Consider the following 72,089-nt stretch of genomic DNA (forward strand, 5'->3'; position numbering starts at 1 on the left):
CCTACGTCACCAACTGTCTCCAGATTTTACCTATCTATGGGTGGGATTTGCAATAAGGCCACAATGTAGCATTGCTTTGCTGCTACGTGGGGAGGGTGGCACTATTCTCTGTAATCCCTGTGAGGTTTACCACAAACCAGGATGGTTCAGGCATGGTTTACATTAAGGCTGATCCAGGGAGAGAATGATAGAGGAATATCGTATCCCTTTGCTCATAGGCTACTCTTTGCAGGAGAGCTGTTGTGCTCCTTGCTATTTCTTTCTTAAATCTCAGTTCTTATTTAACATTCTCTTTCTACTTACCCACAAAATTTGGGGAAAACAGCCTCAATTTTTAATGCCCTCTTCACATGTACACATTGGAGAATTCTAGAAGTTATTGCAGCAGTTACTTTTGTATTGCTGTGACCAAATATCCTACAGAATGATGTATAAAGGTGGGAGGAATTATTTTTAGGTCCCTTGTGTCAGGGCAGGAGTGGTGGAGGAGGGCTTCACATCCTGGAGCTAGGAATCGGAGAGTGAACAGGAACCAACAATGAACACAAACTTCAAAGTGCATCTCCAGTGACCCATGCCCTCAAGCTGTGTCCTGCTTCCCCACCTTTATCTCCCCAGCCATGCCATCATGTGGCCATATCAAGGGATCAACCCATTGGTAGGGTTTGACCCTCATCATCTAATTACTCTTGGAGATGCTCCCCCCCACCTCCAGGTGTGTACTTCATTAGTGTTCCAGACATCTCTCTATCCCCTCAAGTCGACAGTCAAAATTAACCATCACAAGTATAGAAAAATACCTAAAGATTTTTCTAGATCCCAGTGCTTAGAAGTGAACACCATGAATGATACTCGATGTCCTCAACAGTTCCAAACACGGACTCAATAGTACAGTCAGACAACAGAAATGCAATTCTACAATATTTCGGGAAAACATTTTTTTGCTTTGTGGTATGTAAGATGTGTTTTCCATGCTTAGAAATAAGTTAGGTGACTCAGCAACATGTAGCAGGATCACACGTGTATATAGCTGATTGGATTCCAGAATATCTCGAGAAGAGTTTGATAATCATACTACTTTGATACTACCTATGTGTATAAATACAGCAGAAAAATAGTATTTACTCTGAGTAAAAATTTCTATTTCATAATCCATTTTAAACCCTGAGTAAGCTTTTAAAGAAATTGGAGTTAATATTTTTTAAATTAAATTAGAAATCATGGCCATTACAGATCTACACATTGTGTTTCTACTTTGGGGGTTATTGTGTCTCTTTGTAGCCCAGGCTGGACTCAAAAGCCGTAGTAACCCTTCCCTGCTCAGCTTCCTGTTTGTGAATGTGAACTCCCATGCTCATCTGTCTCTGTGATTCAGCTATTTTTTTAAAGATTTTCGCACACGCATATATCTGTGTCTGTGGCCCTGGATTAAGGTGCCTGTGAAGGCCAAGGAAACACCGGATGGTGCTTGAGCTGAAGTTACAGGTGTCTGTGAGCTGCCTGACTTGGGTGCTGGATCTGAGCTGTGGTCTTTCGCAAGAGCACTGTGTGTGGTTTAAACACCAAGAGCACTTTTAAAGTAGAGCCATCTCTCCTGCTCAGTTGTGTCTTGAGACTGCTGATCCAGTCCCCACCACAGAAGGGGAGCGGGGAGAATGTTTGCTCACTTAAATGTCCTATTTCTTTCCAGTATTTAGTAAGACTTCTTTGGACCAGCAGGTAGATGGACCATTTGTCTGCACCCTCCTCATCCACTTTCTCCTGATGTTCTGAAGGGGTAGGCAGTGGTCTGAGAAATCTCTCTCTCTCTCTCTCTCTCTCTCTCTCTCTCTCTCTCTCTCTCTCTCTCTCTCTCTCTCTCTCTCTCTCTCTCTCTCTCTCTCTGGGTCACAAGAAAGGGGTTTTAAGCTATGATGGAGCCATACCAAGTTCTTAATTTCATTTTCTTTGATGGTAAGTGATTTAGGGAGAGGGACTGTTGTTTCATTCTCTTAGGTAATAGAATAAAAGGAAACCTATGCCAAGAGGAATATTTCTGGGAAATAGTTTCCTTTCTGAAAGAGGAGAAAATCAAGGAGGGAGAAAGAACATGATTTTGGCTCTTTGTCATTTTTAACATAATATATATATATGTGTGTATATATATGAAAAATTATTTCACTGCAAGAGTCTTATTAGTTTTTTGAGAATTTCTTACAATGCATTTTGATCATGTTTTCCACATTCTCTACTCCTCCCAGATCCATTCCCTCTTCCCTACCCACCCAAATTTATGTACTATTTTCTTTTTTGACCCACCAAGTACAGTTTGTACTGTTCATATATGCTTGGATGTGTGTTCTTGACTGTTGGGTGGTCAACCCACCATGGACTGCATTCTTTTTTGTTGTTGTTTTTAAACATTTTTTATATATTTAAATTAGAAACAAGCTTGCTTCACATGTCAGTCCCAGCTCCCTCTCCTCCCTTCCACACCCGATCCCCCTACAAGACCCCCCAGTCCCCCACCCAATCTCCACTCTATTCCCCAGGGAGCATAAAGCCCTTCATCAGGAATCTCTAGAGTCTGTCTTTTCATTCTGGGGAGAGCCCAGGCCCTCCCCCAAGTGTCCAGATTGCGAGAGCATCCCTCATTGTGGGATGGGCACCCAAAGTCCATTTGTGTGCCAGGGATAAATACTGATCTATTACCCAAGATCCCATACATTGCTGAGGTTTCCTCATTGACACCCATGCTCAAGGGGTCTGGGTCAGTCCCATGCTTGTCTCTCAGCCATCATTCTGGGGTCCAAGAGCTCCTGCTAGTCAGGTCAGCTATCTCTGTAGGTTTCACCAGCCCAGTCTTAACTACTTTGCTCATCACTCCTCCCTCTCTGTCACTGGGTTCCAGGAGTTCAGTTCAGTGTTTAGCTGTGGGTATCTGCCTCTGCTTCTATCTGTCACTGGCTGGAGGTTCTAGGATGGTATATAGGATAGTCTTCAAACTCATTATCAGGGAGGGATATTCACTATTGCTTAGTTTGCCAGTTGGTGTCATTCTTGTATACCTCTGGAAATCTCACTAGTGCCAGATCTCCCCTCAAACCTAGAATGACTCCCTCTATTATGGTATCTCTTTTCCTGGTCTCCTCTGTTCTTCCCCTAGCTCAACCTTCCTGCTCCCCCATGTCCTCCTCTCCCCTCCTCTTCTCCCCCTCTCTTTTTTCCTGGCTCCCTCTCCCCCTCACATGCTCCCAATCTTCTCAGGAGATCTTGCTTGATTCCACCTTCTCTGTGGTACCATGCATATATATCTTAGGGTTCTCTCTGCTTCCCAGACTCTCTGGCGATGGGATTGTAAGCTGGCACTCCCCTGTTTCATGCCTAAAATCCATATGTGAGTGAGTACATACCATGTTTCTCCTTTTGTGACTGGGTTATCTCAGGATGGTTTCTTCTAGTGCTTTCCATTTGCCTGCAAATTTCAAGATTCCATTGTTTTTTCTTTTTTCTGATGAGTAGTACTCCATTGTCTAAATGTACCATATTTTCTCTATCCACTCTTCAGTTGTGGGGCATCTAGGTTGCTTCCAGGTTCTGGCTGTTGCAAATAGTGCTGCTATAAACATAGTGGAACAGACGTCCTTGCTTTACGAATGTGCATCTTTTGGTTATATGCCTAAGAGTGGAATTGCTGGGTCTTGTGGTAGACTGATTCCCATTTTCCTGAGGAATCTCCATACTGATCTCCATAGTGGCTGTAGGAGTTGGCACTCCCACCAGCAGTGAAAGAGTGTTCCCCTCTCTCCACATCCTCTCCAGCATAAACTGTCATTGGTGTTTTTGATTTTAGCCATTCTGACTGGAGTGAGATGGAATCTCAGAGTTGTTTTGATTTGCATTTCCCTGATTGCTAGGGATGTTGAGCACTTTCTCAAGTGTTTCTCAGCCATTTTAGTCTCTTCTACTGAGAATTCTCTATTTAGTTCTGTAGACCACTTTTTAATTGGATCCTTTGGTGCTTTGGAGCCTTGCTTCTTGAGTTCTTTGAGATTTTTGAGATCAGCCCTCTGTTAGACGTGGGGTTAGTGAATATCTTTTCCCATTCTGTGGGCTGCCTTTTTGTCTTGTCGACTGTGTCCTTTGCCTTGCAGAAATTTCTCAGTTTCAGGAGGTCCCATTTATTAATTGTCGATCTCAGTGTCTGTGCTACTGATGATACGTTCAGGAAGAGGTCTCCTGTACCGATTTGTTCAAGGGTGCCCCCCAGTTTCTTTTCTAAGAGGTTCAGTTTATGGCTTTATGTTGAGGTCTTTAATCCATTTGGACTTATGTTTTGTGCATGATGATAGACATGGATCTATCTGCAGTTTTCTACATACCAGCATCCAGTTATGACAGCACCATATGTTGAAGATGACTTCTTTTTTCCATTGTATGATTTTAGCTTCTTTGTCAAACACCAAGTGTTTATACGTGTGTGGGTTAATATCGGGATTTTCAATTTGATTCCATTGGTCTACGTGTCTATTTTTGTGAAAATGCCAAGCTGTTTCCAGGACTATAGCTCTATAATAGAGCTTGAAGTCAGGGGTGGCAATGCCTCCGGACGTTGCTTTGTTGAACAAGGTTGTTTTGGCTATCCTGGGTCTGTTGTTTTCCATATAAATTTGAGAATGGTTCTTTGAAGGTCTGAATTCTTAAAGAGACTCTGCCTCTTCCAGCAGCTAGACAATGACTTACACAAAAGAAGACAATATACTGGGTATTTTCTTTATAGTGGGCTTGAACATCAGAAAACTCACAGAGACAGGAGGTTAGGGCCAGAGTGCACATTCTGACACAGGCTGGAGGAAAAGGAAGACCCAGGTGTTCTTCCCGTTTCTAGATTGTGGTGGGATGCAGATACACTGGCAAGTTCTTCACCCCAGGGCTTTACACTGAGCTCTCTAAACTAGGCCCTTCCCCAGAGGTATACCTGTGCAGGTCCAGGCAGCAAAGCACAATGCATTTTCCTGCCACTCTATGCATTCCTTAACACTGGTATAACATTGTCCCCTTTCCTGTTGGGGTAGCCTCTTCCTTCCATCCCTGTCAAGGTTGAGCTTTCATGGGTGACAAATATGCCCCCATGGAGCTTGTTATGGCATCAATCACAGGGCTGTGTCTCCCTTGGGATGCTGCGAACTTGGCTTGATGAAAAGTCTAATTAAGACATCAATTATCAAAAGTTTCCATTTCACATATATCCATTCTTATTCAAAGATCAGGAAGATTGAATCTTATTTCTTCCTTTGTGGCTTTCTCTTCTGGTCTGAGAACATTCCCAACTTGTTCTATTTTAAAGACATCTTTTCTGCCTTCTTCCCCAGATTTATATATATGCAGCTTTATGGTACATGGTTGAATTTGTCTGTTCTAAGCATTTCAATGTTAGATCACAATTACATGCAAAAAAACCAGCAACAACGTCTGAGACCATTTTTGATTCACGGTTGTTCACATCAGTTGAATTCCTTATTAATTGAAGATTGGGGCCAAGGTGGTGGCTCAGCAGGCAAAGGAACTTTGTGCCAGACCTCATGATTTACATTCAGTGCTTAGACTCAAATTGCAGAAAAGAGATTACCAAAGTTGTCCTCTAACTTCATGAGTATGCAATAGCATGCACGTGCGTGCGCGTACACACACACACACAAATATATGTAATAAAAATTTTAAAAAGAAAATTATGCTACAACAAGCTCTATACACACATATTTGAAGTTCAGGATCTGTCTATTATCTGTCTAGTTATCTATCTGTCTAACATCTGTCAGCTACCGATCTATAAATCCATCTATAGTCTCTCATCTGTCTGTCTGTCTGTCTATCTATCTATCTATCCATCTATATATATCTAATTCTTCTTCTTCTCCTTCTTCTTTATCATCATCTATTGACCTACCTATCTGTTCACCTATCTTGGAGACAGAGGTTATGACAAACAGATATGATTTTCAAGACTGAGACACTGGGGACATGGAGAACTAATTCTGTATTTCTTGTCTTCAGAGTCAGCCCAAAAGCTGAAGAAGACCCATGTCTTAACTCCAAGTACATCAGGCAAAATAATTGCAACCTCTTCTGCCATAGTCTCGCCAGGGTAGGACTGGGAGAAGCTCACTCATATTGTAGTCTGGTTTATTCAGTCTACTAATTCAATTAGGAATCTCATAGGGACACATCTTCACCAGTACCCTCTGAATAGCTAGTTCTCTAGCACAATTTAGCCAAGTCAAATTGATGCATAAAATTACTCTTTACATCTGAAAATCCACTGGCTGTAAACACACACGTTTACTTTTAGTGTTTCATTTCCTTACCATTGAAATTTACACCTGGTCTGTGACAGTATCATAGAGTCTAGATTACTGTGTTTTTGTGCTAAGGTTTTTAAATTTTTTTTATTTATTTAATTTTAGAAACACTCTTATTTATATATTCATCCTCCCATTCCCTCGCCCTCCCATCCTCCCATGCTTCCCTGAGACCTCCCAACCCACCCCCCACCCACTCCCCAGGGACAGTGAGACTCTCCAGGGGGATCATCAAAGTCCATCACATCATTTGGGGGAGGGCCCAGACCCTGCTTTCTGTATCTGGGCTGCAATAGCATCCCTCTATAGGGAATGGGCTCCCAAAATCCATGTGTGACCTAGGAATAAACACTGGCTCCACTGTTAGAGGTCACATAGACTGCCTTGACCTCCTAGCTGGCACCCACATTCAGAGGGCCTGGTTTGGTACGATGCTGGTTCCCCTACTTTACAACTAGGGTCTCCATGCTCTCATTAGGTCAGGTCAACTGTTTCTGTGGGTATCTCCAATTCTGTATTGGTTCATTTGCTCATCTGTACTAAGTTTTAAAAACAGAAAATGGAACTCTTTAAAACTGTTTATTTTTCAAGGTATTTTAGCTCTTCTTGGTTGGTTGCATGTCCATATTAATTTAAATAGCATGTAAATACAAAGCTGCTCAGTCTGGTTTGTGTGTGTGTGTGTGTGTGTGTGTGTGTGTGTGTGTGTGTGTGTGTGTAAAGGTATAATTAAAGAAAAAGAAGCCAAAGGTTATGAGTTAGAGAGAAAGAAAACAAGTGGGCTTACATAGGAGGGGATGGAAGGAGGAAAGGTGAAGGAGGATATTATGTGATTACATTTTAATAAAAAAAAAACCTCATTGCGACTGGAGAGATGCTCGGTTGTTAAGAACAGTGACTGGTTTTCCAGTGGTCCTGAATCCAGTTTACAGCAACCACATGTTGGCTCACAACTCTGTGCTGGCATGCAGAGTATGCATACATAAGCTGTAAGAAAATAAAAATTTAAAAAACCCACATTGTGCCAGATTCTGTGAAAACAAAAAAGAGAAACTTGGAGGGGAACTATGCTCAGTCTTTCAATAAAATCTCACAGTATTAAGTTTTCAATAATGACAAGCCTTCCAGCTGGTCAGTATGGGCTGTCCTCTCATCCATTCATTTAGACCATCTTTTATTTCCTTTAGTGATGTTTCATTGTTCACGGTTTGTGTCTTGAACTTTATCCTTTTTCATGATGTTATAAAAACAATTACTTTGCGTCTGCACATTCTTCATTGCTAATTGTGAGACATATAGTTAATTTTATGTTTTGTTAGTTTATCTCATACTCATAGCTGTGATTGTGTCTGTATTTGCTAAGATATTCCCCTAGAAAGATTACATCAGTTATCCACTTTCCAACTTCAATGTCTTTTACTTCTTGTTCTTGCCCAGTTACTTTAGCTATGCACTTATCATACAACAGTGGATCAAGGTAGTGGGGATAGGCATATGCATATATTCCTATTTTTAAAATGTATTCATTTATTTTTGTAAAATGTATTTATTTTACTATTTTAAATTAAAATTGAATTGCATCACTTTCCCTCCTCTCCCCTTTTGCCTCCCAGCTACCCTCCTATGAGGCTTCCCATGTCCTCCCCCTCTCATAAGTTGCTTCCTTCCTTTCTTCCTTTCCTTCTTCCTTCTTTCCTTCCTTCCTTTCTTTCTTTCCTTCTTCCTTCCTTCCTTCCTTCCTTCCTTTCTTTCCTTCTTCCTTCCTTTCTTCCTTTCCTTCTTCCTTCCTTCCTTCCTTCCTTTCTTTCTTTTTTTGAGACAGGATTTCTCTTTAGGTTTGGAGCCTGTCCAGGAGCTCACTATTTAGACCTGCCTCAAACTCATAGATATTACCTGTCTTTGCTTCCTGAGTCCTGGAATTAAAGGTCTGTGCCATCAAGACCCAGCCATCCCCACTCTCAAGTTGAATGCTTCTTTTTCTTTGATTGTTATTGTTACATGGGGAGACAGAGAATTAGCCTCTCCCAGGGCTGAACCCCTTATGGTTGTCCAATGCAGAGCAGTCATCCCTGAATCCTCATTCCTTTCTGTATTGGAAACCATTTTGTTTATTAATGATGATGCTAACCATGGGCTATTCCCCACTGACCCTTGAAAGATATCTGGTTACCTTCTGCTTTACTTAAAAGTCTTTATTTTATCAAGTGGTTTTATTTGATACATTGAAATGATTGCACAGATTTTGTTCTTTGTATTTTAATATAGACTATTATGTACATTGACATTTGGATCTTAAACCACTATCAGATTCTTGGGATACTTACCATTTAGTTATAATGTAAAAACCTTCAGTTATCTTTTCTTGTGGTATCTTCTCACTTTCGTTTTGAAATGGCTGTAATACTGACCTCATAAAATAAGCTGGGAAATGTTTTGGCCTTTTTAAAAACATATTTTGGAAATTTATAAAGAATTTTGTGTTTTCTCTTTTAAGTAACTGAGTCTTCTCATCAGTGAAGCCATAAAGCTCTCGAGTTTTCTTTCTTGAAAGACTGAACATTGCAATTCAATTCTTTTGCTTGTTGCGGACTGTCAAAATCTGCCTGGCTAGCTTTCATACTTTATATATTTATAAGAATTTGTGAATTTCCCTCAAGCCATCTATTGGTCATCATTGCTGGTGGCCATTCATTTCTATTATGGATGTATGTGCTGCCTCTTTATTTCCTTCTGTTAGCAGACTGAGTCTTTTCTTGATTTTTATTATATCTCAATCTTGCCTATCTACAAATAGATGTCTCTTTCTAAAGATCAAACAATTTTACTGTTCTTATTGATTTATTTTATGAATTATGTGTACTTGTCCTAACATCATCAAATCTGTACACTGTTATCACTTTCCCTGTTTCATTCATTAGCTTAACAAACTGTATGTATGTTAATTTATTAGAATTATTTTTACATTTGCAAGATTTAACAGTTTGTTAAGCAAGAAGATGATGTCAGTTATGTGTGTGTGTATACCTAAGCTCATAATGGATGTGCCTTAATTGTGTCAACTTATAAATTCTAATTCAGCCATGAATCTTCATATAATAACTACAGTGAATAAAGATGAATGACAACCAGATTAGCACCATTAATGGCGTGAAGAAACTAAGAGAAAAGACTCAAGAGAATACCTACAAAGAACTCAACGTGAATTTTCAGCAAGCATTATACCACAATGGAGGAAACTTCACAAACTTCCCAGTAAAATCAGGAACAAGACAAATAATCCATTTTTCTCAGTTATTTTTCAGTATAATTCTTGAAGTCTTAGATACAGAAATAAGACAAATGCAGGGACAAAGTGACACAAATATGAAAGACAGAAGTAGAGGTATCCATATTTGTAGATGCTTTGGTTCTATATCCGAGATTCTAACGACTTCACAAAAATACTCTTAGAACTGATAAAAATCTTTCAACAAAGAAGCAAGATACAAAATCAGCATACAAAATGAATAGCCTTTCTATAAACTAACAACAAAGATTCTGAGAAGGAAATGAAGAAAATCTTTCCGTTTTTAACAGTGACCTAAGAATTTAATGCAGTCCATATCAACGTTCTGATAACGATTCCACAAAAATGCAAAAAGTCCAATATTTTATAGAAGCATCAAAAATCCATGAACAGCCAAAGAAATCTTAACAACAACAGCAACAACAACAGCAAAACAATGCATGGAAAATCAGCGTGCTTGATTTCATTATCCTACAAAGCCATGGTAAGAAAATCAGCGTGCTACTAATAAAATAAGGGCAGGGCATGTAGAGCAATGAAGTAGGAGGGGCGTGGCTCTATGTTGTTGCTATGGTTTTGGGGAGGTGTTTGTTGCCGTATTGGGTTTTTGTTTGTTGAGAAATAGCTTAAAGTTGGGTGGGCAGGGAGAGGGAGAGGATCTGGAAGGATTTGGGTGAGGGGAAGAATATGATACAAATATGTTTAAATTTAAAGATTACTTTAAGTAATAAAGATACAATAATGAAGACTAAAAATCAATCTGTCATATGACCCAGTTATACACTTGTGGGTATTTACTTGAAAGGCTCTAAGTCAGAATATCATAAAGATCCTTGCACATCAGTACTTATTACAGAGCTATTCAAGACAGTAATGTTATTGAAGTATGAAAGACGTAGAGTATATGAACAATGAAATTTATTTTAGTCATAAAGAAGAATGTAATTATGTCATTTGTAGCAAACTAGCTGGAACTGGAATCAGATTAAATAAAATAAGTCAGACTTGGAAAGACAAATATTATATATTGTGGCTAGGGATTATCTATCTATATATATACAAAATAATGTACTTAATATGATATTATGGTAGAGAAAATGAAATTAATGGGATGGTGCAGAGAAATGAAAGGAGATACTAGAAGACTATGGGAAGAACACAGACATAGTTCGTTATATGCTTGTGTGAAAATGTCCTTTTGAAACCCAGTCATGTGTACGGCATGTCTATGTCAATTTCAGAACAAGGACCCAAAATATTTGGGATCATTCTTTTCTACACACTGTAAGAAATTATAAAACTGAAGCATATGCACAAGTCAATGTTCAGTTATGAGAAAATGGATGGCCCAGTGTTATGGCCTTGTGAAAAAGAACATATAAGATGGGCCTCACATTGGAGCAGGCTTTATCCTGGGATATATTTTATTCAGACAACAGTCAGAAAGAGACATCAAGGGGAGAGCAGTAATCTTTCTGAGCATGATAAAAAACAGATGTGCTTTAGGACCAGGGAGGAAGCTGGGGCTTTGGAACAGGGCGATGAAGATGATTACACAGCACAAGAGGAGCCTCTAATGCTTTCTCTAGTCTTTCCCTTTTGTCTGTACCTATTTTGGGGTTGCCAAGACTCCTGAAGAGACAGACAACAACAGTGTTTATGGTGCTGGAATCTGAGCGGTTTCTCAGTAAGGCTGAGATGTGATGGTATTACTTCTTCGGTGTGCTGGGAGAATTGGAAATGCAATTATGTTGCGTGCTGGGAGGGGAAATTTAGTATGAACACACTCCACAAATAAAATCCACATGCTACATAAATGAACAATCTGCTTCATCTATAATTGTATGCAATTATGAAAATAAAACTTCATCTATCTGAACCACTAAAATAGAAAACCTCTATATTTTAACATTAAAAAGTGTGAAATTGTGAAAGATCTGACCCATAGTCAAGAATGAAAAGAATCAGCATAAGCTAAATGCACTAGTATGGTTAAGACTCCAAACAAAAACTTCAACCTAGGCATGACTGATATGGTAGGTAAAATGGATGGATGTAGCATTTTGATAAAGCCCTAAAGTCTATAAAATAATTAAATGGTTCTGTAAGGCAGCAACACATGAAATTTGAATTTAATAAACATTGGTTTATTTAAAGGCAGAACACAGTCTCCAGAAAATAAGATCATTAACTCAAAAACTAACAATAGAAATGTTTCAAATAAAAGAGTAAGACCAAAACAATGTTGGGTGATTATGAAACATAGATGGTTCAGGTAAAAAAGTCTAGCAAATGTCTAAGTGGAAGAGAAAATATCAAAACAAGTGGAGTAGGGCTTTGTCTGTGGATCTAAAAAGATGCTACAGTAACTCTGTGTTCCCAAGGTTTCCACAAATCAGAAGCAAGACAAACAGAAAAGAAAACGAGCACGGTTCTATCATGAGGGCATCACAACTACACACGCCCATCAGGAATACATCCTTTAGCCAGATGAAATCTGCTTTAGTGTGTGTTTGCATTACAAATTATAATGTTGCGTTCAGCTCAGTACTGAGCTGAACTCAAGAAAACCAGTAACAGAGAGGGAGAACTGATGACCAAAGGGATTAAGACTGGGCTGGTTTAACCCCCCAGAAACAGCTGACTAGACAAAGGTTAACTCTTGAATCCCAGGCATCAGCCTGGGAATCCAGCATGGGACTGATCAAGACCCCCTGAATGTGGGTGTCAGTGAGGAGGCCTAGGTAATCTATTGAGCCTTGGGCAGCAGATCAGTACCCATCCCAAGTATGCACACGGACTTTGGACTCCCATCCAACAATGTGAGGTGCACTCTCACCCTGAACTCTTGGGGAAGGGTCTAGGCCCTGCCCTATATGAAATGACAGACTATGGACACCCCCATGGAGGGCCTCACCCTCCCTGGGGAAATGAGGGGATAATGGGGGGATTGGGGGGAGGGCACGGGAGGAGGGGAGGAAAAGGGAGAGGTACCTGGAACTGACTTGTGAAGCAACCTTGTCTTATCTAAATTTAAACTGAAAAATAAATAAAAAAATAAAACCACTTACTTAGCAAAAAAAAACCCAAATTATAATGTTGCAGTTGTTTTAATTTTGTGTTTTCTTGTCTCCTACTCCTCTTCCCTACCCCTCCTTCTTCCATCCCTTCTCTCTTTTTTTTAATGTCTTAACACTTCTTTGTTTTTCTGGGCGGTGGTAGCATATGCCTTGCCTTTAATCCCAGCATTCAGGACGTGGAGGCAGGTGGATCTCTGAGAGTTCTAGGCCAGCCCATAGAGCGAGTTACGTCACAGTCAGGGCTACACAGAGATACCCTGTCTCAAAACAAAACTGAACAAAAACAAACAAACACTTCTTTGTTTCATCTTAAATATGATTTTAAATAACACTCCTGCTGTCAGCTCATTCTATTATAGAATAATTCTACTGTCTTCCAAATTCCTTAGTAATAATCAAATGCGAGGCATTCTTCTTGTTATTCATTCCTAGTGTCTAAGGGTGGAGATCTTTGTATTATGAGGCATCTTTGACTCCGATTTCAATCTTTCCATAATTGAAAGTTTTGTAACAAAGGTATCTGGCATCTTCACAACCAGTGATTGTTGAGAATTGGTAAAGACCCAAAGAGACTATATCTGTTAACATAGCTTATTTTGCTTTAAAAATGTCCTGCACTCAAATTTGTTCACTTGCTTAAAATTTTAACCTAGTATTTATATTAAGAAGGTACTTTGCCTTGATGTAGTTTCCACTAGCAAATCATAGAGGTAGCATTCCCACACTTGTGTGAAACAAGGAAAAGAAAGGTAATCAGGGAAACAGAAGAGACAATTCTAATCTCTACTTATTCCTGTAGACAGAGGGTGGGACCCTAAATCTGAATGACTGTAGAGTGAAGCTACATCACTACTACCTTTGTTCATAAATAAGTCCCACGCTACAAAGTTCAATTTAGAATAATAGATTCATAGGTTAAAAAGAGCCAACTCTGTACTCCATTGCTCACTTGTTCATAGCTAAGTAGAACCCAAAAGGATCTTGCGTCCCATCACCTAGCATTTTTATTGCTTTCTGATCTGTGGATGTCTTTTGGCCCCTTCACATGAGTCTCAGTCAAGTTGATGGTCATGATGGCGATGTATATGTTACCACCAGTGTAAGGTAATTAACACCCAATGCAGTGAGGAGTACCTTTTGGTCAATGGATGACAATAACCACCTAATAAATTATGCTCTCTAGCTGTGTCTGGGTGGACATTTCTGCACGAAATATTTGACAAGATCTCCCAAAGACAATTCCATGCAAGAAACAACCTATTATTTTTCACAGTGAGTCGGGCTACTGTTAGTGAATCTCGCTTGAACATTTTCTCTCCACTCTCTTGTCCCACTCTTGCTTTTCCTCATTGCTAATACAATTTTCTTGTAGAGGCCTTTATATCTGGCTCACTTTGGCTTAGAGAAGATATAGGCTAATAGGGTCTAAACAGAAGTGGTAGAGAAAAGGCAGGCCACTTTGGAAGAGTGGAAAGTTTGTCACCAAATTCCAGTGAAGTATGAGGGAAAGGAAGACAGATTAGAAAAAAAACCCTGGGTGGCACATGCTAGGTTTCTCATGCTTTTAAATGACAGAGGGTTGCTATAAATAGTGACAACTGATTTGAAGGCATAGGAAATGTGTCCCCCCCCCCATTCCCTAGTTATATTTCTGACGAGGGACCATTGGGAAAAGAAGCCACTTCACAAAAGCCATCAGGGACACATAGGAACGCTTTTGGTTATGTTGGAGTGCCTGGGACAGCTTTCCTAGCTCCTTACTACCTCCGTGTTTTCTGAAAGGAAATTAGACATCGGCTCCAGGTGGCAGTGTTCAGAGAATATGCCAGAAAATCAAGGCAGCACCTTCAAAGGAAATGGCTATGTTTGCAATTGGAATAGAAGAGCCTTGTGCGTGAGAACAGGGGTTCACAGCATCACTTAGGGGTGTGGGGAGGCTGACACAACAAAGGAGCAATTGATATAAAGTATAATTAAAGAATACACTTGCAGCTGCTGCACGTTCTAGCATAGAAGATTAGACAGGTCCTAGAATAGACTCAGAGATATCAAAGTTAGCATAAAATGCCTTGTCCTCACCCAAATCAAATATACCTTCTAGGGAAATCAATACAGGCATCAGAACAAAGTTAGATTAAAAAGAGGCTTATAGCTACAGGCATACCTCAGTGGTAGAATGTTGGCCTGACATACCTGACACACACAAGGCCCAGGTTTATTCTCTAGGCTTATTATATCAAACAAGGCTAAGATACTGCCAACCAAGGTTAAAATATTGTCAACCTGAATGTTTAAAATCCCCTTTACTCCCATGCACAATTTAATAACTTAAACTTCATTTTCCCTGGCACCCCGATTTTTGTTGCCGTTCATTAAGAAGGTAGAATCAATCGTGAAGGAACAAGTGCATGCCTTATTCTTGTCTGTTCTGCTCGGAAGCACGTGAGATGGGCTAATGAGACAGTTGTAGGTCCATGAGCATTAATACAAATAGCACCCTTATGAGACTGCAAAACCAGCTGGGTAGAAGCAGTATTCAGCTCATTATTGCATTACCAATCCACACTCAGTATGAGGCTGTTTCAGCTCACGAGTAAATGATAACAGTTTCATAGCCAGACAGTTTTGCATTCATAGTAAAGAAGATCCAAGTCTGGGGAGTCCATTACCTACTACATCCTTAGCTGCTTACCCAAAATTAGTGATATCAGATGCCTTCAGAAAGATGCGTATAACAGCATTTACAAAACAACGACTTATTACAGCTTACATTGTAGATAGTTCCAACATCTCCCCCCAAATTGAGTCAGTATGTTGTGATGTTTTCATAGAACATAACGGAGATAAACAAACTATACCTTCTTACCCACTATGGACAAATCCGACAAACAGAACAATGATTGAGAGAAGGCATATTAAAACAATGGACACCGTGAGGGACTATTTTCCATTCATATCAACTCCACACATTAAAAGTGGCTACTAAAAGTCAAAGTTATTGTTGTTCACGTTGTGAGAAAAGGCGGGGCCCACTACTTGGGAGAGGATATGGTGAGATGTTTTGTGCATCATCTGGAGGATTGCTCGCATAAGCTATTGGCCTGTATGTTTGGCTTACTTTTGCTCCTCCAACTTGCGAAGCTAGAGAAGACGAAACACGAGAGACCTGGGGGCAGCCTGAACCACCCAGCACTGCAGCTGGCACCATCGGAACCTTGACCCTGTACCCACCAGGAGAGGCCCCAGTTGCACTCACTGGAAGAAGAGATGGGAAGAAGACGGTATATAAGAACGCATTCAACAACATAAAGAGCAGTAGGACACCACCAGAGTCTACGGGTTCTACACCAGCAACACCTGAACATCCCAATGCAGATGAAGCAGAAGAAAATGACCTTAAAACAGCTTTATGAAGATGGTAGAGTCCCTTAAAGAGGAAATGAGATAATCCCTTAAAGATATGGAAGAAAAAACACATGGAGGTTCTTGGAAGATGGGAGAAGGCTCTTGCAAGAAAATTGAAAGGATCCCTTTGAACAAAGTTACATGTTCTGCTCAATACTGATGGAAAGTAATTCTAAGGTCTTTGCAAGGTCTTTATTCTTTAGTGCTCTCGAGAGGTATCCTCCTTTCTGAGAATCCTCTTCAGAGCACTTTTGACATCTTTGTTCCTCAAACTATAGATCAGTGGGTTGAGCATAGGATTGAAAAGGCTATGGAATAGCAAGAGATATTTCTTCTGCTCATTGGGGTTCCCTTGTTGAGGCCCAATGTACATGGCAATGGCTGTGCCGTAAAAGAGTCCAACGACGCAGAGATGGGAGGAGCAGGTGGAGAAGGCTTTCTGGCGCCCCTGGCGTGACTGGATCTTCAGGATGGCACACAGAATATGAGCATAAGAGATCACAATGGAAGAAAATGGTCCTACAAGCACAGATACAGCGCCAGCCAAAACCATGACCTCATTGATGTGGGTGTCTGCACAGGCAAGTTTGAGAACGGCTATGATTTCACAAAAAAAGTGATTTACCTTTTGAGATCCACAGAAGGACAAAGGTAACAGTAATACTAGATGGACTAGGGCCAAGAGGACTCCTAAAACCCAGGAAGTCACCACCAAGATAATGCAAATTCTCCAGTTCATGATGGTAGTGTATCGGAGTGGGTGGCAGATGGCCGCATACCGATCGTAGGACATCACCACTAGGAGGAGGCATTCTGTGTGTGCGAATGTCAGAAAGAGAAAGGTCTGTGTCATGCAGCCAGCAAAGGAGATGGGCCTGGCTGGATCTAGAAGGTTCACCAGCATCTGGGGCACTGTGTTGCAGGCATAGGCGATGTCCACGATGGCGAGGTGGGACAAGAAGAAGTACATTGGAGTCTGGAGTCTGGAGTCCAGGCAGATAAGGCCCACGATGGTCCCATTCCCCAGGAGGGTGAAGGCATAGAACAAGGTGAAGAGGGCAAAGAGGAGCGTCTGCATCCTCGGGCCGAGTGGGAATCCCAGGAGGATGAACTGCGTAACCGAGGTTTGATTTCCCATTTCCCTGTGAAGGAGACAAGGAACCTCACCAAGTTTGAACAGTGTAAATGTTTGAGGTAGGAAATTAAATGTTGCACCGGTGCATAACACCCATTGAGTGTTTTTCAACTAACCTGGCCTCATAGAGGCTCACAGGGACTGAACCAACACCCAGGGAACCTGTATGGGACAGACCTAGGTAGGCACTCTGCATAGATGCTATAGGTTTCTAAACTTGGTCTTCTGTGTGATTCCTAACAGTGGGAAGAAGGGTTGTCTCTGGCTATGTTGCCTGCTTTTGGGACATTTCCCTTCTACTAGATTGCCTCATCCAACTCAATAGAAGAGGAGGTGTCTACTGTCACTGCAACTTGATATACCATGGCTGGTTGATATCCATGGAAGACCCACCCTTTTCTGAAGAGAAACAGAGGAGGAGGAGTGGAGGGTAAGAAGGGAAGTTGGGGAAAAGGACTAGGAGGAGAGGGAGGGGGAAACATTGGTCAGAACATAAAAGCAAAGATAAATAAATAAAAGTTCAAAGTGTAAAAAAGAGAAAATCCACCACAATATTCTTGACCTGCTCATCACTAACTAAAAGTTTTTGTATGTTCCAAATGAATCAGAAGGAAATGTGCATTTGTAAGCTAAATGCTGATATCATACTACATTTTTTCCAGCAAATGTTACTTTCATGTTCAAAGCGATTTTCATCAAAACATGTTCATAAGTTCCCATCATGGTGGTTGATATATGATTCAGTTGCAGCAGACAGGTGTGTACACGCGTGCTGTGTGAGGTCACTTTCATGCGGGATGGGGGTGCAGAGTGAGTGTGTCAGTGATGGAAGTATCAGATTTTCTTACAAAAAGTATCTTATAACTTTGATCTTCACTGGCATGTATTTCAGTACTAATAAGACACAAACAACAACTTCCCAATATAAACTTGAATGGACGTTTGTTAGAACTCTAGCTGAGTTTATGGTAAGACCATTGTCTTTTCCTTTTTGTCCCTACAGATGGTCACAGGGTTAGAGCAGAGTTGTCTTTGGGTCTGTTACAGTCTGTGCTTCACTTTATACATATATACATACCTCCATGCCAGCACTCAGAAAATCTGCCCTCACCCCACATCCTGCTTAAGGAACATCTATGTGGTACACACTCAAAATGAGCATAAGTACATGTATATATTTTCCAGAATCCTAGTATCACTCAGTGAACTTGTCATATTCTCTTCTATTCTGGACTACTCTATTCAGTTTCATTAGTAAGAATGCTATGTAAATAATTTAATGATTTTTTAAGCTTTCAATTAAAATGTTGATCTGAATCAAAGATTAGAGTTTACACTTTCACTGTAGATTCTTATTTTAAAAATCTGCTGTGTACAGGTAAGGGCAATGTAAATGAATTATTATTATCCCAGTGGTATTTTCTTTTGTGTCTGTTTAGATGTTTAAAGTTCTTTAAACAGAGAGAGGGTTTTCTATGCTATGAACTGCAACTTTTAAACTGCTGCTGCGGCTTACTTGTTCTTTAGTCCAGAATTCATCTGAACTTCACATTTAAAACAAAATGTCAGGAAAATTCACGACTTAGTTCTTTTCAATATGTCTGTTATATTTTAAAGATTATATTTGAAAGGTTTCAAAAGCAAGAGTGAATAATTTTTTGTTTTACTTTAGGTCAAATACAAGAAATTATTGAGAGTCAATATTATCTTAGTCCATTAAATATATGGACTAAATATTTGTGACTATTGGAATAATCTCCAACAAAAGTGATTGTTTTATTAGTACTAAAATTCATTCCAGTTGATCTTTCACATAACAGATTCAAGACCGATTCCTGCATCATTGGAGAAAATGAAGTAGGATGCTAATTCAACTACAGGATTCAGTTAATCCAATTTATTGAGAAGTGGTTACTTATTTCAACCCAGTATTTAATATTTGGAAGCAATGAAGATAAAATATTATTTTCATGTTTAAAACAGTTTTTCCTAAAATTTAGAGTATGTTAGTAAGTTGCCTTCATTACAACATATTTTAAAATTTTCACGTGATGAATGCAGAGTCAAATGAAAAAGAACAACCAGTGAGCACGAATTTAAGTTAATTATTGGCAATAGCACAAACTGTAAAAGCAGTATACATTTGCTGAGCATGCACTATATTCTGCTACATGCTGTGGTGACAGGTGATAGCATACCTCACTGGCACAGATAACCTTCTTGTTGAAAGATACACACACACACACACACACACACACACACACACACACACACAATAATTCTCCTGCTGCTTCCCCTCAGAAAAAAGGAGTTTTACATTAAATATATCTTCCAGGGTGCCTTTGTTCTGTGTCATTAGTCCATTTTTCAGAAATTTCAGGAGGAAACAGAAACCTTTATGAACAAGTCGCTCAAAGAGCTAATCTTTCTAGCAATTTTAATAAGACATGTAACAGCATCAAAGAAAATTACCCGCATTAGGTGTATCTAAGGAATTGATAGCTTTTAGATAGTTGTGGTAGCCAAGTCTATTAATAGCAGGAATTTAGAACAGTTACCTCTTCAGATGTGATTTACATTCTATCTGAAATTGAACAATAAATAAAGTTTAGATTATATAAAAAACTTCCCTGAAACTTACAGATGAGCTCCTGAAGACACGTTAGACATAGACTGAGAGAAACAGGTAGCTGCTAGTGTGGAATTCGTTTCTTCCCAGCAGATCCTCAGAGATGGAGTGTCTCCCAAATAGATGACTTTATTTTCCTGTTAGCTCTGTCACCTCCTAATATATGCTGAAAGCTTGGAGAGGGGAGAAGACACCATCACACACTGGACCTTGACCCTTTGATTGAAAAATGACTGTTACTCTTCTTAACTCTGGTTTTTCCATGGAGAAAATTTTATGACAAGATTTGAGAATACTGATGTTGTCCTCACTCACTGTGGTCCATGATCACATACTCAATGATCAATACAATGACTTCTGGGTCAGGATGCCTTCAATATAATGCAATCACTTGATTCATTGTAATTTCAAGGTCTTCAAAACATCCTTATATACTGACATCCAAATAGATTAAATAGCATTAAAAGGGAAGTTGTAGCCATTGCCATGCTCACAAACTTGTTTAAATAGGTGTGTGTGTGTGTATGTGTGTGTGTGTGTGTGTGGTTTGTAAAGCTCAAGGTTCCACAAGGAATATAAGTCATAAAATAAGATCAGATAATAAGACCAACAGCAGCTGTGGGGAACATGTTCCGGAGTTAAGAAAGTTGATAAAATATCCCAAGGGGACTTGTTAAATATTATTCTGGAAATTTGTCTGGGCACAAACAAAGAAGGAATATTTTCACCAGGAAACAATTTCTCTTCTCTTCTTCAATTTCTAGTGATTTTGATTCCAGAGAGGAAAAAAGGTTAAGATTCCCCAAGAGCTATCATTATTACCGTTTTCTGTTCTTCTTGAACTACAGAAGAGCTGACCCTGGTTTATAACTTCATGAGCTATAGCAGAGACAATGATGTCTTTCTTTGTGGCTTAAATATTTCTTTGATTCTTTTATCTTTTTCTCATAGTCAAAAATGAAGATGATACACACACACACATACATATTCCTATATTAGTTATTTTACTGTATATATCAATGTACTAAGGACATACTAATCTAATTATATTTTTTAGGGAAAATGTAACCCTAGTCACTTTATAATGGTCTTTAGTCCATAAAGGATGTTTAGTAGGAGACTGCCTGGTGATGAAAGCCCATGCTGCACACTTGCTTAGGCCCTACCCCATGTGTCCAGGCTGAGAGAGCATCCTTCCATGTAGAATGGGCTCCCAAAGTCCATTCAGATGCCAGGGATAAATACTGATCTAGTACCCGAGACCAAAGCTTGCCGAGGCCTCCTCACTGACACCCACATTCAGGAGGTCTGCATCAGTCCTGTGATGGTCTCTCAGCCATCAGTCTTGGGTCCATGAACTCCCCCTTGCTCATATCAGCTGTTTCTGTGGGTCTCTCCAGCCTGGTCTTGACCCCTTTGCTCATCACTCCTCCCTCTCTTCAACTGGATTCTAGGAGTTCAGCTCAGTGTTTAGCTGTGGGTGTCTGCTTCTGCTTCCTTTAGCTATTGCATGAAGGCTCTAGGATGGCATATAAGGAAGTCATCAGTCTCATTATTGAGGGAGGGTATTTAAGGTAGCCTTTCCACTATTACTTAGATTCTTAGTTGGTGTCATCTTTGTAGATCTCAGGACATTTCCTAGTGCCAGATTTCTCTTTAAACCTATAGTGGCTCCCTCTATTATGGTATCTCTTATCTTGCTCTCCTCTCTTCTTCCCCTGACTCCATCTTCCTGCTCCCTCATGTCCTCCTCTCCCCTCTTCTCCTTTTTCTCATAACCTCCTCTTTCTTCCCCCCAGCTCCCAATTATCTCTGGAGATCTTGTCCCTTTCCCCTTCTCTGGGGGACCATGTATGCCTCTTTTAGGGTCCTCCTTGTTTCTTAGCTTCTCTGGCAGTGTGCATTATAGACTGGTAATCCTTTGTTCTATGTCTAAGATTCATATGTAAGTATGATTTTTGTATTTTTGTGACTGGGTTACCTCACTCAGGTTGGTTTCTTCTAGTTCCATCCATTTGCCTACAAATTTCAAGATTCCATTATTTTTTTCTCCATTGTAAATGTTCTACATTTTCTTTATCAATTCTTCAGTTGAGGGTAGTCTAGGTTGCTTTCAGGTTCTGGGTATTACAAATAATGCTGTTATGAACATAGTTGTTGTATAGATGTGCACCTTTTGGATATATGTCTAAGAGTGGAATTGCTCAATCTTGAGGTAGAATGATTCCCATTTTCTTGAGGAACTGCCATACTGATTTCCAAAGTGGCTGTACAAATTGGCACTCCCACCAGCAGTGGAGGAGTGTTCTACTTTCTCCATAACCTCTCCAGCATAAACTGTTGTTGGTGTTTTTGATTTTAATCATTCTGACAGGAGCAAGATGGTACCTCAGAGTTGTTTTGATTTGCATTTCCCTGATGGCTAAGGGTGTTGAACACTTTCTTAAGTGTCTTTCAGCAGTTTTAGAATCTTCTATTAGGAATTATCTATTTAGTTCTGTACTCCACTTTTAAATTTGGTTATTTAGTGTTTTGGTGGCTAACTTCTTGAGTTCTTTGCATATTTTGGAAATCAGCCATCTGTTAGATGCGCGGTTGGTGAAGACCTGTCCCATTCTGTGGGCTGCTGTTTTGTCTTGTTGACTGTGTCCTTTTCCTTACAGGAGCCTCTCATTGAAAATAAAAGTTTTATTGCTTTGTATATAATCATTGTTGGTAATTGCTAAAATGATTTTAGTGAAACCTGTTTGCTTTCTTTTTTGAGCCTAGTATGTTTTATGTATCTATTATATCAAACATGTAGGCTTGTTTCTCAGCACTTATATTTCTCCCTTTTTAATAGTTCCCATTGATTTCTTAGAGACATTTTACTAAATTCCTTACTGCAATGTGTAGTCAGCCAATCTTTTCATTTTAATTCCTTGACTGATTTCTTGGTAAGTGCAAAGCCAGTAAGCACAACTTGGAAATAAAAGTAGGAAGAAATATTTGTTATTTACCAGTAAACAAAGAAGGCAATTCTGATAGTTCCCAAATCAGAATCTTTCAGAACTCTGAGGACAAATGGTCCCAATTAGGGAGACAAATTCATATTCATGCAGGAAGACATACTTCTGACCATGCTCAGTCAAAGGAACACCATGCTTGTTTGAGAACAGAAAAATGGCCAAGGCTGGTGGTGACGTACTCCTTTAATTACAGCACTTGAGAAGCAGAGTCAGGCAGATCTCTGAGTTCAAGACCAGCCTGGTCTACAGAGTGAGTTCTAGGATGGCCAGTGGTAACACAGAAAAAGCGTGTTCTGAAACAAACAAACAAAGAAAACAAAAATGGGAGATCAAAATACAATTGTCCAGAAAATGTAGTATTGTAACGAATAAATTCCTTAAACCAATTACTCTCAGGAGAAGTTATTTGAGCAAAGGAATACAATTTAACAACAAAGTGAAATTAGGACTGCTTCAAAACCAGGGCAAGTTTTGCAAGTAGGGTTTGCTCAGTGGTAGAGCATTTACCTAGAATGCAGATGATTCTTTGTTAATCAGTGACATTATTGCTATAGTTGTTAGGGTAAGAGGCTAGGCTCTGGAAGTCCTAAGTGCTGGACTTAACCATACTTGGCCACATGAACTTATTAAATCAATTAAAGAGATAAATACTAGTGGGAAGAAAAGAAAGGAGATTAATTCAGCATAGCTATGTTGGGAAGAGAAACAAATAAGTAAGTTTCTCCTTTCCCCAAGTCTACAGTACTGATATGAAGCTTAGATTTAATAGATTTAAACAGAAGGCAACAGGTATGCCTGACTGGTTCAACTAACATTAGCCCATTGTTGTGTTGTCTCTTGCTTGTGCCGCTCAGGTTTCCAGAAGTACTAAGGCCACTCAACAGGAGGAAATTCAAGTCTGGTACTGTATTCTAGTATGGAGGTTATAGGCTGTAAAGGAGAACATACTGCTGCTAGTTTCTTAAATCAATATAATTTCGGATTGCATTCTAAACACTTATTCCTATACCCAATGATAAGTATATCTCAAAACCTGCATCAAAGAAGCTTCTTTTTGCAGCAGAGGTCATTGCAGAAATCTGTAACTCATCAAAATGCAGAAGATAGGCAACAATATGATATCCACCCTCAGTTCATACATCTACAATGCAAACCCTAATCTTAAGTCTCAGGAAACATTACAGAAGGGGATACAGAAAGACTTAGAGCTGGAAGGCCAGGCTGCATGTTGTGAGATAGTGTCCTCTGAACATGACAGAGAAGCTGTACTCATGATGTATCAACAGTATGGTTGCCAAACCAGGATGTCAATAATAACATCACTAGTTGACATTCCAAAGAGGATGGAAGAAATCTCACCAGATCCCACCACTAGACAAAGAGTTATGGGCAATTAAAACTATGGAGAGAGAGAGCTAATTAATCTTCTTCAAAGATGAATGGGTCTGGCACCAAGTGGTCAGCTCTAAACACTTGTACATATAAACATAGAAGCAACATTAAATGGATCCAGAGATTCTTCTTTCTCCCCCCCCCCGTCTCTCTCTCCCTCTCTCTCTCTCTGTGTTTGTGTGTATGAATGAACTTGCCAGTATATATAGGCATGTGGAAAAATAGAGGCCTTGTTCAGATTTTTTTATTAATCACTTCATCTTATTTTTGACACTAGGTCTTTGTCTGGTTTTTATTAATCCCTTCATCTTATTTTTGACACTAGGTCTTTGTCTGGTTTTATTAATCCCTTCATCTTATTTTTGACACTAGGTCTTTGTCTGGTTTTGGGCTTCAGTCTCCACCACCCTACTAAGATCCATGGATTCCTATCATCCCAGTATTAGGGTTGCAGACACATGCCACCATGCTTAAATCATAGTAAGTATTGAATTAGAAGACACTCCCTTTGCCAAACAGAAGTCATGAAAGAATGTCCAAAGGGATACTCTATAATTTTATACTCTGCTATCACTCAAGAAAGAAAACTGAGCATATTGTTTAAGTAGACCCAACAGCTCAAGAGATAGAGCAGTCATTAAAATATCTCCCAACTAATAAAAGCACAGGGCAAGATGAATACAATTCTGAATTCTACAAGGCCTTCAAGGGAAAACCAATGCCAGTACTCTTTAAATTATTCCATAAAATAGAAAGAGAAGGAACTTCCGAATACTTTTACTGATGTCAACATTACCTGGTACTAAAATCAAAGATTCAACAGAAACAGAAAATTAGAGGTTAATCTCTCTGATGAACATAGACACAAAAATTCTCAATAGAATATTTGCAATACAAAAATCAAAAGCATATTAAAAGGGTTACCCACTGTGTAAATGTGTTATGTGTATTCAAATGTGTGTGGGTTCATATATATGTATACATGTGGGAGACAACAGGTCAGTTAATCTTTCTGGATCATGCTCCAGATTGTATGTGGTGAGAGGGTTTCCTGAAGGTAGAGTTTGCCAGTTCAGTTAGTCTATCCAGCAAGGTCGCTCCAGCGGTCCTCTGTCTCTGCCTTGTAAGCACTAGAATTGCATGCAGCCATTCAATTGGATTCTTGGAATGAGACCTCCAGGCTTCGCACATATGGGGCAAACACCTTACCTGCTAAACCATCTCCTCAGCCCTTCCGTTTCTTTGAAAAATCACTTTTCTCCTTTTATGTGGTTAGTCTAGAGATTAGCACACTTGGTGAATTTCTTGATTGCTGAGCTAGTTCAGTTTTATTCCAGTTACCATATGATTTATTTCTATGATTTGTAATATATGTCCTTTAGTGATCTGCTGTTTCCTCCTTTATTGCCAATTTCTTACATAGCCTTTTAAAGTAATGGCTATACATTTAAAACTCTGTTTACATGTTCAAAACACACAAATGTGAAGTATTTATGAGATAACTCACTCCTGATGGCAAAAGTTCATTGCCATGAGATGGAATTTGGTATTCAAATTTACATTAGTCTTGTTTTTGTTTTGGCAGCTTCAGAAACTGTACTCCTAGGTTATTGTATGAGGCCAGTACTTTCCCTGCCTCTTCAAATTCTCTCATATTATAATTTTTAATTATTTCTCTGTGAAGATATTGAGTGTTCCAAGGCTCTGTACCTGCAGCAGGTGGTTGGCTTCAGGGTTTGAGCAGAATGCCCATGCCATGTCATGACTTCACTTTGTAGTTCTCATAGGACTTCTGTAAAGCAAGGCTGTTTAACGACCGGCTATTTAATGGGAGTTTCCCCTACCATCCTCCATATCCTACATTTAAGAAAGATTCCCAGCTATTATTATATATTCCATTATTGTATCAAGTAGTTTATGTTCTTTAGTTCCTAAGAACACTGCTTCCATTGAGGCCAACCTGCAGACCCCAGAGCAACCCCAACCTGCAGACCCCAGAGCAACCCCATGGTGTCTGTACTTTTCACAAGGCTGTATGTATGCTCTGTTTCTCCCCCACAGAGGTGTTTATGTCACAGTAGAAGCTGGCTTCATATTTTTTATTTTCTCTACTTTTGACTTATGCTTTGTGTTTAAAAGAAAAATTATTGAGCTGTTAGAACTGGAGATAGGACTGATATTTTAAAACGTAAAAATCACATGGATTCATAAGTATATTTGTGATGGTGTGGAAATTAAAGAGAGCCACGAATACAGAACATATGCTGCTATGCATTGCTGCTTGAGTTTGTCTTTTGATGACTCTGCTCCATCTTCAGAAGAACAAGGCAGGATTTTAAATGTTTTTTCAGAGTTACCATTTAAGTGTCTTTGGATCATTACACATTTGTTTCTAATCAGATTAAATTCTTCCACATTAAAAAAATGAGAAGTTGTGAGATCATAAAATGCTAAAGATTGAAGAGAGCATGGAGAGAATCTTGAAATGGCATCGCAATATGAATTTTTCACATTCCCACAGCCATTCACATCTTTGCTGGACAGCTCATATTATCAGAAAATATTTTCACCTATTGATTTTAATTCTGCCTCTCTAATAAACCTACCCACTCACTCATTTTCCCTTTGTGAAATTCAATAAACAGCTGCTTTTGACTCTTATCCAGTGCTCCTTGGATTGAAGGAGGATGGTTATTCTGTTTCCTTTTGTTTTTTATTAGTTCTTTGAGAAGTTCATGTAGTTTGATTGTATTCACCCCACTCCTCAGCTTCTCCAAGTCTGACCCCTCTTCCTCCACCCTCCCAAATTTGTGTCCTCTTTTGTTTTAGAATCAAGTAAGTCAAGTTTGTACTGTTGATATACGCTTGGATGTATTCATCCATTGGAGGATGAACAACCTACCAAAGTCCACACTGTTAAAGGAAAGTGACTCTCCCTCCTAGCAGCTGTCAGCTAGGGGTGGGGTTTTACAAAACCTCCCTTTTCTAGAGGAGGTAGTACTGAACTGAATCCTAAAAATGCATCCTTGTGCACTTAGATTGTTGCATCTCTCACCCCTCATCAGAAAACTTCTTCCTTTTTCTTTTTCTATTTACAGTAGATACAGAGATCCATCAGTGATCAAGGCACCAAGACTTCAGAATGATCAGTCCTAAATGGCACGTCTATATCACACTCCCATCTCCCAATACTCATGAACTGTGGGAATAGGCAGTAAAAATGTTGTAATGACCACAGGCAGTGGATGACTACAAAGAATTGGTGTCAATACAGAAGTTGAACATATGAACTTGCACTGGCTGCAACAACATCTACAAGACCTGCACAAGTTCAAGACAAAGTCACGCTTCCTGTTTCTTTTTTTGCCACCCCTCCCAAACAGCCACTTACAGCAATGACTGCGTCTGTTCACTCACTGCTTGCTCTTCTGAAGACGTCTATGCTGACATTTCTAGCATCATGGATGGAGAGTGGTGGTTAATGTAAGAAGTGGCCAGAGTGGGTGCTGACGTGACAGACAATAAACAAGGAACCACAATGATGAGTTTAGTCCATTTCCCCACGTTTCTGAGCAGAGGAGCTTTTGACAGATAGTGTCTGAGAGTTCTTATTGTGTAGGCGGGAGGATGACTATAACAGAACTGCAGACTAATCATTTTTGTGTCTTTTTCATTCTAAATCCTATTTCAAGAATCTTTATGGACTACACGTTTGACATACTGATGCATTTAAATATCACAACTGTGTCTATTATTATCTAGGTCATTAATTTTAAACAATTAATAAAAAAGTCTTTGAGAACTGAAGTGATGAGGGGTAGAATGTGACATTTTATGTGAGATTATTCTCACAAATTTATCTGTGAACAGTAACAATGAAAACAATTTCATACCAAACCTGTGGTGCATGATCCTTCCATCTCTTTTGATAGTGAAATTTCCTTAAGTTAGTATTCAGACAAAAACAAAAGTCACAAAACCCCACAATCTCAAACAGCTAAAGATTTTGAGATATTGTCATTGTTTAGTAAATGCTATAATAATATATGAGTCATTAAATTTATTTAATCATGAATTTTAGGATTAATAAGTCTTACTATGTGATTATTTTATATTCATTGTTCAAACACATTCCCTATTAAAAACATATATTCAACTCAGATTCACATGTACAATATCACTTAGTACAGGTAAAAGTCACATGAAGTGACTAGGAAAACTTTATCATCTCTATTACCTGACCTGCGATACAGTCAAATTTGGAGGAACTAAACCGTTGTTAGAAGCTGATGTATTCAGTAATCCTTGACACAGCTGAAACACAAATCCAACACAGCAAGCATCTCAGCCTAGGCTGTACCTGGTGCTCACTCCACCTCATTGCTGTGAACACAGAGCACTGGCCAGAGCAAGGCCCAGCGTCTGTGTGGAGGGAAGCTTTTTGCAAGGGAAAAGAAAACAAGCAGATGAATTTGAAGTTAGGAAGGAAACAGGGATTACAGACTTGGCCTCAAACTGAGAACAGCAGTGCTATGTCTCCCTCAGGTTCCTCCTGTTGTGAGGGCTTGTGCTTTTGCCGAGGGACACAGAGCTCTGGAGAGCTATCAGTACTGTGTCAGAGTGTCTACTCTAAACACGGTTAACAGTGACTCACTGGAACCTAGACCGGGTACAGCATGTATTGCTTCTGGAATTAGTGCTTTGGCTATAGTAATGTAAGCTCCATAGATTCACACCATCGACCGTGGAGCCCAACACATGCTGAGAGTGACAGTCTGTGATGTTTGGTGAAGAGAGTCATGACAAACACTTTGCAAAGAGCACGGTTGAGGCTTAACTCTCAGCGCTGTGCGGTTTCTGGCTGTGCAGCATAGGGCAGGTTACTAGATCATTCTGAAATGATGTCCCTTTACCCATTAACTGAGGGAAAAAATGCTTTTTCTCATCTGTTGTTGGGAAAAACGTGGTGACATTTGTGCAACGCTAGGGAGAATTTTAAGCATAAATTCATGCAACATTTCTTGACTTTCTCTCAGCCCTTCGAGAGATGTGATAAATGTGGAAAGAATATGTCTAAATAGGTCATGACACCAAAACAATGTGTTTATAGCAAATGAGTATATAAATGTAGAGACAATAGCCACCTTTTATGCTCAGAGTTTTCTGAAGTTTATTATACACACATGTATGTGTGCTTATATTTCTATCAGACTTTCTCTGATAAGCTAGAAGACAAGTCTTTGGGAGTCATGTCCACTAGTTACAAGTTTAACTGATGTATACTGCACAAACTTAATCTTTTTGGTCTATTTTTTTCAGCATTTTTGAACTGCTACGAGAGTGAATACATCTTTTGAGTTTCTTTTTGTCCCAGTGAGGCCTTCAGGTTTTATCCATAATTACATGATACACAATTCAAAAAATACAAAAGTGGTGCATGACAAATGAGAAAATTCTTGATTTTTTCTAGCAATAATGATTCTACAGTAGTTTAGAGTGACATTAAAAGGCAAAAATTGATTTATTCAAGTTTTTCCTTTCACGTAGGTTTCTGATGACCTGAAAAGTCTGGCTGTGGTAGAAATAAGGGTAAGAGGCAAGATGCTTTTCCCAGATGCACTGAGAATGCAGACCAGCCAGCAGAATAATACCTCAGAAGAGAAAGTGGAAGGAAAGTATTTACTGTTAATCAGAAGACAGTAATACGGAGTGAAATGGAACAGAGAGAACTGGGGTATAGAAAGATCTGTGGACAGTAGGCAAAACTGTAGAGCCAAAGGTGATACACTTGGTTGTCACCGATGCTGGAAACATAGAGGAGAGGAAGCTCTGGAGACTCACTGTGTTAAGAAAATCACTTCATCACACCATGCCGATGGCTTAGGTCCTGATCTCCTCTTGGACAAAGTCAACAGCGCTTTCATATTCTGACTACACAGGTCAGGGAGGCTTATTCATGTCACCTGAGGTACGTGCACTTGGAGTTTTGCTGAGATTCCTAAAAGTCCTGTTATCATCCTTATTGTATCTTCAGTCTGGTGATTTTCAGTGTGTAAACAGCTGTCTGTTTTCCTTGACTCATTTTTCCTGTGCAACATTTTTCACTCTTAGGCAGTTTTTATACAAATGCAAGAATGGTAATCCGAATTCGCCAAAAGTCTTCTTTCATGTTAACTCTAATTGCAACTTCTCTGCAAACATGCTCCAGTTAAACGGTGTAGGATGAGAGGAATTTGACCCTCTGACTATTCTATGTCTTTCATTTCAAGGAAAAGGGAAAGCCATACTATTTAGCTTCGCTTCCCGTATAACTATACTCATCTGCACATTTGAGTGACTTTCACAAATGAAGTCATGTACCAGGCACTGCCTTCATCCCTAACCCTTGCTACATTCTCAGTAGGGGTTGCTTATTCATCAAGACCAACCAGTATTTACTCTACACTGTTACTGGAGCAACATGCACATAGACTTACTTATATATACTTACATCAATAAGGAAGACAGAAATCACAGGGAACCACAACTTACATAATGAGAAATCAGATCTTAGGTGGCTCTGGAAGAGACAGGAGAACCCATGACTCCTTGCTACTGTGCTTTGGGGCCTCCTGACTCTTGTCTTTGTGACTTGTGCCGTCTGTGTCTCTCAACTGTGCTCCGAAGTTTGGTTAGTAACAGCACTTAGGGGTAGAATCTAGTCAATTTTTACTCATGACCTCAGAAGTCTACAGGATCAGACTGCAGGGAATTTTCTTTTATTTCATTTCCCATTATCCCATAGAAAGCACACTGTATATCGTCATGTCTCCCCTGGATGTTCACCTTGATGTCTGTTTCCACAGCACTCTCTTCACAGCACCTTTGACCTCAGCGTTCCTCAGGCTGTAGATCAGGGGGTTCAGCATGGGGTTGAAAAGGCTGTAAAACAGGGAAAGGATCTTCTGCTGCGTCTCGGGGTGCTGGGACTTGGGGGCCATGTACATGACGATGGCGCTGCCAAAGAAAAGCCCAACCACACAGAGGTGGGAGGAGCAGGTGGAGAAGGCCTTTCTGCGGCCTTCCCCAGACTGGATCCTCAGGATGGCCACCAGGATACGGGTATAGGAGACCAGCACCAAGCATAAGGGCCCCACTAAGATGAACACAGAAGCTGCAAAGATGACAATTTGGTTGAGTGTCGTGTCAGCACAGGCCAGCTTGAGGACAGACAGGATTTCACAGAAGAAGTGATTGATTTCATTGGGCCCACAGAAGGGCAGCCTCAGGATGAGAATTACGTGGACCAGGGCCAGGAGGGAGCCACATGCCCAGGAAACAACAGCCATGAGGGTACACACTTTCCAGCCCATGATGACAGAGTATTGCAAGGGGTGGCAGATGGCCACATACCGATCATAGGACATCATTACCAGGATGAGACACTCGGTATGAGCAAAAGCCATGTACAAAAATGTCTGCATTATGCATGGGACAAAAGAAATTGTTTTTTTCTTATCAAGAAGGTTTGCCAACATCTTCGGGACATTGTTGGAAGCATATGAAATATCAACGATGGCCAAGTGGGAGAGGAAGAAATACATGGGGGTGTGCAGTCTGGAGTCCAACCAGATGAGGCCCAGGATGATTCCATTCCCCACCAGGGTGAACATGAAGAACAGGGAGAAGAGGCCACAGAGAAGCATCTGCATCCTTGGGCTGAGTGCGAATCCCTGTAGGATGAACTCCGGAACCCATGTCTGGTTCTCCGTCATACCCTCGCTATAGTCCCCGTGATGGTGACTGCTGTGGGCAGTGAAACGGGTGCTGAGGAGCAAAGGCAGCTGTGGATTAGTGGTTACGTAAGTTTACCGTGGGCCTTCTCAGCCAGCAATCACGTTCAGAGTCATTATGTTAAGCTTTTAATCCACAGCAACAAAGAATGCAAATCCGTTACAGGTAACATAAAGACATGATCACAGACTTTCATATGGTACTTCCATTTCTGCACTGACTTTCAATCTCAAGATGCACATTTTTTACTATCATGGTGACAGGAAGAGTTTTTTATTTTTCAGAATAACTAGCTTTTTTTTTGAGAAGAGACTATAGCCATATACCATGTGCTTTACTTTCTGTTCAGTTTTCATTTTTCGTTTCTATATTCCCAGCTAAGACTTTCCTATTTCATGAGTTATGCAGAGTCCATTGCATACAGACGCCATTAAAGAGTAGGTACGAAAATGAGTTAATTAAGAAATGATTACGAATGCAATGTCAGGGAGAGTTTTACTCTGTGCTTACTAGTCTTATGCTTCAGCAAATAAAGCTTATACTAAGGTTTGCTTTTTGATGTTATACCCCAACTCTGGCTCTTTACTTTGGAGGCACGAGCAAAGAATGACATAGGTAGCTTGGGCAGCATGGTTGCTCCTGTAAGCCTCCACAGAAGTAGTTCTTGAGACAGTGTTAAGGTAAGAGGTTATTTAAGCAAAGGGTGAGTAATGTGATTTTCTTACTTCTACATTTTCACAACCCTTTTCAAAGCTTCTTTTCCAGGATGCTGGTCCCAGAACAGTAACCCACACAATTTAGTACCTAATACAGTGGGTTGATAGGTGAATTGATGGATGATACATGGATGGATGGGTAGCATGAATGGGGTTTGTCTTGCATTAAGAATAAAATGTCCTTCTCTTTAGTTTCTATCCCTCCACAAATCTCTCTATGAGCCATAGGAAAGAAAAGATCAAATGTTCCATACAAATACAGAAACACTAAATGATCAAGGGGTCACTCCCAATGTGCAATTTATGACTCAGTGTCTTAAAATGCCAACTCCATCTTAAGCACAGAACACGCGTTGCTGAGAATTTGACCCCAAGCTTCCCATTCAGTCTACTGACTTCTGAAACCTATCTCTCTTTCAGATCCAGCTTCACTAAATGGCTTTACTTTGCAAAAGACCCTTTACTCTCTGCGGTACCAGCACTGATCTTGCTTCAGAAAGGTGATCATATTTATAGGAAGTGCACGGAGATCACAGGAGATCTGAAGATCAGATTTGAGATTCTTACTTTTTCTAGTGGCTTCTGCAGAAAGACTTCCCACATGTGAGAATTCTCACTATTCTCTTGATGAGAAGTGATGCAGGCAAGGTCTGGAGCCTGTAGGGTGGTGAGAACACCTTCAGGGTAGGTTTTATGGTGAGCTCATCCTCACCAAGCCATCCCTGATTATCTCCAAGGGTCCCTGAGGAGACAGTGATTCACAAAGCTCATATTTAATGTCTATCAGGAGAACAAAGTGCTGCTTATCATTTTGCCTTCTTTTCTGTGGGCTTTGGGGATGGTTGCTTAGAGGAAAGAGCTGGCAGGTGATCATGTAATGCCCAACTTTAGACCTTCTTCCAGTAAGAGAAACATACATATCCTTGGGACCATGCTACAGATTACACTCCCAGATGGCTATGGGTTTGTGAGTCCTTGTCTTGCCTAAAACGGGGCCAAGCAGGGCTTGAAAAAGGCAGAATATGCTTTACCTTTATGCTGTCTACTCCTGAGAAAATTCCAACGTGGATTTTGGTAGATTAAAAAAACAGAACATGTATACTGACCATCTCACACTGTGATATCTGTATCTCCTCAGGCCACTCCACACAGTGCTTGAATTGTATACACGATGTAGGAAGAAAGGACAAGACAGAAACCAAAGTAAATCTGGCCTCCAGATATTAGGACTCAATTCCCTGACAGTTAGAGAGTGGAATGTGTCTGACCCCCATCATCCTGATAATGCGACCATGGTGTGCCGTGAAAGTGGTGATCAGTGATGCCTCAGACTGAGAGGGGCTTGTATTCATATTCGTGTGACAAAATATGAATGGAGGATCCTTTAAGTGTCTTCTGATTCTATTTTGTGAGTGTGTGTGTGTGTGTGTGTGTGTGTGTGTGATCTCTAACTACACTTTAAGTATATGTCCTTATACCCACCGGAGAAGTGTAATTCTCATCGCTTATCAAGGAAACTTCCTTTTGAAACAGATGGAGACCATTAGAGAAAAGTCACAACTCACCAAAATGTAGAGCTGTGTGAGCCCAGTTCCAACTGGTAAATTTGCAACACAACTCGAGTTCCAAAGGTTCAGGGATCGCTAAAGAGGAGTACAGAAAGACTGTAAGATCCAGAGATCAGGGAGCTCACTGTGAGATTGTGTCTCCCAGAAATGTCAGAAGCTACGCCATGAAGTCTCACACACATGGCTGCCTAAGCATGACATGAACAAGGAGAACATCAATAGATATTCTAATGTGACAGGGGCATGCTCAGGTGACCCCAGCCTAAGAAGAACTACAGGCAACTAAGGAATGCTGAGAGATGGAGAAATAGTCTTATCCAGGGAAGAGCTCACCAACTGGTTAACCAGTACCAAATGGTCAGCCCTGAAAATGTATTCATAAAGGTAACTGTGCAGACTCATCAGGTTATATTTACATATTTAGAAATATATATACTTACATATAGGAGTGTATAAATATATAAATAAATATACATACATATATAAAAATAAGTATGCATAAATACACGTAACAAAGAAAAAGAGGTGATAAATTTGGCAGCAAATAAGGGTTTTGGGTACATGGAAGAGATTGGAGGGAGTAAAGGGAAAGGCATAAATGATGTAACCATATTATAATCTCAAAAAAACATCTTAAAACATATTTAGCTGTATAGCAAACTTGCTGTGAAGCTCTAATAGCTGATATCATCAAACAGCAGGACTGTGAGGCACTCAGATATGGCTATTTCTTGGCCCAAGTCCCACCTTTCTTGGTTTTTTTTTTTTTTTTGACTCTTAACATTTTCACTCTACTCCACACTTCTGTGTTTGAGATCTGCGGGGTTGAATGAATCCAGGGCCTCCTGCTTGTTGGTTCAGCACCCCACATGTAAGCTGTAGCCTCAGCAACTTTCACTTCTCCATTTGTCCCTTTCTTCCCTCCTCATTTTCTTATCTCCTTATCTCCCTTCTTCCCTTCCAGCTTCCTAGACTTCCTGCCGCTGTCTCTTTGCTTCTTTGTTCTCTCTGCCCTTTCCCCTTAACAGGGCATCTTCTCTCTTCAGACCATAAATTGTGTCCAGGCATGGTTTGGCCATAAGTTAATAAAGAATTTCAAATCAAAGAATTTTGATAACAAGGCTAAAAGTAGCAAGTACAGATGAATAATAATAAAAAACGAATGAAACAGGACAAGAAAGTTTCAAAAATTATTATTTTGAAGCTCCAGTGGGAGTTAATTTGCCATCACCCTTGGTACCCTGCCTTCCCCATCCTGGAGAAGTGGTAAGTCATAGTCTAGTGACATAGCTTTCCATCCTTATCTAAGAAGCTTCACTTTAAGAAAAATTTTAATTCATTCTTCCTCCTTTCTGGGCAAATAGCTATTGGGTTGATCTTTAGTCGTTAACGGCTTTTGCCTAAAAGTCTAACAGTGAATTCCTTGCAAAGTGATCAACAATTTTCACTGCATAGTGGGCACAATCTAACATTGTGGCTGTTGTTAGTGTCAGGGCAGCCAGGAGACCTTTTTTTTTCCCTCAATAACAACTTGCATTACTCTATAAAATATTTGACATACATGCACATTCAACAGAGTTACTAATCAAACAAGTAAAAAGATTTCATCTTTTAATAACTAGAATAAGGACAAGTCAAAGGAAAATCCAGGAACGCGGGAAGCTAATGTTTTTTGTTTTTGTTTTTGTTTTTGTTTTTGATTTTCGAGACAGGGTTCCTCTGTATTGTTTTGGAGGCTGTCCTGGAACTCGCTCTGTAGACCAGGCTGGCCTCGAATTCACAGAGATCTACCTGCCTGTGCTTCCCCAGAGCTGGGATTAAAGGGGGTATGCCACCAGCGCCTGGCTGTGGGAAGCTAATGTTGAGAGTGAGTTTTTTCTTCAGCTGCCCAGATTAAGGTCTAGGTGAGATCCATATTATTTAATGATGTCTGATGTGGAAATGTCCTCCCACAGAATCTTAGATATCTTCAAAGGTTCAAGGTCCTGAAATACCCACCTTGGCCACATAGGGAAAATCAAATATCTGAGACATGCCTGCCTGATCCTCATCATTTGAAATAGATCACATAAGATGAATTGTTTGTTACAGAGAAATGCTGAGTAGCCAGTGATGGATAAATTCCTTTGGCATATATCAGAAAGCTTTGGTTTAAACTTGTATATTTTCTTCAGTATATACTCTATATGGATGTTTGTTTTGCTGCTTTCCTTGACCCGAGTTCATGTTTATTTCTGGAAAGACAATCCCCACTTTAGGAGCTTAATAAATAATTGTGAAAGAAAGTCAGGTTCAGTGCTTAGAGTCTGCCAGGAACTGGGCTGGGAAACTTTTAGATGAGCTCTATGCAACAACTGTAAAACATATACTCAAAATGGAATGACTGTGTGTGGATGAGGAAGTTAAGAATCCAAGAGACCAAAGAAATCTCAAACCTTAAACCTAGGTATGAGTAAACTCTAAATCCCAGGCCTTTAACTACCACCTTGTACTTTGTCTGGAGTGCTGCTCTGTGAGAACCCCAGAGACATGTACAAGCCATATGGCCAGACACTCTGCTGTCTGCTCAACTTCAGTAACCCAAGTGTTTATTACACAGAACATCTTGTGAAGTGTTTCAGCCTATATGCTTGTGGTAGAAAAAAATGAAAATTATCACTCAGAACTAAATTTGTTAACTTTACAGATTCTTTTTAGATTAAATTTTATTTGAATTAAAGCAATCTTATTTTACATACCAATCCCAGTTCCCTCTTCCTCCTGTCCTCCCATTCCCCCCACCATCTCCCCATCCCACTCCCATCCACTCCTCAGGGAGGATGAGGCTTCCCATGGGGGATCATCAAATTCTGTCACATCATTTGCGGCAGGACTGAGGCCCTTCCCCTGTATCTAGGCTGAAAAAGTATTCTTCTGTAAAGAATGGTCTCCAAAAGCCTGTTCATGCACTAGGAATGAATATTGGTTCAACTGCCAGTGGCCCCATAGACTCCACTCTCATCATGAACATCGATGTAAAAATACTCAATAAAATACCGGCAAATCAAATCCAAGAACACATCAGAAAAATCATTCACCATGATCAAGTAGGCTTCATCCCAGGGATGCAGCAATGGTTCAACATATGAAAATCCATCAATGTAATCCTCAAATAAACAAACTGAAAAAGAAAAACCACATGATCATCTCACTAGATGCTGAAAAAGCCTTTGACAAAAATCCAACACTCCTTCATGATAAAGAGAGAGCAGGTCTAACAGGGACACACCTAAATATAAAAGCAATATACAGCAAACCAACAGCCAACATCAAGCTAAATGGAGAGAAACTCAAGGCGATTCCTCTAAAATCAGGAACAAGACAAGACTGTCCACTCTTGCCATACCTCTTCAATATTGTACTTGAAGTTCTAGCTAGAGCATTAAGACAACAAACTGAGATCAAAGGGACACAAATTGGAAAGGAAGAGGTCAAAACTTTCACTATTTACAGATGATATGATAGTTTACATAAATGACCCAAAAATTCTACCAGGGAACTTCTACAGTTGATAAACACCTTCAGCAAAGTGGCAGGATACAAGATTAGCTGAAAAAAATCAGTAGCCCTGCTATATAGAGATGATAAACAGGGTGAGAAAAAAAATCAGAGAAATATCATCCTTCACAGAAGCCAAAAACAACATGAAATATCTTTGGGTAACTCTAACCAAACAAGTGAAAGACCTGTATGACAAGAACTTCAAGTCTTTAATGAAAGAAATTAAAGAAGATATCAGAAAATGGAAAGATCTCCCATGCTCTTGTATAGGTAGGATCAACATAGTAAAATTGGCAATCTTACCAAAAGCAATCTACTGATTCAGTACAATCCCCATCAAAATTCCAACTTTACAGATTTTTAACAATAGTATTCACAGTATGCATAATGCTTCCCATGATGTTTACCACTTACCATAATGATCTAGGTAATTTACAAATGCATATAAATACAATAATATCTCACTACAGGAACAAAACATAATTCACTGAGTTATTTCTTAGTTAAAAACTTTCCATGTAATAAACAATAACACTTTTCATGAGTAAAGATTGTTCTTGTATCTTGGCTTAACTCTTTAATTTTCAGTTTGGTACTTATTGAGTAAAATTAGAAATACATTCATATTCATGACTTGAGTAGGTAGAAGAAGTGATCACACATCTTATTTTGGTGTTTATTACTTGTATAACTTTGGGTAAATGTCTAAGATACCTGAATTATTTTTCCTCTGTATACTGAATACAATATCAACCAATACTGGGAGTCTTAATTGGAGCAAGATAGAAGGACAAATAGACAATTTCTATACCACATTATAAAATTATGCTTTCAAAAGATCAATTTAGTTTGCTTTTCAATCTTTAAAATGATTTTTATTCTATGTGTACGAGTGTTTGCCTGAATGAATATGTATGTGCCTGTTGCTTGTGAAGGTCAGAAGAAGGCATCAGATCCCTAGGAATTGGAGTCATAGGTAGTTATGAACTGACAAGTGGATGCAGGGAACTTAACTCAGGTCTTCTGTAAGAACACCAAGTGATTTTGACTTCTGTGTCATTGCTGGACCCTCTGCTTTTCAGTCTTAAGGACTTTCTTAGTGTCTCTTTCTTGTACAGTTCTGAATATATGTATTCAATTCCTATTTTTTCTTAGGTACTTTTAAAGTTGAAAAATTTATGTTTTAAATTTGTATATAGCTGAATCCTAGCAAAACTGAAACTGAATTTGGTTTTGTGTTATTATCGGTCACTGGATTTTCATCTTTCTTGAGTAACTCCTCTGCATCTCTTGTTCATTAGGGTCTAGAAGATAAGAAGTGCTTGCTGAATGAGTGGTTGACTGAGTAGGGTGGTAGGGAAGGAGGGAACAGGAGAATGAGGGAAGGAGAAAATGAGGGACGGCCAAGATCTATGCATTAATGTTGGGTAAAGCCTTCCCGCCAGTGGTTCCAGAGCTGCATCAGTCCCAAATGAATACACAGGAGGGCATATTAGTTATGAAGCTGTTGGTCGTTTGCTTGGTTTCTTACTGGCTATCTCTGACTTAAGTATTTACTCCATAATTGTTAATCTAAGTACTTCTCTTATCGCAGAAAGGGTCCAGACTTCTTACCCCTGTGTTTCTCCTTCCCAGAGTCCTCCTCGACTCCTAGTCCCACCTATCTTGCTTCCCTATTGGCCAACAGTGCTTTATTCAGCAACCAATAAGAGATTTCAGAATGACATCTCCCATTATATTAATTATTAATTTAGTTGTATTGTTACTTTTAAAATATTAAAAGTGTTTACTTTTTCTTATTTTATGTGTGTGGTTGCTTTGCCTGCACGCATGTCTGTGTGTGTACCTAGGGACCGTGTGTCTGTGGAGGTGAGGGAAGGGCATCCAATTGCCATGAGCTGGCACTGCAAATGCTCCTGACCAGCCACGTGGATGCTGGGAACAGAGCCCAAGTCCTCTGCAGAACAATATATCCCTAATAGTGGAGCCTTCTCTCTAGCCCCACTCTTGTCGTTTTTATTAAGGTTAAAGATGCTATGTTTTCACTCGCTATAAATAAATGTATCACTTAATGTCTGAGCTTTGTAATTTCTTCAGCTGTTTCATCATTTCTGCAATTAATGAACTCACCCAGCCATGATCACACGTCCAGTATTTCTTCTATCTTTAGCTGAAAATAATTTAAGCCAATCTAACTAAAATTAGAATTTAAAAAAAATTAGTTCCATGTGGAGAATTCCAGCATTATTAATGCCAAATGGCATGCAAGCATTTGCTTTTGGGCAAACGCAGTTTTGAAGGGTTCAAATCTTCAGTTCACAATTTTAAATTGAGATTTCAAATCTTTAATGTGAATTGCAAAGGATAATTTTTGCCTTAAAGAGGGATTTCCTTTTTTGTAATCTTGTTTTAAAAAAAAAAAACGAGCCAGTTTTAAGCTGTTTACAGAAAACTTAGCAGAAACCCTTCCCAAACTTCCCCGGTCTTTTTCAGGCCCTTCTGACATGTACATCATCTCTCCTGCCGCCCATCTTCTCCTCCCTCATCTAACGCTCACGTTTCTTCTCTGAACTGTTTAAAAACAGACAGAAGATAAGCTTCCTCATCACTACTCAGTGTTCCCCGTTCCAATCTTATGGACCACAGGCACAATCGGGCATAGCGGCCACTTAACGCGCTCGGCTATTAAGAAAATCTTTCAGAAACCGTTGTCTTGTATACAGGGGCTGCAGGAAGAATTCTGCAGCTTCCGGCAGGGCTTCTTTTGCTTCCTGCTACAGAACCCGTCCAGGGTCTCGCGTTATTTACCTATTTTTTTTCATCCTCATCTAAGTCACCCAGTCTTGCCCGGACTTGCACGTCCTGAGTCATCTTAAGGATTGATTTTGGACCTGGTGTTCTGCAGCGTGCGCCTCTTTTCTGATTCAACATCTCCTAACAGAACATATGTTAGAGTTGCTTGGCAAGAGCATCTAAGCAACAGCTCTGGGCTATTGTCTGTTCCTCAGGGGCCCCCGCTGGGTGTTGAACCACCTATCCCTGGCAATATTTTGACTCGGATGATGTCCAGCCTTCTCTCCATAGAGCTTCGTGCTCTCTTTGTGGCTTATCAGGGTTTGTCACAGGTGTTTTCACACTATGCAGGCATTTTGGCTCCTATCAGAGTTTTAGCACAGGGTTTAACTAAAACAGTAGCTCCTTTGCAAACGACCCCACCGTAAAGTCGCCAGATGTCACACTTCAATTTCCACAGTTGCTTTGCATTTATGACTGTCATTCCTGTTGGAAGGAGGTTTGTGTGTGTGTGTGTGTGTGTGTGTGTGTGTGTGTGTGTGTGATTTCACTGTTTTACGTCCATTCACATCAGCATGGACTTAGGAATGCTCGTGCTCAGGAATCCCTCTCCTTTACCATCCTCTTTCTTTCCTCCTATTTTCCTCTCCTTCCTTCCTCTTGTATCACCTCTCTGTTTCTTCACAGGGTCTCATTTCACCCAGACTGGTGTCAGACTTGTGATGTGCCCGAGACCGGCCTTGAACTTCTGGTCCTCTTCAATCCATCCCCAACTGCTATGGTTCTGGGGACAGTGGGAGTCCCTTCTAGGCAGTGTCTGTTCCCTCCAACACACTCCATTATTCCTGGAGACGTTTCTCATTTTGCGGCACAAATTATAATAACATAGATGGCGTCCTGTACATTCTCGCTCTGGGATGAGCCACTCATTCAAGGAGGACCGTTACTTTGTGTAGGAACTTCTTACTACTCATGGCCTGGATCGTGGCGTGCTCAATGAAAAACAGAGAACCAGTTCTTGTAGAGCAACACAGTTGCGTACTTATACACATACACATATCCACAACTATTTCTGTATGTATGCATTTAAACAATGTAGATTCCCTAAGTAATGAATTGTTCTAGGGTGAAAATACATTGCTCTTTGAAAAGAATACCATTAAGAAAGTGAGGGCAGGCTGGCAAGATTGCTCAGTGGGTAAAGGGGCCTGTGTCAAGCTTGATGACCTAAGTTTGATCCCTGTGACCCACACAGTAGAAGAGACCCAACGTCCTTGAAGCTGTCTTCTGACTTCTACATATGTTCTGCGGCACACGTTCCCTCCCTAGCCAAATAAATAAATGTACAGATTATTTTGAAGGAAAATCTCATGTTCTTCTTAAAGCAGAGAATATTGGTTGTCGTTTTTTTAGTAAAACAACCTATCATCAATAAATATTTATCATTCGTGATCACGTTTAATATGCCGTACAAGTACTGTGTGCTAACCGATGGCACCATTGGAGCAGCCCCATTACACACTGTAGCTCTGACAAAGGACCTCTATTCAGAATACCTAATGAAGCTGTGTACTTTAATAGGAGTATAAACGGCCTCATTTGAAGCGGGTAAATGTTCTAAGTGGATGTCCGGCAGAGTAAAACATGAAGCAGTTAAGAACCACGGTGAAGGACAGTCAGCACCACTCACTGGGTGTCAAGGCACTGCAAATTAAAGCATGGAAATGCTGTAGCAGCTTATTACGATGTTATGAATAGCATGCCCAGCTGTGATAAGGAAGCTGACCAATCGAAACTCCATGTGTGGTTAGCAGGCATGAGCTGCGCTTGTAGAAACATGCCCCGCCTCGCAGGGCCTGGCCTTAAGGGCCTGGATCTCAGTGGTGTGGCTGTATGGAAAGTACTGGAACCTTTGAGACGTGGTGCCTAAGGGAAGTCTTTAGACTACTGTAGACATATCCTCAAATGACATGGACTACAGGCTCCATCTCACTCTCCTTCTCTCGCTTCCTAACCATGACGTGGACAGCTGTGCTACGCTGCCACAGGCCCAGATGAAGTAAGGCAAGCCAGTCGGAGACCAAAATTTCCACACCCGTGATTTAAAATAAACCTTAGTATTTCAAATAGAGCTTTAAAAAAGTGTGTGTGTATCTGGGCGTGTTCATGTGTATTGCATGTGTGCATGTGTGTGTATGTGTGCGCATGCGTGTGTGTGTGTGTGTGTGTGTGTGTGTGTGTGTGTATGCTGTAAGGACCAGAGAGGACATCTGAGCCATCAGAGTTGGAGTTATGGTGATTATGAGCTATCTGCTGTGGGTGCTGGGAACTGAATCTGGGTCCTGGGTAAGAGCAGTAAACTGTCTTAAGCATTGAGCCCTCCTTCCATCCCCCAGAACTTTGTAACTTATCTCAGTTACTTGCCATGCTGACAGAAAGCTGACACAGTATAAAGTAGGGTAACAATATTCGCTGTACTGTAAAATATGGACTCACTCACGGCCCAGCAGTCTCACTAGGTAGACTAGCAAGCGGACACTTCTGAACATTTAGTAGAGACTGAAGGCTTATGTCTACACAGTGACATGCTCTGAAGTGTTCATAGCTGCTCTTAAAGATATCAAGAAACTTTAATTGTAGTGTTCAGTCAGTCATGTTGCTACCGCAGGGACATTTGGTGAAATTTAATATTATTATTTGGTGATTTCATATATGTACAATGAAGTGGGATCCTGTCTACCGCTCATCTCCCTCTTTGAACTCTTCCCACTACTGTGACCCTCCTCTTTATACATATTTCCCTCCAACTTTCATGTCTCCCTCCCTTGATCCACTGTGTTTGATTAGGGTTGCTTTTATAAGCACGGGCAGGGAGTTGTTTCTAAAGCTTTCAGAAAGCATCAACTTCACAAAGTGGTCCTCTGGCCTCCACACAGAAGTCATAGTGCTCGAGTGCTCTCCCCACTAAGTAAATGCATTTCTTTTAAGTTGCTGTACTTCATTAATTGGCCACAGGACTAAAATTTAATTCTACAAAGCAGCTTGAGTTAAGCGTTTTTCATTGTGAGGTAACTAATCGATTCAAACTTATTTCTTAGCTGTTTTTATTTTGGGGGAGGGTGTTATATTCACTTTCTTTGAGTCCTGATATTCTAGGGGCTAAGGATCAACCAACATATCCAGTGGGTTAAGTGAAGCTATGGGCAGCCTGTGTCTGGGCACAGGGTCTGTAAGCCAGAACACAGGAGATCACTGAAGACCTGGCTGGTGCTGCAGCACCTCCTGGAGCTGTCAGGGCACAACTGAGTGGCCCAGATCCTGCACCCCAATCAAAACAATAATTGGGAAAGCTTTTGCTGCAGAGGGCGGCCCACTAAAGCCTGGGGAATCTCTGCCTGCCTCCTGTCCCCTTCTGAGGCTGTGACCGGATCCAGGGAGTTTCCAGTTGAAAGGAACATGTGTGCCTCTGAGCCTGCCCAAGGTAATGGATTTCGGGGTTCCCAGAAATTTCCAAACCTTGAGTCTCCTGGACCTCCTGACCCCTTCTGGCTCAGGACCCTTTAGAGAACTCATTAAAGTCACACAGCTGGAAAGCTGCCTCTGGCATCTTGGCAAAGATGAAAGGGAAAAAAAAACTTTTTAATTGATCTCCAAGGAACAGAAACCATGGTAAGATTTAAAAAGTGTCAGGAATCATATCTCCTTGTGGGGTTCATTAAAACTTTGCCACTGTTAATTACAAAAGCAGTACTTCCCCAGGCAGCTCCTCAGGAGACCAGGGCCTGTAGCCTTAGGGTAAAGTCTGAGTTACTCAGACAGGGACACTAGAGTAAGCGGTTAACCTCCCTGGGAGACTGGCGATCCCAACCTCTTATTAATGAATGAAGTGCTTCCAATTCACAGCAATTTATCTAAAGAATAATAAGTCAAGTACATCTCCATACACTTTAAACACTGCACTAAGACCTTTACATGCTTTATAACCATGGGATGGAAGGGATTATGAGTGGGTGTGAAGAACATGCCGGCCTTCATGCTGGCTTTCCAGCAGAAAAATAAAGAAGTCTTGGGACCAATTGTAAACGCCAGAGCTGTTGCCCGAGTTACAAAACTTGCCTGCACTTGCTTTTGGTTTGTGAATAGGGAGATAGAAGACACTCACTTTTCCGTGTTCCTTTGATGTTAATAAAAATGTATATAAAGGATATTAAGCTAGAATTTGCCTGTTAGCACTATTCCACATTTAATACCTCATACTCCCGGCATGTCCATTCCAGCTGCTGTTGACCCCATGTAGAGCTCTACCCTTGCCTTGGTATGTGTTCCATTTAGGCGCCCTTGATGACTGGCTAATGTAATAGACTCTACTGAACTGGGGCTCATGTGCCCAGACCCCTCTGTGAACCTTTGCCACAGATCATGGTACGGGACATGCTCGGGGTTAATATGTCACCGAGTGTGTAAACGTCCTCTGAGAAACAGGAGCCATACGGTCACATGTACAAGAGAGGTACTATGGGAATACCGTGAGGGAAAAGGCGGAGGAACCTGGAGAAGGCTGGGAACCACGGCGGAGGAATCTGGAGAAGGCTGGGAACCACAGGGCAGCACAGCCCCGTTTTGCTCTTTACGGTTCCAGCAAAGAAGGAAGGGTAGAGAATGGGGTAATATAGATGGATATGCAGAAGAGAACACCAGTCCACTCGTGTAGAAAGAAAGAGAGAGACGTGGAAAACCACAGCCAGTTTCCTTAATGACAGACTCAAGTAGGCAATGATATTAGGAGACGGGGCCCCGATATGGCCTTGAAGACGTATCTGCCACGCTGTGGTGTGCTTAATTACTAAGACAGGGAGATTTTTACGCCTTAATTACTCTCCATTACTACGGCAGGGGGATTTCCCTTTCCGATGGAGAAATCTGGTAGGGGTCACAAACCAAACACCAAACTTTGCGTTATCAATCATGAAACACTGACATCATATGCCTGCTGGAGCATTGAGGAGGAACATAATGTGGTCTGTGGAGAGATACACCCCCCTCACCAAAACCAAGTTATCTCAATCTAAAGCAGGAAGGTATCCAAACTCCAGGACATTCTATGCAACAAACAGTCTGAAGTCTTTAAAGAATGTCAACAGCAAAATAGGCAAGGGATGAGAGGAACCTTCAAGTAGAAATGAGACTGGAAGATTACAAAGCTAACCAAAGAAAGCTATCTCAACTAGATGTTGAATTTAAAACGAACCCCAAACATCCCTTTTTTAGGTGATGTTGTGTCATCCAATGTTTAGTTTCATGCATGTGATTTGTATTTGTTTATTGTGTTTAACATTTGTCCTCATGAAATGCTGGTTAGATTATTCAGAGATGGAGAGAGGAGTGCATTGTACATATTTTATTGGGTTTTGTAAAGTCTAAATCATATTTTTCCAAGTTTCATTTATGATTTTAAGGTGTGTGTGTGTGTGTGTGTGTGTGTGTGATGTGTGTGTGTGTGTAGGAATGCATGCCATGTGGGGGTTGAGAACAACTATAGAGACTCTGATTTTTCCATCAACCTTGAGTTACAGAGATTGAACTAAGATCATGGGAGAGAGAGAGAGAGAGAGAGAGAGAGAGAGAGAGAGAGAGAGAGAGAGAGACAGAGAGAGAGAGACAGAGAGAGAGAGAGACAGAGAGAGAGAGAGAGAGAGAGAGAGAGAGGGAGGGAGGGAGAGAGAGAGAGAGAGAGAGAGAGAGAGAGAGAGAGAGAGAGAGAGAGAGAGAGAGAGAGAGAAACACTCTTCTTTTGGATTCCCCTCCTCAAACTCAGCATTATTATTGGCATATTGACTGGATGATTCTTTCTTGCAAAGAGAGAAATTTTGTGCATTGTAGGATTTTTAGCTTCATCTTTTATACCCACTACTAGATAACTTATATAATCCTCTGCCCTTAGTCAACAGCAATAAAAAATATCTGAATGTATTTTTTAGGGCATGTGTACATACTTTTCTCTGTTTTGTGTGTGTGTGTGTCTGTGTGTGTCTCTGTCTGTATGTGTCTGTGTGTCTAGCCATCATGAATAAGTAACATAAATAAGTAACAAATAGAAACTAAATCAAAGTGTTAATATAGGAACTAGTAAATAGACAAGAATAACATGGAAGTGTTCACATATATTTACAAAATTCTATAATAGTAAAAAATTTATAAAATGAATTAATCCACTGTGACTCACAGTTTGCTCAGTTTAAGAAAAGACAGGAAATGTTCCAAATGATAAAATACTAAATAATTTCCCCTTAGGAACAGGAAGAATGTGAAGAGGCTCTCACTATTTAAATTCAGTATTGTATGGATGAAACAGGAAAAACAATAGAACACAAGAAAGAAAGAGAAGATATTTAGGTTGGAAATGGAAAAGAAGGCTGCGTGTATCTCAGGAACCATGACTGTGGTCTGTGCGCACTGGGTAAGTCACAGAGTTGAGTTTTTGTCTTCTCCCTGTTTTAAGTGGGGGAATCACTTGATACTTTGGACATTTGAAGATGTTCCCATTTTCACTTATTTTTGTGAGATGTTTTATCACGGACAGGTGAACCTAAAGAACACTTATCACATCTATCAGGAAGGCCAGATAATTTTTATTTTCTGGTTGGTAATGGGTTTAATTATATTAATAGAGGCTAAGACAACCTTGTCTTTCCCCCTAGGATTAAGTCTGTTCAAGTATGAGCAGAGGGTCCACGGCGTGAACTTTCCATATCATCTGTAGTTGAGAAGTGTGACCTGCATTTTTTAATTTTCATGCTCTTATGTTGACATTTATGCTCCTGACTTCTTTTTTTGTGCGTATGTGTGTGTGTGTGTGTGTGTGTGTGTGTGTGTGTGTGTGTGTGTGTGTGTGTACAGCTGTGTACACCCATGGGTTCAGGGGCCAGAGGAGGACATTATATATCTTCTGTTGTCACTCTGCACTTTATTCCCTTGAGACAGGGCCTCTTACTGAACCCGAATCTCATAGTTGCAGTCAGACTGATTGGCCCAAGAGCCTTCTCAACCCGCCTGCCTGACCCCTCAATTACTGGGGTCACAAGTATATGTAGACACACCCAGCTTTTTTTGTTTTTTGTTTTTAATTTTTTTATTTAACTTTTTACACGTTTCTCCCAGTTCCCTCTCTGTTACCTCCTCCCCCTCCTCCCCCAGCTCCTCGACCCACCCAACACCCCAACCCACCCAATCCTCCCTCTGCTCCCCAGGGAGGGTAAGGCCTTCCATGAGGGATTTTCAGAGTCTGTCATATCAATCTAGGCAGGGCCTAGGTTCTCCCCAGTGTGTCCAGGCATTGGGCCTCCATGGAATGGGCTCCCAGAGTCTATTTGTATGCCAGAAATAAATACTGCTCTACTCTCCAAGGTCCCATAGATTGCTGAGGCCTCTTCTCTGACACCCAGGTTCCAGGGGAGGGGGTGCGGGCAGGTGTCTGGATCAATCCCATGATGGCCTTTCAGTCATCGGTCTGGGGTCCATGTGTTCCCCCTTGTTTAGGTCAGCTGCCTCTGTGGGTTTCGCCAGCCGGGTCTAAAAACCAATCTGAACTCCTGGAACCAAGTTGCAAAGAGGAGTGATGAGCAAAGGAATCAAGACACCCAGCTTTTTAATATGAGCTCATATCTTTCTACTTTCACAGAAAACACTTATCTGCTGAGCTACTTCTCCAGATCTTCTTCTGCCTTCCTGAACACATTTTATAAAGTCACAACACTTGCCTCGGTATCCTTGTCATTTAAAGCCACCTTCTGATATATTTTTTGCATCCAGGTACATAGAGTTCTGGATCACAGTTTCCTGATTTTGTGCATTATAAAAATCTTTGCTCGCATGGAAGATAAAATTTTGTACTGCTGTAGCCTTGATATCTTTTAAAATTTCCTACAAAATATTTTTGAGTATTACTTGGAGAACAATTGAACACATGGTGATAATCTGTTGTTTGAAGTCAACTAGTACTATTTACTAAGCACAGAACAGCCTATAATGCAGGAACTTTTATTCCCATTATTGATCCCATTATTGATTCTCACTTATTACCATTATTTTTAGGGTTCTGCTCAGTGTTGCATACATTAATATTTATTTTCACCTTAGCTTGATGGGCACAAGTACTATTCCTGATGTGGCATAAAGGAATAGTTTCTTTCCCCCAGCCCTGTTAGGTTTCTTTAGGTTAGAAACAATTTTGTTTCACATGTCAATCCCAGCTCCCTCTCCCTCCCCTCCTCCCCTGCCCTCCCCACCAGGTCCCCCAGGCCCCACCCAATCTCCACTCGGATCACCAAGGAGGGTGAGGCCCTCCATGGTGGATCTCCAGTAACTGTCATTTCATCCAGGGCAGGGTCTAGGCCCTTCCCCAAGAGTCTTGGCTGAGAGAGTCTCCCATGTTGTGGCATGGACACTCAAAGTCTATTTGTACGCCAGGGATAAATACTACCCAAGGCCCCACAGATTACCTAGGTCTCCTCACTGACACCCACATTCAGGTTTCTTAGAGGTGTGTTGATCAGTACCTCAGAAACAAGTTAGAGAAATGTGTGGTTCTTGGGAGTTCTCCTTCTTTGTCTGTCTGTGACATTTCTCTTTCTGGTCCTGCTAATGCTACCCAGCTTACCATTCCAGGGATGGGAACACTATTTGCTCAATGCATGGATTGCTGAGCTTTGTTTTGGGTCCCCCCATCTCTCCAAGCAACAAGCTGAAACTATCATGGAGCTCAATAGGCATACTGCCAGCAAGACCACCCACGGACGTCATTTAAATCTGATAAATGTAAAAAAAAATGGATGAACATGACACAACTTACTGGTACAAAGAAGATCTTTTGTGGAGAAAGGCTGGCAAGAGATCATTTCCATTGTAAAAACAACCCCAAAGATGTATTTTTTGATGTTTTTGAATGAGCACAGCTCCGGTGCACACAAGACACCGGCTTATAAGGAAAAGTGCTACAAATTGGGCTGTTATGTCTCATGAATCCATCACAGGAAAATACTATCAGCTACAAAGGCCGTTGGCAGGAGCCATAAAGCACTGTTGAGGCCCATTATCTATGACAGCTATGTTCCATAAAGTACCAAGTTAGCAAGTGCTGAGCAGCTTCCCCTGCAGGAAATGTAGGTTAGGTCCCTACAGATCCCCACCCCCTACCATTTCATCAACTAAAAAGCCATTTGCACCATGTTGGTTCTTTTTGCTGATGTCCTTATAAAGGTCAGTTTCATCAGCTTGAAAACCTACTCTTCCCCATAAATACTTGGCAAGCGTTTTTCCCAGTTCTTCTGTCAACCTCCTTATCTGTGAAACCTGCCCTCCTGCCCTGATTTCAGGTGAATTTTTTCCCAGCTCTGTTCCTCTGTGGAATCTGTGCTCCACCCAGGGCTTAGCTGAGAAGGGTTTCTCACTTTCTTATTCCCAGGAAAGAATAATAACAGGATTTTTGATTTTCTGTCTCATGGGGGAAAGGAGGAGGAATACAGGTTCAAGGACAGTTTGAACTACATAGTGAGAGCAATTCAAACAAACACGCAAACAGCTACTACCCACAGAATCAGCCCAGACGTACACACTACCAAAGTAATAGCCAGTGCAGAGGAATGTGGAGAAACACCTACAGTATTCTAGGAAAAAAATACACCACACGAGTTTTATACTCAGCCAAGCACAAGTGGTGTAGAACACAATTCAATTTTTAAAAGTCCATCCACCAGAAAATCTACAGTGAAAAAAATCAGTAGTGTAATGTGTAGTCTTCCTGCCAGTCGCCTGGGTCCCACCATTGTCTCAGCCCCAAAATAACACACAAGACACTATATTAATTATGAAGCTGTTGGTTGTTTACTATGGTTTCTTAATGGCTAGCTCTGACTTAATTATTAACCCATAATTACTAATACATATCTTTATAAGGACTTATCTTACCCAGGATGCAGCCTTATGTGTCCTCTCTTCCTGAGATAACAAAGCGACTCTCTCCTCTTTACTGCAATTCCCAGAATCCTCTTTGACTCCTAGCCCCGCCTATCTTGCTTACCTATTGGTCAACAGTGCTTTGTTAATCAACCAATAGTACCATATATACACAGAAGTACTTCCCCCCATCGTCTCCACTTTCCTGTCTAAATAAAAAGAAAGGTTTTAACTTTAACACAGTAAAATATAGAACAGCCCAGTTATTAAGAGCAATACCTATAAATACAATATTTAGTCGATTAACATTAGCAAGATTTAAATAAAATATCATCTATCCTATCTTTGTGACTCTAAAGTCTTAGATGTAACTTATCTTTTATCATAACTAGGGAAAACTATAATTATAACTTTTGTCTTCAAATCCATCAAAGACCACAGAAGGATAATATATAAACACTAGAATTGACAGAGACATCTAGCTGCATAGACAGTCACCCAAAGTTCCTCTGTAATTTTGGGGCATCTGTCTTCAGCCCATAGGCCATACTGTGTCTGGCAGACTTCTCAGCAAAGCAGGAAATTTCAAACTGTCCATCTGCATTGGCAGTCTGTCAGTCATTTTTCTGTGTCCTGCAGAAAGTCTGGCAGACTCTTCCATGAATCAGGAGCCCTGTAGAAGGACTGTCCAAGTTCAGCAGTCACTTTCCTGTGGGTCCTGCATGTCCAGTTTATACAGCAACAGTCAAACAGTTCAGGCAAGAGCAGTTTCTTGCCCAAATGGCTAGTTTCACCATATTGAAAGTAAACTCCATAATGAGTTTCTTTGGATGTCCATCTTCTTCTCAGATGTAATTGGTGCTGCCAGGTGCAGGCATTTCTCCTTGTCAATAAAAACCCTAAACCATTTTAAATGCCAAATATTCTGTAGGTCTTTGAAAGGTTTGAAGAATATCTATCCATCTCAAATACATCTCTGTATATCTAAAAAATGTAGCTAACCTAACTATAAGTTTTGACTATTATAGGTAGCTATCTATAATCTGTATTTAATTATACATTACATTTTAAAATGAGTTATACAAACCAAATACCTAAACAAGAGGAGAAATATATATGTATTTCCCAAAATTGACCTTAAATTTGTATCAGTAAATGAAAATCCATACCAACACAAAAGTATTCATTTCTGTATCATATTCCCTTTTTTCCTTTTTAGAAAGAGATTCACTGTGTTCATTACCATTTATAAGCAACTCTGTTTAAATGAAAACAAAAATTTATAAACAATATTTGGGAATTTGGTTGTTGTTCATTCTAAACTACTTCCTGCTGGTTGGGGGAACTGTCCATACCATGTGGATCATGACAAAATGCAAAAACCTGGTTTAAGTCCTTGGTTTTTGTAGTCTGTAAGGCTGAATCATCTCTGTTGCCTTAGATGTTGAATCACCTGGGACACACCTTCAGGGGGTCTTGCGTCATCAAACCATAGAAGTCTGGAAGGAATCCACAGTTTTTCTTTTTCTGTGAAACACAAGCAAAAACGCTTTTCCCAAGTAACCTGTCCTTATATTTAAATTTAGAAATCAAAGCATTTTAAAAATATATAAGATGGATTAATTTAGCAGCATTTATAATCAAGTGTGTTTTAGCAATTTTTGTTATTTCCTTAGCAGTGAAACAATTCAAAGACAACACAATAGCATACAGTATCCAGACTCTCTTTGTACTTTTCATCTTACGTGGCTTTTTTATGTCTGTATTTCTTTTACTTTTATTTGTTTATTTATTTATTTATTTTCTCTGAGACAGAGTTTCTCTGTGGAAATGTGCCTGCCTCTGCCTCTGGAGTGCTGGGATTAAGGATTTGTGCTACCACACCCAACCATTATCCTGTTTCTTTTTCTCTTTCAAGACTGTGTATATTTTTTAAACACACTATAAACCTTTTAGAGGTTTTACTTCATCTGAATTTGACTTTACTGTAAATCTTTACGTTTTTCTAGCCACATGTCTTTTATTTGTTAAACAACCTTGCTAAAATTAAAGCGGCTGCTGTTTTAGCCACTGGCTTTCCAACATGGCGGGCGTAAGTTTACTGCAGCACTGGCCGTGCAAGTCTCTGCTTGTCTCTAGCAAAACAGAGCCCACCCAAGAAAATGCTTCCACCAAGAAGCCATGCTTCTCTCTGTTCTTTTGCTTTTAAAAATCCCTGTTCAAGCTTTTGTTATGGGAAAATTTGTGTCCCAAGTCTGGGCCCCATATGTAATGCGTGTCTTCTTCAAGCCAGCTGCCTGAGTCCTGCTGCTGTCTCAACCCCCAAATAGCATATGAAACACTATATTAACTATGAAGCTGTTGGCCATTTGCTATGGTTTCTTAATGGCTAGCTCTGACTTGATTATTAACCCATAATTACTAATACTTATTTTTATAAGGACTTATCTTACCCAGGATGCAGCCTCATGCATCCTCTCTTCCTGAGATCCCATGGCGACTCTCTCCTCTTTACTGCATTTCCCAGAATCCTCCTCAACTCCTAGTCTTACCTATCTTGCTTCCCTATCAGCCAACAGTGCTTTATTAATCAACCAATGGGACAACATATACACAGAAGGACTCCCCCCTCCCCATCACAGTAGAAAGCATTGAATCTACGTGTATGTCTGTGATGAATACAAGTATGATGACTGACTCAGGGAAAATGCAAATGCTAAATAGACAACCAGGAAATCGATAGGTACAAATAAATAGCAAGGTTTGAGACATAAAATGTCCGAGAGAGCGTGTCTTCTTTCACATCCAGAGATCAAAGTACTCCGCTTGGATCTGGAAAACTGAGTTAAAGTTTTGAGGAGTACATTTATTTGATAAAACTCTGTATCAGCCATGATAACACGATTGGTCAAATTCAGGTAAGAGGAGAGAGAGAAGCAAGGCAGGGTAATGAGCATATAGACAAATGTTCAAACTTGTTCATAGCAGACAATTACCTACCAGTAGCAGGTAATTAATTCAGTGCAATGAAACCAAAGATGAAGAATGTCCCAGATATAGACAGAGGTTAGGGATGTGGCCTGGTGATGGAACGTTCACCTAACACTCATGAGGCCCTAATCTCCCGCACCACAGAAACAAAAGAAAATGATTCTACTGTATTAGGAAGTTTTAAAAAATGAGTTGTTGGGAGGAAATAGTAAAATTGAGGTCCAAAAAACATGAATAGACTTTGAGAATGAAATCAATTGAATTTATCCAAATTATTATGAAGACTACAAAAAAATGACAGCATAGTTTTCCTTTGGGCTTCCTCATCTGTCAACACAGGACTTTAATAATTCCCATTCCTCTCATGTGACCTTTAGGATTCCAGTAGACATGCCTTGTTCATACTTTATTAGGTGTGCTCCTAAATATTAGGAGTTTCTGTACAGATTCTACAGAGACAATCAATTATCTATTCCTTTCCAATTTGTACAGTTTTCTTTTAAATTACAATTATATTCACCAATGCATGTTACAAGTGAGTGTGTTTCAGTCTGACACTTCATCATGTGCGTCTATTATGAATTTGACATTGCCATCTTCTTCCCTACTCTGTCTTTCTCTAGTCTCCGGCCCTCTTCCCTTTCCATAACAGTCTCTGTTCTACTTCCTCCCATGGGTTTGTGTCCATATATTAGAGAAAACATGCAACATCCATCCATTTACACAATGGAGTACTATTCAGCAGAAAAAAACAATGGAATCCTGAAATTTGCAGGCAAATGGATGACACTAGAAGAAACCATCCTGAGTGAGGTAACCCAGTCACAAAAAGAGAAACATGGCATGTACTCTCTCATATATGGATTTTAGACATAGATCTGGGGAGTGCCAGCCTACAATCCTATGGCCAGAGGGTCTGGGAAACAGAAACTTCATTTAGTGGCTGATCGAAGAAGAGGCAGACTCCCTCGGTTAAGTACTGAGCTGAACTCAAGAAAGCCAGTAACAGAGAGGGAGGACTGATGATCAAAGGGATTAAGACTGGACTGGTTTAACCCCCAGAAACAGCTGACCAGACGAAGGTTAACTCTTGAATCCCAGGCATCAGCCTGGGAATCCGGCATGGAACTGATCAAGACCCCCCTGAATCTGGGTGTCAGTGAGGAGGCCTAGTTAATCTATTGAGCCTTGGGCAGCAGACCAGTATCCATCCCAAGTATACACACGGATTTGGACTCCCATAGAACAATGTGAGGTGCACTCTCACCCTGAACTCTTGGGGAAGGGTCTAGGCCCTGCCCTATATGAAATGACAGACTATGGACACCCCCATGGAGGGCCTCACCCTCCCTGGGGGAATGAGGGGATAACGGGGGGGGGGAGGTTGGGGGGAGGGCACGGGAGGAGGGGAGGGAAAGGGAGAGGGACCTGGAACTGACTTGTGAAGCAACCTTGTTTCTTATCTAAATTTAAACTGGAAAATAAAAAAATAAATAAAATAAATGCATCGATTTCTCTGCAAGCAGTTCAATAAATAGCATTCAACCCCGTTGTAGGCAGCAGCAAGATCTGCTCGTTTTTAACTTACATAGGATGATGCTAAAAGCATGTGGGAGAAAGTAAAAAGAATGGACAGCATGGGAATCCTACAAGAGAAGAATGATGCTTAAGCCCGGCCTTCTAATCACTTCTGACACCTTATAGCAAACATGATTTAAAGGTCTAAATACTCAGTTACTGATGTGTGACTGCAAAGACGCATAGAGATAAACTAATCCAATTTAAAAGATATTTAATAACCAAGCAAATATGTGCTGAGAGCTTTATGGTGCCGTTAGAGTCTCGAATCAGTGAGGCCATGATGGCTTATATGATCAATGTAACAAACTGCTAAGTATGCAGACATTTGAGATTTAAAGCATTCCTTTGGATTTCAGATGTGGTAGTAGCTGGACACGATGCCTTACATTTGTTGACTTAAAGCATCCCTTTATAGCTTATTGGCATTGCACTTGTCATTTAACACTGCCTTCCACTTTTATCTTGTCCCTTGCTCTGTGTTCCGTAACACAGTCCTCCTCCTGTCCTTTCATTCACAGACAATGTCCTGTCTTGGCTTTTCTCGCCATGCAATCCTTACAGCGCTTCCAAATCTGATGCAACATTTGCCTCTCCTGAATAAAAAATATCTTATTAATAATCATGCTTTTAGTATCCTGAATTATTGTAACAACCCCTTTCATGGTTTATTAAGCTGTTCTATTCACTGAATAATCCAATCTCCTTTCCATCACATTTTACTTCATTTCCATGTTTTCCTATTGTGGTAGACTACATGAGGTGAGTGAATTTCACACGAGAGGCATTAGGACTACTGTAGACCATGGGGAGATTCTTAATTTCAAAATTTGACTTTCCACCCATACAATAGAGAATGTTGGACTCTGCCTGTCTTCAGCACTGACTGTCCAATCTCTCTTTAGCTGAGCACTACCAACATTGGCCACTAGATGGAGCCAACACCAAATAAACACCGTTTGAGTACATTCATTTTCATTTTAGAAACAATCTTATTTTATATATCAATCCCCCATTCCTTTGTCCTCCTATCCTCCCATGTCTCCCATCGACCCCTCAACCCACCCCCACCCACTCCCCAGGGACAGTGAGTCCCTCCACGGGGATCATCAAAGTCCTTCACATCATTTGAGGGAGGGCCCAGGCCCTCCTTCCGGTATCTGGGTTGCAATAGTATTCCTCCATAGGGAAAGGGCTCCCAGAGTCCATTTGTGCACTAGGGATAAACACTGGCTCCACTGTTAGAGGTTCCATAGATTGCCCAGGCCTCCTAGCTGGCACCCACATTCAGAGGGCTTGGTTCAGTCCAATGCTAATTCTCCAGCTTTACCACTGGGATCCCTGTGATCTCACTAGGTCAGGTCAACTGTTTCTGTTGGTTTCTCCAGTACAGTCTTGGGTCCTTTGCTCCTCCCTCCTCCCTCTCTACAACTGGATTCCAGGAGTTCGGCTCAATGCTTAGCTGTGGATGTCTGCTTCTGCTTCCATCAGCTACTGGATGAAGGCTCTAGGATGGCATATAAGGTAGTCATCAATCTCATTATAGGGGAAGGGCACCAAAGGTGGTCTCTCCCCTATTGCTTAGATTCTTAGTTGGGGTCATCCTTGTAGATCTCTGAACATTTCCCTAGTCCCAGATTCCTCTTTAAACCTATAATGACTTCCTCTATAAAGGAATCTCTTTTCTTGCTCTCCTCTATTCCTCCCGACTCAGTCTTCCTGATCCCTCTTGTTACCCTCCCCCCTCCTCTTCTCCCCTTCTCTTTTTCCTCCTCACTCCACTCTCTCCTCATGCTCCCAATTAGCTCAGGAGATCTTGTACCTTTCCTTTTCTTCAGGGGACCATGTATTTCTCTCTTGGGGTCCTCCTTGTTTCCTAGCTTCTCTGGTGGTGTGGATTATAGGCTGGTAATCCTTCTCTCTATGTCTAATATCCATATATGAGTGAGTACATACCATTTTTGTCTCTCTGTGAATGGGTTGCCTCACTTAGGATGGTTTGAGACAGTCTATGCTGGAGAGGATGTGGAGAAAGGGGATCACTACTGTGTTGCCGTTGGCAGTGCAAACTTGTGAGGCCACTTTGGAAACCAGTATGGCATTTTCTCAGGAAAATGGGAATCAGCCTACCACAAGACCCAGCAATTCCACGCTTAGGCATGTACCCAAAGGATGCCCATTCATACAACTATTCTGTTCAACTATGTTCATAGCAGCGTGGTTTGTTATAGCCAGAACCTGGAAGCAACCTAGATGCCCTCACCCGAAGAATGGATGGAGAAAATGTGGTACATTTACACAATGGAGTACTACTCAGTGGAAAAAAAAACAATGGAATCTTGAAATTCGCAGGCAAATGGATGGAACTATTTTTGTTTTTTAATTGAGAATTTTTTTCATACAATATGTTCCAATTATGGTCTCAATTCCCCCAACACTTCCCAGCTCCTCCTCCTCCTGGTTCAACTAAAGTCACACCCTTTCTTTGACTCTCTCATTAGAATACAAATAGGCATCTAACAAAAAGTAAAAGAAGATAAAAATCAAAACAAACCAGACATAACAAGCAAGCAAGCAAACAAAGAAATTCAAAAAAAGCTCTAAAAACACGTATAGATGTAGTGGCCTCCATATTCACACACCCCATGAAAATACAAAATGGGGGATCATAATACATCAACAAAGGGCCTGTAAAATTTTCAAATTAGTGACAGAAATATAACAGGCCAGTTGTCATGTCTACTGGCTGTCATTGGAGAGGCTAGTCACAGATTCCTGCAGACAGTCATAATGTCCTTAAATCAATCAAGGGGCAAAGCATGATCTCCCGAAATGTCTTCCCATCCTCTCATGATTCTGATTTGTTTCTCCTATACGTTTGTTTGGTGAAAAAGACGTAACACAGTATCTTTCTTTTCAACACAAATGCGTAATATAACATGAGCAATAGACATCGTGTTGGAGTGTAGCTATCTAGAACTTATTTATCTTATAAAACTGAAATCCGATGTTCAATGAGCAGCAGGGTCCCCTTGCCCATACAGCCACTGTTCTGGAGTTGGACTATCTTTTTTTTACCTTACAAGAGATCCATATATCCAGGCTCAACAAAACGGTGATCTTATGTGTCATCTTAAATGCACTGTGATAGCAGAGAGTCACATATTTTTTCTAGATTTGAAATCGAGCGTACTTGCTAGTAAGTCCCAATGGATCCCCTTTAAAAAGGCTTATGGGAAGACGTTTGCGAGAGGAACCTCCAATGCCTTATCTAACGGACGCTTACTCACCGTTTGCTCTGAATGTAACAGTATCGCGGTCGCCGGGACAAAGTGGTGTCACTCACAGCTAATCTTCTTTGTAATATGGGAAGACGGGAGACGTTGCTTCAAAGACCAAAATGTGGATGAAAATGGGCAAAATCCTGAAGGCGCAGATACCGTTTTCAGTTGAAGAATTTAGCTGCGCTATGTTTACAAGGAATGGGTGACAGCTTTGCGTCGTACAGGAAAAGCACGCAGAGACAGGCAGTAGACGACGTCAAAGTCGAGTCTCCAGATTTCACTCAGCAGACGGTAGGACAGCTGAAGGCATTCTCCTGGAGTCTCAGGAGCAGAGCCTCCTCCACCTACGCAGGTACGTCTGTCTGCTTTCTGGCTGTGGGGCTCCTTTGCAGGGGCGAGCAGGAAGCAACAGGGCTGCGGGTCGAAGCGGTGAGACAGTCCGCGTGGACTCCTGGGAGTCAGCGATGACCTAACGTAAGGTGAGGAGAACAACGAAGGCCAAGAGGCATCATAGGGAAGTATAACTGATGCGGCAGCGACGACATGCTCGCTCAGCCGGGCGTTGGTGGCGCATGCCTTTAATCCCAGCGCTCGCGAGGCAGAGGCAGGCCGATCTCTGTGGGTTCCAGACCAGCCTGGTCTACAAAGCGAGTTCCAGGACAGCCTCCAAAAAACAATACAGAGAAACCCTGTCTAGAAAAACAAAAACAGAAAAAAAAAAAACCAGAAAAGATATGCTCGTTCACCGGTCAGAAGTAGCTTAAGGCAAAGGTGACCTAGCTGAATTTGTTAGGGAATAATGAGCAAAACAGCAAAGCATATTTTGCATTTTTCCTCGCTAATTACTACCTGGCTTTCTGTGAGATCCCCAGGACAACTTGAGAAAAAGCAGGCTGGTGAAGCAGACACCTCTGCTGTCTCAAATCCCGTTGTCACTTGTTAGTCTTCCTTCTAATATCTGAACCCACCTGGTCTCCCCTGTTCATCCTTACCGTATAAACGGCCTTTCCTCTTTTCATGAGCGCGAGTACACACTCTATACGCGTATATGTTTTATGGGATTACACTGCACATTGTTTTTTAATTATCCATTTATAAACTACGATATGAGATACTTTCCATGTCATTTTTATCAGACGCTTCACATCACTTTCCTAAGCCTCCCCCCCCCCCCGTGAATCACTTAGATGCTTCCCCCTCCATTCTCTGTTTCTCAACCTTGCTTATCATCTGAAACATCACAATATGCATCTCATTAGTCATTTTTTTGCACACTCATCTGCATACGTTTAGCGTAAATATCTACACTGGAAAAGTCAACCTGAGCTTTAATGTACTTCCAGCATTATGAGGGTTCCTCATGGACCACGCCGAGAAGTCCTGACCACAGCACAAACTCATACAGCAAGACGTTTCTTCACACCCGTTCAGAACCTGAGCTATTTGCTTCCTGTTCTGCGCTTTGCATGACCGGCTTTTTGACTTCTGCAAACTCCAGGGTAAAAGACTGCCTCACTCCAGCAGTCCTTGGTTTCGCCTCCCAGAGGGCCCACGGCAATGGATCTCTGTAGGAGACAGGAGGTCCTTGTGCTCACAGATAAGCACCAGGGAAACCAGGAAAGGCAAACACTGCAGGGTTCTCTCTTCACAAAGAGAGATGTACAAGCTGTTTTCTGCGGAGAAGCCTGGGACTGGAGGTGGTTAATAGCCTGGTGAACTCTGTGCCATCTGTACGGCCGGGTTCCCAGACCTTTATCTTGAGCCTGCTTGTCTCAGTCTACTGCCCTATCCTCTCCCAGACTCTTATCATGCACATTGAGCCTGCTTTCCCAGTTAATCTGCAGAAGCTGCCCTTATGGAAGATGTCACTTGTACGTTACAACAGTTCCAATGTAATCATGCATTAAGCTTTCTTGTACACATGAGATTGAGTTAACTGTCACCAGAAAACTCCCCCCCCCAACTGTGCTGTGCTTAAATATGCTTTAAAATAAGTTCTAGAAGTCTGAACCAACACTGGCTGCTGAGTCGTGCAGAACGGGACTTCCCTCTTGCTTCTTGCAAATTGAAGCCTCTGCTGGCCCAGGTGTTTGCAGAAACCCACCGCGACTCCCTGCTGTCACTGATTCTCTGTTTGCTGGCCCCTCCCTGTTGTCCCAATCTGGTCTCTGCCTTTCTGTGGTCAGGAGCCTGGCTTCTGTTATCTTCCTGTCTTGGGTTCTTTAGCTACCCGGGTTTTGTTTGGATCCTACGAATGGAGACTAAAGTAAGAACGTGGTAGGGAAGGGAAGTGAGTGGGGTGGACGGCAAGTTTACTCTCTAATCCTTGTTATGCTTCATGTCATGTCGCAGCTGAGCTCGACCCTCTCTGGCCGGCAGCTCCCATGGTTCACACAGCTCTGGCTCCCACCAGCTTTGAGAAGCTTTGCTTCTCCTGCCAGCTCCAGAAATGGTAATGATATCTCCATGTTGCTGGTCCTTGGAACCTCCACAGTCTCCCCCGCCCCCCCCCACCCCCACCAAACACATACATACTTCTTAGTGTAACTTCCAGTAAAGGCCCTTTCGTTGTGAATGAGCAAAGGTGCATTTGTCTTGGCGAGAATGTGACTAACACAATCACATTTTCTATTTTCTTCATGACTCTTTATAATCTGAATCTTCACTTTGAAGTTTTCTTTCCACATCTCAGCTCTTAAAATTCATAAAATAGAAAGATAATTCTTTACTCAAATTTGTATTTTAAGCATATCATAGTTATTTATCTCATTTACTTATTGATTCATTCATTAAAATGTATACATACTTCATTGTCATCTGGGAAATAAAATATCTATGTAGCAAGAAGATGGTCTAAACAAAGACCTTTGTTGGTTCATCCTGGAACCAAACGACTAGCCTGTAATGGGCTGCTGTGGCCTGTGTATTCCTGGAGGAGCAGAAAGGAGGCCTGTGTCTCTCTATGTAGTTTCTGGCAGACACTGCATTATAGAGCTTGTCTGCAGCACACTAATCATGGAGATAGTTCTCCATCAGGAAGTATTTTTAGTGACTAAAATGAATGGTTTTCTTCAAAAAATTATCCTTAGCATGTAGCATATAAGGAAGAAGCAGACTTGTAGAAAAAAAAAGAACTTTCATTGGAGAAGTCACACTCATTCTCACAGACAGAAGGGAGGTGCATAAAACTGGTTACTTGGATCAAGATTTGAACACATTCGAGGCTTCAAGAAATTATCTGGTGAGCCTCAAGACATCCTCCAGTGAAGAGGCTGCGTTATCATAGGAGGATGGCTTAGGGGGCCAGAGCTCAGCTAAGAGTTTGGATAAGGTTGGCAGAAGAAGAATATGGAGAAAGAAAATTTTGAATAGAATGAAGGAAACCCATAGAGCCTCCTCATCATGGGATGAATGTTTTTAATGACTTCCTTTGTCTGATGTACAAGAGTGAAACCAACCAGATCATGACTTGATACTCTAGCCTCAACAGTAAACCAGGGCACCCATGGCATCCAAGATATCTAGATACGTGGGACTGTATATTCTTATTATGAATCCTATTTAAGCTAGGATTTATAGTTTTTGTATCCAATATCATACCAGAAATGGGTGCAGCAGTAAGACAGTAAGGGGAAATTGGCTGCAATGTGATAGGATTGTGGCCAGTGAGAGCAGGTCATTGTCAGGTAAAGATAATGACAGTCTTCACAATGGGTCGTGCCAGCTCGTTAAATGCCTCTTATGCTGCCCTGTGGTGCAGACATTTACCTAGCTTGATTGAAAGGTAGCAGATAGGAAAGCAGACCAGATAAAAAGCTTTCAGGCCATCACAGTATGCTAGTTACACCTACCAGTTCAACCTCGGCTGGATCTGAGAACAGGGAGAAGCAAGTAGGTCTTTTATTTTCATTTTTATAGCCTCCTTTTCACCCTGATAACAGTGACAGGTATATGTTCCATCTGGGGGAGTAGGCCTTAAATCCAGTCACAAAATATTCGGTTCCTGTCGTGGCATTAATGACACTGTTGCACCAGTGGGCATGTCTTGCAAGGTCTGTAATTATTCTAGTTATCAGCATTCACAGATGGGTAAGACTGACTATTACTTTTCTTCTACCTTAGTATGCATTGCTTCTTCTGGAACTATGAAAGATATCCAATAGTGATGAAGCTTCCAGATGACTATGGACTCCATTTCTCGTGTTTTATGATACAAGCATGTGGTGTCATCAGTAATATGGTCTCACTTTTAAATTCTGACTGCTATTTGAAAGAGATGCATGATGGGAGTGGAAGAGTTAATTTACTTTAAGGATGTGGCTCCTTATCCTCCAGTAGAAGACCGTACATCCAAGAGTATATGAGCTGCACAAATTGGACTGGACAAAATTGAAAGAGTTTAACCAAGCCAGGCGTTGGTGGCACACGCCTTTAATCCCAGCACTCGGGAGGCAGAGGCAGGCGGATCTCTGTGATTTCGAGACCAGCCTGGACTACCAAGCGAGTTCCAGGACAGCCTCCAAAGCCACAGAGAAACCCTGTCTCAAAAAACCAAAAAAAAAAAAAAAGAGTTTAACCAAAGTCGGTTGGGAAGGAAGAGGGGTTTGGAGATGGGAGAAGTCAGAAGAAGGTGAATATGATCAAAACAAACTGTATGAAGTTCTCAAAGAGCTATTTATTATTATTGCTAATCTATTTTTTGAGACAGGGTCTCCCTTATGTGACTGGTTGACACGGAATTCACTGTACAGACCAGGGTAGCATTGAATTCACAGAGGTCTATCTGCCCAATTCTGGAATAAAGGCACGTGATAACATGCTCAGCAAATAACTATTTTAAAAAATATATTTTACTTTGTTTTCTTTAGCCCTGAATTAGAGATTTGTGACATTTGAATCTAACGAGAGGGAAAAAAAAGCCAAACTGTGATTCTGGATGAGAAGAATTTCATTCAGGGAAATTCTGAAATCCTTGATGCTCCAGCAAAATATTATCTTCCCTGTTGTGAGAAGTTGCTTACCCACAGGGATACAATCTAGGGACCAACTGCATGCTATCTGTTTTTCTCATGGAAACATTATTTTAACTTATGTCAGGATGGCAGCCATTGATGCTGAAGTCAAAGCATATGACATATAAAAATAAATAGAAGAATAAGCAGTCAAGGCCCATTTTCAGTGTACATTAAAATATCTATGCCCAACTTTGCTCTGGCATATTTTACTTTCAGTACAGGTTCACATTAATTAAATTGAAGAGAAAAATAATGATCACTAATCTGTGAAAGTCCAGTCAGTTCTAAGTATCCCAGGGACCCACCCCTCACTCCCACCCCAAGAAAAATCCAAAGAATCAGAAGTAATTTCTACCACGATGGCCCAATGCATGATATAAGGGGAAACAATAGCATTTAACTGTCCTGTACTGTTAACAATTATTATTTATGATCTGTAAACCCAGAAACCAGTCAGGATGGCATATGTCAACTGTATAGATACATTGGTTAATGTAGAACCCTGATTTTCAAGTAGTTCCTAATACTTTAACATCTATTGTTTGAGTGGTGTGTGTGTGTGTGTGTGTGTGTGTGTGTGTGTGTGTGTGTGTGTGTGTGTTGAACTGGTGGTGGGAGGCATGGTTTAGTGTCTCCTTACCACACGGATAAATATGTCTCCATAATCTCATTATCTCCCAGGAGATAGTGGCTCTTGTGGACCAAGGGGTTTTCATCTCACGGAAATTTGTCTTATTTCTTTCTGTGACTCCTGACCACTCAGTCTGGGTTATCACATGCAGACATCTATGGGTACCACTGTGTGGCACTCTGTGATTCTATAGTTGATAAATGACAGCAGGATGCCCATTTGCTCACAAACGAAAAGGCCATGATTCGCTTCCATTTTGCTTGTTTATGTTTTCCAGGTAGCTTACTCCCTAGGATAAACTTTCCAAACTGTCTGAGTTCTGGATGCAAGGCGGTCCCTGGAGGAGAACACAGCATCGTGCTTGCAAGCTTTGGAGGCAGAACTGCAGTGTTCTGGATGCGGGTCTTGAGCCGAAGCTGGACCCCCGAGGACAGGAAGCTGAAGATGTGGGAGGATAGATCTCCTCTGTCCTGAACTTCCTCATCTACGTGGTCCTGCTGTGAGTCACTCCATATACCTTATATCTTAAAGAAGCTGGACAGCATATGAGGATTGGGGGGGGTTCACATATGGATGCATGGCATGAAGAACCTGGTGACGGTTTCTCCTTGTGTCTGCAGATGAATTGGCTGTAAAGGTGTAAGACAGATTAAATGGAAACAAACAAACAAAAAACCCTTCTGCTTGTTAAGAACAAGTTGGACTTTGGTGATGATGCCAAGCACCCTGGACCTGACAAAAATCACAGTGCTCGGATGGCTTGCACTGACCCCTCATGGCCCTTGCTGGAAGCTGCTGCACAGCTCTTGTTAAGGGCCCCTCACCAAGGCTAGAACTGGGACAATGTAACAATTTTTAGTGAGAGTTAACTTGGAAATAAACCTATGGTCATTCCCTTCCAGAATTAACTGTATGTTGAGTCTTCTATAGAAATAATTACCCAAGAGACACCAATGAGCATGAGATATAGGATCTGGAATAAATCATTTAAAAAGAAAAAAAACAGGACACTTTTAGAAGCTGACAATCTGAAGCTGAATCATCAGGTATTTGTGTTTTGTCCCCCAAAACACAAAACTAGTATGAACAAGAGAAATATTCTTGATTGCAAAGTTAATGGCAGGCCTTGGTACCCTCCTGAAGGCAAAGTAAGCAATCTTATTTATGGATAATCAAGTTCAAAACATTAAAGCTAGATCAATTATTTTCTATCACAATTTAAATGGATTTGTGTCATTCCACTTCCATATAGTGTTTATAAGGTAATCTGGACACAGGTTTGGTCCCACCTCCATGGCCTACGGAAACAATCCTAAATTAGTTACAAAACTGCAGTCTCTGCGTCAACAAATTATAGCCATTAGTCCAGCTCAGTTGAAGTTTACCTCAACTTCTGAGGTAACAAGCACATTCTTTTGTCTCAGGAAAGACCTTTTAATCTATTATATCATTAGTTTGCAATCTTGGGGGTTGTGTTTATTTTTGATGCTTGTTCTTCCAGTCATCTTTTTACCAACAAAAAAAAGGTGAGTTGCCTCAGCCATATCTGATGGGAATGGCAAACGTCATCAGGCCAGCACAGCTTCTTGACAAAGCCCAGCAAAGCTGAGCTACAAGATATCTGCCCTTCCACGTTTGGTTTTCTCCTCCACCTGTTGCTTACTTGGGGGACTTTTAATATTCGTACAATTTAGAGATACTGGGTTGATGGAAATTTTCTTATGGAATCATTCATGCCTTCTCCCAGGAATACTGCTTCTAAGCCTCCCCATGGAAGTCCTGAACAATCTATCCCTCCTGCTTTTAAGGAGACAGCCTTACCTACTTGAAGGACTTCCTTATGCCTTGGAGGTTGTAAAACACAAAAAGAAGGCAGAGGTCTCTTTATGAGGCCATGAGACACTCTTGAAACATCTGCCCCTATGCTTACGCAGGAACCTGGTATTCAAAGCAAAGCAAACTCAAAAAGGGTCAGTGAGACTCGGTGGGCTGGAGGAGTCGGCCACAGTTCAGATGGCAAGCCTCTTCCCAGTGTACACTCAGGCAATTATGTGGCATATACAGCAACAAAGTTAGATTAGCTGAGGTTACCTCTGTCCCTACACAGAGACTTATCCTGATGGGCAAAAAATGATGCAGAAAGACAATAAAAGCATTCTATCATGATATAAAATGTAAGCTTTGTACTATGCCAGAGTTTGAATAGTAACTGCAGCAGCTTTGGCCTGAGGATATTTCTTGGACACTCTGACCGTTAAGAGTTAATAATACTGGGAATCCAGCATGGGACTGATCAAGACCCCCCGAATGTGGGTGTCAGTGAGGAGGCCTACGCAATCTATGCGGCCTTGGGTAGAAGATCAGTATTTATCCCTGGCATACAAATGGACTTTGGGCGCCCATCCCACAATGAGAGATGCTCTCTCACCCTGAACTCTTGGGGGAGGGTCTAGGTCCTGCTCTGGATGAAATGACAGACTATGGACACCCCCATGGAGGGCCTCACCCTCCCTGGGAAAATGAGGGGATATTGGAGGGGTTGGTGGGAGGGCACTGGAGGAGGGGAGGGAAAAGAAGAGGAACCTGGAATTGACATGTGAAGCAACGTTGTTTCCAATTTAAATTTAAATTTAAAAAGAAAAAATAAAATAAAAAAGAGTTAATAATAAACTGTGATGGGGGAAGTACTATGTATATGTCAATAAAGCACTGTTGGGCCAATAGGGAACCAAGATAGGTGGGACTAGGAGTCCAGGAGGACTCTGGGAAGGAGAAACACAAGAGAGTCAAGATGTAACACCATGGGGTAGGAAGCCTGGAACTATTCTCCGGTAAGAGAAATATTTAGATTAACAATTATGGGTTAATTACTTAAGTCAGAGCTAGTCAGTAAGAAATAAGCAAGGCAACAGCTTCATAATTAATATAGCCTCCTGTGTGTTTATTTGGGACTGATGTGGCTCTGGAACCAGGCTGGCAGGAAGGCTTCTCTCTCAAGGAAAAAGCTTCCCTTAACAACACTGTTTGGGAGTTGGCAGTGTGCCCGGGATGACTTGAAGATTGTTTTGGTCTACTGTCCTTTTATCCACAAAGGCTACCAGCCTGAGAACAGATTGTCATATGCTTCTAGATTCTTAAAAATTGGGTTATGTGGTTGATGAGTAAAAATGGTTATGAAAGAAAGCTGTTTATAAATTGTGTCAAAACTTGAGGGAACATTATCATAAATGATAAATCTGTTCTGTCATAGTTTATTAATGATGACTAAAAGATGAACAAGAGAAAATGTTAAACACATGTCTAAAAACAAAAATAATACGATCTATGTTTTGGAACAACATAAATGCATCCCCCACTTACCAAATTTTGTATAAATAAAGAAGCTCTCTGGCTGCTAGTCAGCCCATCAGCAAGTCTCCTGACCACCATGGCCTGGCTTATTTCCTTCCCTTACCTACTCCTTATACCCCCTCCCGGGCCCTGTATCTCTACAAGAGAGGCCCTCCTTCTCTGTCTGTCTCTCCTAGAATGAAATGAAGTCCCTGTGTCTGATTCCTCCCATCACTGCTCTTGCTTACACCCATCTTCGGACCCTGCCCTCATCCGCAGCTGGACTCTGGCACTTTGGGAACTGACCTTGACGGCTGGAATGTAAAACTATTGTGGGAATGCAAAAAGATGTCTTGTGGTCATATTGTCTTAGGTCCGTGATACCCACCTCTGTGAGTGTTGATGGGATTTTAAACAGGGTCAGACTCTAAGGGACTTGCGTTTGAAGAAAAAAAGGTATATTTTCTAAAAAAAACACTGCTGTCGGCAAAAGTGAAGACTCAAACAAACACATTGTCTGTCTTCCAGCCTTCTCCATCAACAGAGAGTAGAGATGGCCAAAAGTGTTATTGCTCACATCAAATTGTAGATCTATGAACACAGCCAAGTAAACATCTCTCACTGGGGATGCAGATAGCATTCTTCACGAGTTTTAAAAAACCCAAACTTAGTATCAACACTTAATACTTTTGGACAATAAAGCAGATTTTTTTTCTAAAAAGCTTGATCCTAGTGTGATATTCCCAGAAAATGCTGCCATTTAGTTAACCTCAATTTGTTATGTAAAAAAGTATAGGGCTTAGAGATCTATATGGCTATAGATTAACATATAGAAATGTATATTATTATACTTTGGTAGTATAGCTAATACAGTTGAACTGAAGGTAGTATTGATTACTAGACTGTAGAAATTTACTTAAGACTGTGTCTAACTAGATAAACTTATTTTGATGTTGCCTTTCTGAATGACTAAATTCCTAGTCTGTACTGTTGGAATAACTTCTTGTTTGTTCTCTCAGCAGCAGGTTAATAATATTGGAATATAGACAATATATTCAGTATTAATTTTTATAAAGAGTTTGGTGTCACTATCCCTTTTGGTAGCTAAGTGATGAGATATCATTTACTACTATGTGGCTTGAGTGTATTTGGGAAAGTAAGAGGAAATGGGGGTGGATGGGAAAGAAGGTTGACAACCTATCAATCTATTCAGTTTCCTGTCTTTTATTTCCACAATAGAAATTCTCCCTACACTGTAACCAGCTTTGATGCCTTGGTCATTTTGACTGTGTGCTTACTTATGTTTTCTAGATGGACTTCTTGGTCGCTATGTAAAATTCTCACATAACTAACTTCCCAAGTTAAAAAAAAAGAGCACCAACTGCTGCTTCATGCCAGGAGCACAGTGACAGATTTAATTCAGGGTTTTACGTGTCCATATCCTTCTGAGTTCCAGGTGTGAGCTCTGATTGTAGAAGCCCAACCTGTTGGCCAACATGATCTCCAAGGGGCAGGATGGACACAGTACTAACTTATAGCCAATAAGATCTGAGCAAAAATCTCACAAGGTTTCTGGGAAAGAAATGCCTTTGCTTTAATAGGGATTTGTTTTTCCTATTTGGGTAGGCATGGTGTCCTAGAGGACAGCAAAAGACAATAAGGACACATGGTCACATTTACTGTGAACATAAGGATACTAAGTTCAAAGAGAAGGCAGCAAGTGAGAAAGAGAAAATTGTGTGGTTTTAATGCAGTTGATCTGGAAATGAGCTCTCACCCTAAACATGTTTATCTTCTATGAAATTTCTCAAAGCAACAGCCCTCTATTGCTGTGTAATCCAGATTTAGTGAAACTTCAGATAGGTACATGCCAAATGTATTTGTTATAGGTATGTAATATCTCTTGGGAATCTCCCTGTTTCCCAGACTCCTTAGGACTGGGATTGTAGGCTGACACTCCCCTGATCCAGGTCTAAAATCCATATATGAATGAGTACATACCATGTTTGTCTTTTTGTGACTGGCTTACCTCACTCAGGATGGTTTCTTCTAGTGCCATTCATTTGCCTGTAAATTTCAAGATTTCATTGTTTTTTTCCTGCTAGGTAGTACTCCATTGTGTAAATGTACCACATTTTCTCTATGTACTCTTCAGTTGAGGGGCATCTAGGCTGCTTCCAGGATATTACAGATAATGCTTCTATGAACATAGTGGAACAGATGTCCTTGTTGTATGAATGTGCATCTTTTGAGTACATGTCTAAGAGTGGAATTGCTGGATCTTGTGGTAGACTGATTTCCATTTTCCTGAGGACTCTCCATACTGATTTTCAAAGTGGCTGTATGAGTTGGTACTCCCACCAGCAGTGGAGGAGTGTTCAACATTCTCCACATCCTCTCCAGCATGAACTGTCATTGGTGTTCTTGATTTTAGCCATTCTGACAGGAGTAAGATAGCATCTCAAAGTTACTTTGATTTGCATTTTCCGAATGGCTAAGGATATTGAACACTTTCTTAAGTGTCTATCAACCATCTTAAGTGTCTCATAATTTTGAGAATTCTCTATTTAGTTCTGAACCCCCACTTTTTAATTGGATCCTTTGGTGTTTTGGAGACTTGCTTCTTGAGTTCTTTGTAAATTTTGGAGATCAGGCCTCTGTCAGATGTGGGGTCAGTGACTATCTTTTCTCATTCTGTGGTTTGCCTTTTTGCCTTGTTGACTGTGTCGTTTGCCTTACAGAAGCTTCTCAGTTTCAGGAGGTCCCATTTATTAATTGTTGATCTCAGTGTCTGTACTACTGAACCAATTCATTCAAGGGAACCTCCCACTTTCTCTTCTAAGAGGTTCAGTGTGGCTGTGGCTCCTCTTTACTCATTTCAATAGAGTATGGTTTCACTTCACCGTTCTCCTTCACACCCAGATGAAGGTTTAACAGTGGCCATCTGTAAAGAGGCGATCTTGTCACTTGGAAGCACGAGCTTTAAATAAACTTAGAAGTTGGCAAAATTCTCACATTGGTTTCCTGACCTGTGAAGTGGGAGCTATTATGGTTGGAAAGACTAAATGGCACCTCTGCTAGGGAAAATGATGAATTAAAAGCAGTATCACATTCCTCGAGGAACTTTAGAACTTAGTGCCATTGTCAAGGACCTGAATGCTGCAGGGGTGTTGATACCCACTGCGTCTCCCTTTAAATTCCCGATCTGTCCGGTACAGAAGACAGGCAGATCATAGAGAATGACAGCTGGCTATTGAAAACTCAAACAAGTTAGGCATTCCAATTACTGCTGCTGTAGCAGGCACAGTTTCCTTACTTGAGCAGATTGACACATCTCCTGAGATGTAGTATGAAGTTATTGCTCTAGCAAATGCGTTTCTTTTTTTATTACTTGTCCATAAAACCACCAGACGCAATTTGCTTTCCGTCAGGAAGGCCAGTAGTATATCTTTAGTGTTTTACCTCAAGGATATGTTAACACTCCAGCCCCATGTCATAACTTAGCTCAAAGGGATTTTGATCATCTGTCTCTTCCACAAAATACCACTTTGGTTTGCTATGCTGATGGAACTGAGTGAGCTGGAAGTAGCAATCACTTTGAACTTACTGGTAACACATATTTTCATCAGAAGATGGGAAATAAATCCAACCAAAATGCCCATTCATACAACAAAGATGTCTGTTCCACTATGTTCATAGCAGCTTTATTTGTAATTGCCAGAACTTGGAAGCAACCTAGATGTCCCTCACCTGAAGAGTGGATAGAGAAAATGTGGTACATCTACACAATGGAGTACTATTCAGCAGAAAAAAATAATGGAATCATGAGATTCGCAGGCAAATGGATGACACTAGAAGAAACCATCCTGAGTGAGGTAACCCAGTCACAAAAAGAGAAACATGGCATGTACTCTCTCATATATGGATTTTAGACATAGATCTGGGGAGTACCAGCCTACAATCCTATGGCCAGAGAGTCTGGGAAACAGAAACTTTATTTAGTGGCTGATCGAAGAAGAGGCAGACTCCCTTGGTTAAGTACTGAGCTGAACTCAAGAAAGCCAGTAACAGAGAGGGAGGACTGATGACCGAAGGGATTAAGACTGGGCTGGTTTAACCCCCAGAAACAGCTGACCAGACAAAGGTTAACTCTTGAATCCCAGGCATCAGCCTGGGAATCCAGCATGGGACTGATCAAGACCCCCTGAATCTGGGTGTCAGTGAAGAGGCCTAGGGAATCTATTGAGCCTCGGGCAGCAGATCAGTACCCATCCCAAGTATACACACGGACTTTGGACTCCCATAGAACAATGTGAGGTGCACTCTCACCCTGAACTCTTGGGGAGGGTCTAGGCCCTGCCCTATATATGACAGACTATGCACACCCCCATGGTGGGCCTCACCCTCCCTGGGGAAATGAGGGGATAACGGGGGGGGGTAGTTGGGGGGAGGGCACGGGAGGAAGGGAGGGAATGGGAGAGGGACCTGGAACTGACTTGTGAGGCAACCTTGTTTCTTATCTAAATTTAAACTGGAAAATAAAATTTAAAAAAATCTCAAAAAAAAATTCTACCTCAGTGAAATTCCTAGGAGTTCAATGGTTTGGGGTGTGCAGGGATATTCCTTCCAAGGTGAAGGGAAGCTGC

General features: G+C 40.9%; 2 protein-coding genes across 2 annotated transcripts; both read right to left on the reverse strand.

Moving 5' to 3' along the window:
- Positions 1-16,308: 16,308 nt before the first annotated feature.
- LOC101838796 (olfactory receptor 13) lies at positions 16,309-17,247 on the reverse strand. Its single transcript, XM_005083095.2, has one exon. It carries the CDS (start codon positions 17,245-17,247, stop codon positions 16,309-16,311), a length of 939 nt encoding a protein of 312 aa, XP_005083152.1.
- A 13,845-nt stretch (positions 17,248-31,092) lies between these two features.
- LOC101829029 (olfactory receptor 2A5) lies at positions 31,093-32,027 on the reverse strand. Its single transcript, XM_005083061.3, has one exon. The coding sequence runs from the start codon at positions 32,025-32,027 to the stop codon at positions 31,095-31,097; it is 933 nt and encodes a 310-aa protein (XP_005083118.2). The 3' UTR covers positions 31,093-31,094.
- Between the last annotated feature and the right edge of the window lie 40,062 nt (positions 32,028-72,089).

This window comes from Mesocricetus auratus, unplaced genomic scaffold (assembly GCF_017639785.1).
Source record: "Mesocricetus auratus isolate SY011 unplaced genomic scaffold, BCM_Maur_2.0 Super-Scaffold_100694, whole genome shotgun sequence".
NCBI classification, from domain to species: domain Eukaryota; kingdom Metazoa; phylum Chordata; class Mammalia; order Rodentia; family Cricetidae; genus Mesocricetus; species Mesocricetus auratus.

Coding starts and splice junctions, on each gene's coding strand:
- LOC101829029 (XM_005083061.3), bottom strand. CDS start 32,027: ATGACGGAGAACCAGACATGGGTTCCGGAGTTCATCCTACAGGGATTC.
- LOC101838796 (XM_005083095.2), bottom strand. CDS start 17,247: ATGGGAAATCAAACCTCGGTTACGCAGTTCATCCTCCTGGGATTCCCA.